This window comes from Amblyomma americanum, chromosome 3 (genome assembly GCF_052857255.1).
Source record: "Amblyomma americanum isolate KBUSLIRL-KWMA chromosome 3, ASM5285725v1, whole genome shotgun sequence".
Lineage (NCBI taxonomy): Eukaryota > Metazoa > Arthropoda > Arachnida > Ixodida > Ixodidae > Amblyomma > Amblyomma americanum.
In genome coordinates, this window is record NC_135499.1 from 122,884,333 (window position 1) to 122,956,137 (window position 71,805).

The 71,805-nt window shown below is 48.5% G+C and overlaps 2 protein-coding genes and 1 long non-coding RNA gene across 3 annotated transcripts; 1 reads left to right on the forward strand and 2 right to left on the reverse strand.

Moving 5' to 3' along the window:
* Nucleotides 1-25,125: 25,125 nt before the first annotated feature.
* Nucleotides 25,126-27,446, reverse strand: LOC144124081 (uncharacterized). Its single transcript, XM_077656747.1, has 3 exons — nt 27,167-27,446; nt 26,844-27,089; nt 25,126-26,726 (listed from the first exon to the last, which is right to left on the reverse strand). The coding sequence occupies exons 1-3, from the start codon at nt 27,396-27,398 to the stop codon at nt 25,657-25,659; spliced, it is 1,548 nt and encodes a 515-aa protein (XP_077512873.1). The 5' UTR covers nt 27,399-27,446; the 3' UTR covers nt 25,126-25,656.
* Nucleotides 27,447-31,169: 3,723 nt separating this feature from the next.
* LOC144124083 (uncharacterized) lies at nt 31,170-34,333 on the reverse strand. Its single transcript, XM_077656748.1, has 5 exons — nt 34,294-34,333; nt 33,103-33,271; nt 32,253-32,314; nt 31,682-31,899; nt 31,170-31,408 (listed from the first exon to the last, which is right to left on the reverse strand). The coding sequence occupies exons 1-5, from the start codon at nt 34,331-34,333 to the stop codon at nt 31,286-31,288; spliced, it is 612 nt and encodes a 203-aa protein (XP_077512874.1). The 3' UTR covers nt 31,170-31,285.
* A 288-nt stretch (nt 34,334-34,621) lies between these two features.
* Nucleotides 34,622-47,503, forward strand: LOC144124872 (uncharacterized). The gene is made up of 2 exons (XR_013313294.1): nt 34,622-34,846; nt 45,971-47,503. It is a non-coding gene; the product is annotated as an uncharacterized LOC144124872 (long non-coding RNA).
* Nucleotides 47,504-71,805: the final 24,302 nt, after the last annotated feature.

Genomic DNA, 71,805 nt, shown 5'->3' on the forward strand with positions numbered 1-71,805 from the left:
CATACCATCGCAAGTTGGTAATAATGTATTTACGCATTTTAAACGCACCGTCGCTGATTTTAGTCCGGGAGCTCTCTGTACTCAGGTCGTTTTTCGTCATTAATGCCACGTTGTCTTCTGTTGGGTGCTGTAGTGTGGTTGCAACGGCGAACTACGTTGTGTTCGCTTAGATCAAGTACTGGAAATTGCAGTCGCGGAGACGAGAGCAATGCCATGTAGCCTTGAGGCACTGCCAAAAGCAACTCTTTGACACCAGCAGAGAAATGATAACCTATATCATTGCAATCTTCGATCAAACGAATGACGTAACTTTCAACTTTTTGACAAGATGTCAGCTACAGTTATTCTCAGCGCCTGATACTGAAGTGCAAAATGCAATAAAAGACTGCATAGAACAAAACAACGAGGTTCATGTCCACTGTGCAATTGGCATGAATCTTGCAACTTTTTAGCGATTTTAGAATTTTATCATATTTCACTGCCGCAAAACAAATGGATATGTATAGGGTCATGCGCTACCCGGTCTGTGTAATATTATTTTTGACACCTATCGACGGTTCTAAACAAAGTCGTTTTAATAATTTTAACACTGACAATGTCCTTAAAGTGTTTCGTGATATGGATGACATTTTAATACCTCTGAACAAGCAGTGCTCCATTTCCAATGAGGTTGGACTATGAAGTGTACTGGATGATTTTCAGCATCATGGCATTGGGCTGAATTGTAGTCCGCGCTTCGGAATTCGTGTGTCCTCGAGATACAAGCAAACTTTGATCACCAATTGAGGAGATAGCTTTTAGCTGGCTTCCTTCGGTAGGTCATTGAGGGAGCGGCAGGCACGTTTGTGAAGAAAATAATCCCGGTACAAGAATGCTGAGGAAGCAGTGAAGAGTGAACAGAGCCTTGAACTGGCAGTGTACATGCATAAGCTCATGTGCAGCCTGAAATAGGTCAGTAATCGCTTCAAACTGATGTTTTGTAGCGATAGCTACATTAAGGTAGCATTTCGAGCCTTCCGCGTGGCAGAGCCGTGGAGGTGGCGGCGCCGCCACCCTCTCGCTGCGCTTCTACCCCTGTGGCCATAGGTGTGCGTCGTGTCCGTTTCGAACGGCGGTGGCGTGGCGGTCGTTTCTAGTTGGCGGCGGTGGCGTCGGCGGCGGTACGCCTTGTATTCATCGGCGGCGGGGCAAGGCCATTTTTCGACGGCGGTGGCGGCGCCAGCGGTGTGGGAAGGTAAATCACAAATTTCAAAAGCTATTTCGCTACATCTTTCTTTGTAAACTGGTTGAAATTTTAAGGCTTCTCTTACTACGGACTAATAACACAGAATACAGAGGGTTTGAAGGATGAGCGAAATGCTCTCTATTCTGTAAATCTTTTGTTTTTTAGGCGCCATATTTAAAAAATATATCACAAGCGGGTATTTTGATTGTGTTTCAATATTTCGCACTCAAGAGCATGCAGAACATTCGTTTTCTGCGTAAAAGTATCAATTGTTTTCTTTTTTTTTCTAACCTTCGGTAATACAGGTATTTTTCCAATGCGGAAAGTCGGTGAATGCGTCTAGAATTATTAAGCCGGCACCGAAGCATGTAACACTCGATATGTTAATCGTATTAGCGCTTGTTCTATCACCAACATTTGCTTTAGAAGGAAAGGCAGGGAAGTTCACCGGAAGAATAACAGGTTTGCTACGCTGCAGGGGGGAAAGGGAAGTTCTGCTTGGTTCTGCCCTTTACCTGCCAACCAATCAGAAGATGTTATAACACAAACATTTCCGTCTGGACGGTTTGTGAAATCGCTTGTTCTGAATAATAATCACCATTTGTTTAAGGTAGCTTCTTATTAGGGCTTTTCCCGGAATAAAAAGAAATAAAATGTTTTTTTTGCAGCAGGTGAACTTTTTTCTACCTGAGATATATTACGCTTCGTTGGTGCCGTTTTGGGAATAATGATAATAATTGGTTTTGGGGGGAAATGAACTAGCGAAGTATCTGTCTCATATATCGTTGGACACCTTAACCGCGCAGTAAGGGAAGGGATAAAGGAGGGAGTGAAAGTTTTGGGACATATCACTGATTCCACCTGCAGCCACAGTGCCCGTGACCCTCAAGTCGTGATTTAGACTTTCCGAAAACGTTGTTTCTTCTCAACCCGCCGCGGTGGCTCAGTGCTTAGGGCGCTCGGCTACTGATCCGGAGTTCCCGAGTTTGAACCCGACCGCCGCGGCTGCGTTTTTATGAAGACAAAATGCTTAAGCGCCCGTGTGCTTTGCGATTTCACTGCACGTTAACGATCCCCAGGTGGTCGAAATTATTTCGGAGCCATCCACTATGGAACCTCTTTCTTCCATTCTTCTTCCCCTCCTTCCTTTATCCCGTCCCTTACGACGCAGGTTCAGGTGTCCAACGATATATGAGACAGACACTGCGCCGTTTCCTTATCCCCAAACCCAATTATTATTATTATTATTATTTCTTCTAGTACCGCCATGTTGCCCTTTTCACGAAGTTTCGGAATTTCACGTTGCGGTGTATGGTGACGATACGCATGCGTAGAACGCGGAGAGCAGGGTTGCTTTTGTTTGTTTTGTGTTGATTCATTGCAACACACTTGATTTGTCGACTCTTTGACATGATTATGTGCCTCAGACTGGAAAACAAACAAGACGACACCAAATCTAAAACGCACGCAGATGTGCGGGTAAAAAAATTATTCCTATATATTTACAGAGCGCGCCATCGCGCCGAGTGAAAACGGCGGCGGCGGCGGCGCGCCGATGCCTCGGCGCGGAACATCTACTCATTTGTTCTAGAAGTCTTTGTAGTGGCAAAAGCGGCGCTCTGCCCGTGAGGCTTTAGAAACGGTTGCCGCGGCGCGGCGCTGGCGTAGGCTCCTGGAGCAGAAACAGCGCGTCGTCGGTACTACGAGGAGCCGAGAGGAGAGTCGCGCTGTTTTTTCTGCCGTTATCACATAAGTATCCCATTTTCGTAATGCATCACCGCTTGGCTGCCAATGAAGATGCAAAATACAAATGTATAATTATTTTTAGCCTTTTAAAGAGAAATTAGTGGCTGTGTTTCAGTGACTGCACCAACGGGAGGCAAAGACTGGCGGCCGCTACGTCGAACATTTGCCCGGCGCTCCTTTCTGTCACTGGAGGAATTGATTGTGTTCGCTCGCAAACACCTAAGCAGCTTAATCTTTGCGTTGCAATATGTGAAACTTATACATCGCTGTCTCAATGCCGCAATTTCTTCTTTTTATTTTGTCTTCTAGAGGAACAATGCCCAAAAACTGACTCCCCCTTCCGTAGGATATCCTTGGCAGCCCTCGGACTGGTGAACCAATAACCTACAACTTTTGGCTGCAAGTTTGTTCTATTTGAAAAAAGGCAACTGCCAATCTTCGTTTTTCCGAAGTTTTGTATCATCTATATTCAAGACATTCAGGTGGAATATCTTCCAGACGAAATATTACAGCGCTTGAACGATGAGTCCGCAAGTGCCTTTTACTCTTTCGCCCACTCGTTCAGGTTCACAACACAGGACACCGGATCTTTGATTGGTTTCCTATGCAATAATTCACCACCGTTTTGACTAGTTTTATTCGTGACAATTTTATATTGCTATTAAAATATCATGCGCTCAAGTCGCTCTTGTACAACTACTAGGAGATTTTACAGCTACCCTTCCATTGTTGGACATTTCATGGCTGATGGAACGGGCGGGTGTAGAATATGATGCTGCAAGGCAGTACGTCGCCCTCTATTTAACGAAGGCCATTTATGCAAATTTCCTTAAAGTGCGCGATTTTCTACCCTTGGTGTTGTTGCTTATTCTTTGTTCAAGTTCACATAAATAGGTTGCGCCAGAAATTATAATTGCCAACCCATACTGTTACTGGTTCTTCTAATCGCTTCTCAAAGCTTTGTTTTTCACTACAAATTAATTAATACAGACCTTATAACTGATTTCCATGGCTGTCCTGCATGACTGTTTTTGAAATTTCAGTTTAACATTAACGTAACCACAAGCAAAAGAATTGCAGTCTTATAATTTTAAAATGCTAATTTTAATGCAGTTAACAACGCAACGAACTTCCGCTTTTAATAGCGCTTTCATTTCGGGCTCTGACTTACATTCTCAGCAGGGACAAATTCACTAATAAAATAACACCTGTTATGTTCACACGATACTTATATGCAGAAAACTGCCCCGTTTCCACTTTGTACTGGTGCTCAAGCGAAGGAAAGAGTGATTCAAAGGTACCGTGGCGGACGCCTTAACGGTGTCAGTGCAGGGACTGCGGCTGCCTGCCAGTCTTTGAGAGCTGCTCATTGATCACCAATAGTGGCCGCCTTACCAAAGAAATAACAGAAACCGTTCAAATTACTTCTGCCGCATCAGCGAGCCTTCTCTTATTTCCACGGAAAGGGAAATGTCGTTTCTGCCCGCGCCGGCGGATGTAATGTCTCTAATCTGTTTGTCTCTTCGCATAGTTTTATTTATTGCCTTCTTTTTCCTGCTTAATGAGCACTTGCTCTCTTGTATGTTTTTCTCGCTTCCCTTTTCTTTCGCCGCAGTGATAATTGATCAATAGTTGTAGAGCGCGCTTGGCTGCTGGCCCGAAAGATAGGATTTGGATCCCGCCCAAAGGGGCCGCATTTAGATGAAGGCGGAGTGCTATAAAGGCACGCGTGTACTGTGCGACGTCTGCACATTAAAGAACGCACCCGAGAGGTTCGAAATTGTCCAGAGTGGATACGGCGTCCTTCGTAACCCGAGCCACTTATCAAAATAGCGATTCATGAGCTCCATAAAATCGATCCAAACGTTTCACTTTATCTACTTCAACACCTCCGTTCGTTCCTTTTACTCTTCGCCTACGCCCTTTCATTCTTGCTTTACCGTCGTTTCGTGCTATAGCCGAGTGGTTTCACCTCCCCTTCATTTAGCCCATCTTCTTTCACCTCCTCCTGGAGCTTCACTGATCATCGCTTGTACTTGTTCAACTTTGACCACGTTCGCTGGCCGCCTACTTCCTCTGCAGTGCACTATCACTGCCCCAGAAGTTTTTTGCTCTATGTGCCTTTTATCGGCAATGTTGGCGTTTTGTAGACTTTTTGCATATGTTGATGTCTCCGAGGGACGTGCTTACCCGCTTTTATTATCCCAACGAGCTTAAATCTCCACCCTTACCGAACGACAACGCTCAAACTCGCTAATGCAACAACGCAGGCACGCACACGGCCGGCATTTCTCCTACAATATTCGACGGCAGCGCCTCGCGCGGCCAACTGCTTTTTTGGTTCAGCGCCTCCCATCGAAACCCCTTTCGCTCTTCACACTACAACTCTTTCTAGAACACTGTACCTGTACCTGTGGTTGTATCGCCACGCTGTCATGTGGTTGGTCACGTGGCGCGTAGCAGCTGCCGGTTGTGGCGGTAGTGGTTTTTTTATTAAAATAATAGTAAAAAGGAAGGAAAAGATTTTTGCTAGCCCCGGCATCTGCCATCGATACTGAAGCACCTGAGCTGGGGCAGCGGAAATAAAGGATAGCAGGCAGAATGGAGAAATGAAATGAAAGAGGTGAGGGGACAGGAATAGAGGATAGGGGGAGAAGTAATATATACAAACTATTTACACAATAATTGGACCCACAATTTTGTTTTAATCCCCACTGCTTTTAGCACGGTGTTGATTTAAACATAAGCACCTGGCGCTGTGGCTCAGCGGCTTTTCAGTAACCGAGCTGAACGTCCTACATGTCATTGGTCTACTGAATCCAAGATAGCATGAGCGAATCCCGGCGGCTACAGCCGCATTGCTCTGACTACAGCCTTCCTCGTAACCAACCCGTTGCTTCTGAACATAAAACGCTTCGTTCAGGTGAACATAGCGCGCCGTCCACAAGAAGAGAATTTGTACAACCACACAAACACAGTCAGAGCGTCCCCTAAGGAGAAGATGGTTATTAGAAATGCATTTATTCGCATAAGTTTTAATCACGTCTCCGCCATCTCCCTCAAAATCCTCCGAAGCATCCACCAGACACCTGCAAGTGAGCTCGAGCTGTTATGTATTCCGGCCCACTTAAGGAACCCGGGGAACGAAGCAGTCCTCGATTACGCCCGAGGTTTCGTAGGCCGGGCAGTGGGCTCCTCTGAGCCGAGATTCTCGCAGGATGGCCTGAAGTCGTTTCACGACATAACACACCACTTTCGCCTCGAAAGACACACCTTCCATCAACCCCATAAATTGCTCACGCAAAGAACCAGGAGACCACCTAGCGTTCCTTGGAAACCCATTCGCACCCCACCACCTGGCGGTACTTTCGCTCATGTACCCCGGACAATGCTCCCCCAGTGTAACAAGTGCGGCCACAGAGCCACACTAGACCACATCCTTTGTGTAACTGTCCGGAGGATCCGCCTTCCTCCCGAACCTAATTCAGCTCCTAAATTCCAAGCAGTGGGAGGCCATGCTGCGCATCTATGACCTGGAGACACAAACTCAGGGCAATGAAGCGAGCCAACGAGGCCACCATCAGCCACGGGCTGAAGGCTGTCTAGAGCGACAAAGACCTCACCTTACCACTTTCAGCTGGCGAATGCAATGGTTACTGAATACATTGGCATTCACAAGTAGAAATGGCGCTAAGCATGTAAGGCGAGCTAATTAAAGAAGTAAGTACCATAAGCGTCTTTCAGTAACAAAAATGATTTCCTCGTCGGCGGGATAAAAGGGGATATCATACTCATTGACAGAATGAACCCAAGAGCACTTTAAGTGAGCGCTGAATAAAGCCGAGCGGCGATACTTTTCAACAGCAAGCTCTTGTATTGAGCGCATGGAGGGGCGCAGAACCAGCTGCAATTTCTAGCCCCTTTACTGATAAGTTTCCGAAGGAAGACTTCTGCACATCCACAATGATGCTGCGCTTCGGGCGCTAAACAATGCTGTTTGTCCAGATAGACAATTCTTATTACCAGAGATTTGAAAAACAATCTCCTTACCCTTAAACTTGTTCTGTTTAATGCTGTTGTGCCGATTTACCCCGAGCCATGCGCTCGCTAATTGGATTTTGGGGAAAGGAAATGGCGCAGCATCCGCCACATATCGGCGGACACCCTATCGTACCGCGCCGCAAGGGAAGGGACAAAGGAGGGACTGTAGAATGAAGGAAGAGGTGCCGCAGTGGAGGGCCCTGGAACAACCTCCACCACCTGGGGACCCTCAACGCGCGCCGACATCGCACAGCAAACCGGCGCCCCCGCGCCCCGCCCACACCGAAACACTGCCGCCGCGGCCCGGCCCGAACCCCGGAACTCCGGATCAGCAGCCGAGCACTCCAACAACCGTGCCACCGCAGCGGGATGTGCGCTCGCTACAAAATATATATCACTTTTATGAATGGCGATATATCATATATCTTTCTCTACCGCATGAAAAACGACAGTATTTTGGGGGGTTTTCGTTATCCCTGTCCAGAAACTATGTGTTCCACACTTAAAAAAACAAACAAAAATTAAGCAAATGAAAGCCACTCTAAATAATGAGAGGCTCGCTAAAGCGTTGTATGCATGATTATCAAATATTATTTGCGAAACACAAGAAATACCGGGATATGTAAGAGGGTTACTGTGCTTCGCGCGCACCCGCCGCGGTAGCTAGGTGGTTCGGCCACTGATCCGGAGCCCCCGGGTCCGAACCCGAACGCGGCGGCTGCGTTTCTAGTAAGGCAGCACGCCAAAGAGCCCGTGTGCTGTGCGATGCCAGCACATGGTAAAGATCCCCAGGTTGTCGAAACCACTCCGGAGCCCTCCACTACGGCACCTCCCTCCTCCTTTCTTCTTTCACTCCCTCCCCCATCCCCCTCCCCTCCTCGGCGCGGCTCAGGTGTCCGTCGGTATACAAGAAAGCCTCTGCGCCATTTCCTTTCCACACAAACCAATTATTATTATTATAAGAAAACTGGAGAATAAAATATGCCTGCCTATTCATTCGAAAATACTTCTAAAAAATAATGTAGATTACCTCAGCAAATCCAGGATATACAAAGCGAAATATATTGGCGTTCACTATGTTCATTGCCGTTGGCGTTGACAATGCTCTAGATGGCGATGGCTTTGAGCAAATGAAAAGGTCATAACTGGCTCTCTGGATATGTGGACGCCTCATTCGTTCTCTGATTCTTGGTGAGAGATGTGGAATGAAGGAATTAGCGCTGACAGCATTGTGGCTGACATGCGGCACTGCAGCAATACCTAGGCCGCAGCGTTCATTTGGTGATGAATCTCTCACGATCAACCATTAACTGCATGCGACCTTCTACAGTAGCAGGGATGGCGCGCTGCCTATCCAATGTGCGGAACGCAATCAAAGCGGGCTTTTGACACCAACGCCATGTACATGAAAGCAAGATTTAGGTCTCCACTGACCCATGGAGGCGGTTGTGCGCCTTTCCTTTCGTGAAAATGAACAGCCTTTGCAAAGTTGTCAACGCAAATTAATTCTAGGAAACCCGTCGGCTCCCTTGTTCTGTTTGGTTTTTGAGGAAAGAAAAAATGGCACAGTAACCGTCTCACATATCTCGGGGGACGCCCGAACCGCGCCGCAAAGAAAAGGACAAAGCAGGGAGGGAAAGAAGCAAGAGAGAACTGAAAACTGAAAGTTGCATTTTGAGGAAAGGCGCGGCGCTGCGCAGTGGCGGGACAACTGCGGCTCGGTGTGACTATAGGGAGCGAGAGTGAGAGAAAAGGCGACGGAGTCGGCGGCGGCCACCTGCGCCGTGCGTGACGTCACCCGTTCGAAGACAGGCGCCGGCTCGCGCGAAGCGCGGTGTTGACTAGCGTAGTGAAGCTTTTTGCTTCAAAAAAGTGGTACCTCTTCAGCCTAGAAAGAAAACACATGATGCCATAGAGTTTCGCATACTATTTGGCAAAATATTGGGACCAACCATTCTTAGCGCAAGCTTCATAAAATGGGGCCTAAATAATATGGAAAAAGAGAACTTATAAAAATTTTGCCCAACTAAGAAGCTAATTTCTGTGGTGCCAACGATGTTCCGGGCTGATTTTTCAAGTCTTCTTCGCCTTCTGAATTGAGGTCGTTTAATGAGGCAGCATCGTTGGTGTCACTACAACGAAGACCGCCGAAATAAAAATTGGCAGTGGCTTAGCTCCGCAATGCCAGGATATACGTAGCGGGAGGTGCGTTTTCCTGGCTGAGTTTGTTGTCGGCACTGTATGTTTAGCAATGAGAGGCATGTCTGCTTGAAATGCCCGGGTCGCAGATGCACTTTCCGAAACTCGAATCCGGTGCGGCTGCGGCGTTGTATGGATCCAGTAGCCGGCGTCGAGGCGGCGTTCGACGTGCTTGGGCTGGCGTCGCTGGCTGCGTCGTATAAGCTCCAGGTCCAAGCGCCCGTGGAGGGGATGCCAGTGTTGTTGGCGTTGGGGACACCACCCGGAAGGGTGGCAACAGCGCTGGAGACACCCCTGGCCGCAGCAGGTGATAGCGTCCTGCGTTCACTCCCCAGAACGGGCTCAGGCACGGCAGGGAGTCCATGATGCGAAGCCGTAGAACGCGAGCTCACCGGAGCAGTAGCCCGCATCGCTCTCTTTCAGCTGATGTGTCCCTGACCCGCCGGAGCCTCCGCTTCTCTGCTGTTAACCCCGTGCCTCGTTCTCCCTCGCCCTTTTATAGCCTTGGCGTCTGTCCACGTAAACCTTGTCTTCTTCTTATTCTCTTCTCCACCAATCATCTCTCCGCCTCATCGAATGCTTCTTCTTCATCTTTATTCTTCGGTAAATCCACATCGTCTTCTTCACCCTCTTTCCTTCATAATTCCAATTTGGCCCCCTTATTTATGATATGTGACATGCTGCAATCTACCTTTTCTTGTAAATTTGCCATGTGTGCAGAAGCGTGGTTTTATACTGAAGGGTATAAATGTGACCATTACTGAATTAAAAGAAGTGGATAGCCCAGGGTCGTCCTGCGTCTCCGCCCTTTGCGCTGGTTTTCTTTCTACAAGTCTGACCACACCCACTGCAGGGCAAAGGCCTCTCCCATGTCTCTGCAATTAACCCTGTCCTTTGCCAGCTGCTCCCACTCTATGCCTGCAAACGTCTTAATCTCATCCACCCACCTAACCTTCTGCCACCCCGTGCTACGCTTGCCTTCTCTTGGAATCCACTCTGTCAACCTTAAGGACCACCGGTTGTCCTGCCTTCGCATTACATGCCCTGCCCAAGCCCATTTCTTCCTCTTTATTTCGACTAGGATGTCACTGACCCGCGTTCCCTCACCCACTCTGCTCGCTTCCGGTCTATTAACCTTGAGCCTATCACTTTTCTTTCCATGGCTCGCTGCGTTGATCTTAACTTGAACTGAACCCTTTTCGTTAACCTCCGCGTTTCTGTCCCGTAGGTGAGTACCAGAAAAATACATATGTTTTACACTTTTCTCTCCAGGGATATTGGTAACCCGTCATTCGTGATCTGAGACAGCCTGCCATATGCGCTCCACCCCATTTTTATCCTTCGCTTTTTTAGCGTTCGCTTTTTTTATTCAAAATGTACATCATACATTAATGCAAAGGAAGCTGCAAAATCATTCATCATTGCCGCTAGTAAGAAAGTTTCCTGAAACTTTTTACACACTTGAGCGTACAATGTGTGTGCCCATATATTGCGCTTTACTTGTACAAGTAGATGTATTGCATTGACCGTGGCATGCCGTAATGGCCGGTAATCCAAATGCTGACAACGATAAATGATAAAGTTATACATGTCCAAGGCGCAACCGTTATTTCAAAAAGCGTTCCCTCCCCACCCTTTCCAAAAAAAATGATCCTGGCCACGTCCCTGCAAGGCCTTCTCGATTTTAATGTCAGTCACAGCAGCCTCTACGGGCAAAAAATCCCCCTCTTACCACGCTTTCTTCCTTGGGTTCGAACCTCACCGCGGCGGCTGCGTTTTTATGGAGGAAAAACGCTAAGGCGCCCGTGTGCTGTGCGGTGTCAGTGCATGTCAAAGATCACCATGTGGTCGAAATTATTCTGGAGCCCTCCACTACGGCACCTCTTTTTTCCTTTCTTCTTTCACTCCCTCCTTTATCCCGTCCCTTACGGCGCGGTTCAGGTGTCCAACGATATGAGACAGATACTGCGCCATTACCTTTCCCCCAGAAAACAAATTATTACCCGTGAGGCTTTAGAAGCAGTTGCCGCGGCGCGTCGCTGGTGTAGACTCCTGGAGCAGATACAGCGCGTCGTCGGCACGCGCGCTGCGCGGCTACTAGAGGCCGAAAGGACAGTCGCGCAGTTTCTTACGGCGTTATCACATAAGTATCCCATTTTTGCAATGCATCACCGCTTGGCTGCCAATTAAGATGCAAAAAAGAATTTAAAATTATTTTTAGCCTTCTAAAAGGATATCAGTGGCTGCATTTCAGTGGCTGTATTTCAGTGACGGCACCAACGGGAGGCAAAGACAGGCGGCCGCTACGTCGAAAATTTGCCCGGCGCTCCTTTCTGTCACTGAAGGAATTGATTGTGTTCGCTCACAAGCACCTAAGCAGGGACCCCGTAGACTATCTGTTACGGGTCCAATTGGACTTATTTTTGGAAATATGGCGAAGAGTTTGGAGGATACTTCACTCCCGCCACCGGTTAGCCCGGTATTGCACTGCCTCCGGGATCGGTCTTGTCTTTAGCGCGTCTTTACTATCCTTTCTTTCTATCCCATCTTTCAACTCTCCTACTATCTGCACGTGGTAGCGATTGTGGCTCGGCTTGAGCCAGTGAGCAGGCCTGTGCAGTTTCCTTTTCCTTCTTCCTTGCAACAACACACAGACAGACAGCACCTAAGAAGATAAATCTTTGCGTTGGATTATGTGAAACCTATATATCGCTGTCTCAATGCCGCAATTTCTTCTTTTTATTTTATCTTCTAGAGGAACAATGCCCAAATACTGACTCCCCCTTCGACGTACGCCACCCCGTAGGATATCCTGGGCAGCCCTCGCAATGGTAAACGAATAATTTACAACTTTTGGCTGCAAGTTTGCTCCATTTGAAAAAAGGCAACTGCCAATCTTCGTTTTTCCGGGGTTTTGTATCATTCATTTTCAAGACAGTCAGGTGGAATATCTTCCAGACGAAATATTACAGCGCTTGAACGATGAGCCCGCAAGTGCCTTTTACTGTTTCGCCCACTCGTTGAGGTTCACAACACAGGTAACCGGATCCTTGATTGGTTACCTATGCTATAATTCACCACCGTTCTGACTGTAGTTTTATTCGTGAAAATTTTATAATGCTATTAAAATATCATGCGCTCAAGCCCTTCTTATAAAACTACTAGGACCATTTACAGCTACCCTTCCATTGTTGGACATTTCATGGCTGATGGAACGGGCGGATGTAGCATATGATGCTGCATGGGAGTACGACACGCACTATTTAACGAAGGCCATTTATGCAAATTGCCTTAAAGTGCGCGATTTTCTACCCTTGGTGTTAGTGCTTATTCTTTGTTCAAGTTCACTTAACTAGTTTGCACCAGTAATTATAATGGCCAACCCATACTGTTACTGGTTCTTCTAGTAATTGTTTCTCAAAGCTCTGTTTTTCACTACTGATTAAATAATACAGACATTATAATTGATTTCCATGGCGGTCCTACATGACTGTTTTTCAAATTTCAGTTTAACATTAACGTAACCACAAGCGAAACAAGTGCAATTTTAGAATTATAAAATGCTAATTTTAATGCAGTTAACAAAGCAACGAACTTCCGCTTTTAATAGCGCATTCATTACGGGCTCGGACGTACATTCTCAGCAGAGAAATATTCACTAATAAATATCAGCTGTTATGTTAACACTATACATATATGCAGAAAACCGCCCCATTTCCACTTTGTACTGGTGCTCAAGCGATGTAAAGTGTGATTCAAAGGTACCGTGGCGGACGCCTTAATGGTGTCACTGCAGGGACTGCCGCTGCCTGCCGGTCTTTGAGAGCTGCTCATTGATCACGAATAGTGGCCGCCTTGCCAAAGAAATAACTGAAACCGTTCAAATTACTTCTGCCACATCAGCGAGCCTTCTCTGATTTTCACAGAAAGGAAAATGTCGTTTCTGTCCGCGTCGGCGGACGTAATAACGTATCTTATCTGTTTGTATGTTCGCATAGTTTTATTCATTGCCTTTTTTTTCCTGCTTAATGACCACTTGCTTTATTGTATTTTTTTTCGCGCTTCCCATTTCTTTCACCACCGTGATGACTGATCAATAATTGTAGTGAGCGCTCGGCTGCTGGCCGAAAGATAGGGTTTGGATCCCGCCAAAAGGGGCCGCATATAGATGGAGGCCAATTGCTATAAAGGCACGCGTGTACTGTGCGATGTCTGCACATTAAAGAACGTACCCGAGAGGTTCGAAATTGTCCAGAGTGGATCCGGCGTCCTTCGTAACACGAGTCACTTATGAAAATAGCGATTCTTGAGCTCCATAACATCGATCCAAACGTTTGACTTTGTCTTCTACAACACCTCCGATCGTTCCTTTTACTCTTCGCCCACACCCTTTCATTCTTGCTTTATCGTCGTTTCATGCTATAGCCGAGTGGTTTCACCTCCACTTCAGTTAGCCAATCTTCTTTCACCTCCTCCTCGAGCTTAACTGCTCATCGCTTGTACTTGTTCAACTATGCCCACGTTCGCTGGCCGCCTACTTCCTCTGCAGTGCACTTTCACTGCCCCAGAAGTTTTTTGCTCTATGTGCCTTTTGTTGGCAAAGTTAGCGTTTTGTAGACGTTTTGCATATGTTGATGTCCCCGAGGGACATGCTTACCCGCTTTTATGAGCCCAACGAGCTTAAATATCCACCCTTACCGAACGCCAACGCTCAAACTCACTGAATGCAACAACGCAGACACGCAGGCACGCAGACGGCCGGCAATTCCCCTACAATATTCGACGGCAGCGCCCCGCGCGGCCAACTGCTTTTTTGTTTCAGCGCCTCCCATCGAAACCCCTTTCGCTCTTCACACTACAACTCCTTCTAGAACACTCTACCTCTGCCTGTGGCTGTATCGCCAGCTGCTGGTGGGGAACGCGACAGCAGACGCAGCGATCGGACGCGTGACACATCGGCTCCGTCGATTTTCGACTAGAACCGCGGCAATCTGATGTAACACCTATCAAACCTGTGCGACTGCATCTGTGAAGTCAGCAGGATCCTGGAGACACCGATCTGACCCAGGTACGCCCAATTTTCGGCCATTTCGAGCAACCCTCCGCATCACCACGTAGCGGTCGAGCTAAGCCTAACGGCTTCGGCTCCCCCGCCGCTGGCTGCGGAGACGCCCGCCGGTCAACCGCTCAACATGGCTCTGCCTGAACAACGCGGATACGACCCCACGACTCTGTCGTGGTCGTCGGTCCCTGCAAGCCAACCAGAGGATGGCTGCCCTTTTTCAAGTCGTTGAAAGCCGGCGACGCCGCCGGCAAAACGCACGAGGAGCTGCAACGCCCAAGACTCCTCTCGACAAATCAGCAACGGGAGACGCTCGCGCTCCGTCTTCTAAATGTCCACAAAAGTCATTTTCACCAGTCTCCAAGTGGACGCCGAAGCCGACGGTCAGGATGAACCCTGACGATTACGTGATCTTGCTGCGGCCACGCAGTACGGTCGCCCTCAAGACAGCATTCCAGCAAGGTGAGCTCGGCGCTGCCATTTCGGAACTCATCGGCAGACAGCATATGAATGCGATTACAATTTCTCCCAATTGGGAGCAAAACATTATCGTCTGCGGCACGCAGAACCCCGAGGTAGCTCAAAAGCTTCTGACGGACATCCAAATTACAACCAGCAAAGGATCGCTTCCGCTTCACGGACACCTCAAGCTCACCGGTGATGTGTGTCGTGGTGTGATTTCTGTGCATAACCTTGAAACCTGCGAATCCTTGAAACATAGTGTGCAGTGGCGCGGTGGTGATTTAGTCCATGTGCGCAAGCTGGGAAAATCGAATGTAGCTGTGTTGACTTTCGAGGGACGCCGCGTTCCGCGTTACGTCCATTATAATGCAGAACTGACTCCCGCCAAGGAGTATAAAAAAACGGTGCCAGCGTGCTACCGTTGCGGCACACTGGGGCACCGGATGGACAACTGTCCCACCCCGGTCAAGGAAAGATGCGGCCTTTGTGGTCAAAATGTCGGGGTTGGTACTGAGGGGATGGCCCCCCACGTCTGCAATCCTATGTGCTTAATCTGCGGGGGCCCGCACCTCACCAGCTCCCGCGAATGCACCGCCAAATTCATCAAGCTGCCGCATCCAGGGCCCAGGACGCCATCCAAGGGAGCCAATTCCGGCGCTACACGGGGAGGGCGGCAGCAAAACAACCAGAAGACGCCACGACGTGGCGTGATGCCTCCCCCAGGCAAAACAACCAGAAGACGCCACGACGTGGCGTGATGCCTCCCCCAGGCAAGACAGCAACGGTAACACCACCACCCGGAGCAGCGGAGTTCCCAGCTCTCAGCGCTTCACCTGGCGGCGCCGCCTGCAACCAACCCAAGGTATGCAGCTGGGCGAGGGTCGCCTCCTCTTCTTCCCCTCCTCCCTCCTCCCCCACCAGCACCGCCGAGACGCAAGAACTCAAGCTCGAGCTCGCCCTCTTGCGAGCTCAAAACGAAAAACTAGCCAGCGAGCTGAACTCGCTCAAAGCCAAATTCCCTACTCCGCCCGCGTCGAGCGAAGAGGAAGAAAATATCACAGACAGGGAGATTCCTACTAATGTGGAGAGTCGCGCCGCGGCCCTGGAGAGCCGGGTGACCGCAATTGAAACACAATTGGCTGACCTCCCCCAAATTATCCACGATACCATTGCGCGTCAGGTGGAGAGTGTCATCGCACAGGTGACCCAAGCCGTAACTCACATTATCCAAAAATGGATAAAAGACAATCCGCGCGTCCTTAAACGCGTAGGGCCCATCAGGGACGATAACCGCCCTTCCAAATTCAACAGAGTTATTCCCGATGAATTTGACTTCTCGGAAGACTCCTCCACGTCTGCGCCGGGCACTAGCGGACTGGGGAGTCTTAACAACGTAACCCCATCCTCTGCCTCCGACCATGGCCCCCAACCCTAAGTCGCGAGCAAGAGCAACTCAGCCGCTTACAATAACGCAGTGGAACTGCCGAGGTCTCAAGAACCGCACGAAGCGGACTCATCTCCGCATCTATCTTGAGACCTTTGAGTTTCTCGTCGCCGTGGTTGCCCTTCAGGAACCCGGCGCCGGTGCCAAACTCACAAACTACACTACATTTCAACACAACCCGCAGACATGTATACTTGTTCACAAGCAGTATACTGCGCAGGAAGTCACGCTCCCCACAACACCGCCTTTCCCATACACGATGATGTTAGTGCTGCCCCTAAAGCGGTCTGACCCACCTGTACACATTCTAAACATTTACTGCCCACCTAAACTTAAGAACGTCACGTTCAATGAAATTTTCACCCAAGCAATGCAGGTGGCGGGAAGGGATCCCCTTCTGATCGTCGGCGACTTCAACGCCCCGAGCAGGCTATGGGGGTACCCCCGGGAGGACAGACGTGGGCGGAAGCTTGCGGAACTTCTTTCCACACTTGGACTCACTTTACACACTGATCCCGCCAACCCAACACGAGTCGGAAATTCGATTCAACGAGATACTTGCCCGGACCTCACATTTACACGCAACATACGCCATGCCGACTGGCTGAATACAGAGGACACTCTGGGTAGTGATCACTGTATAATCAACACCACCATTTACATGCGTCCCCTGAAACGCCCACTAACACAAGCTCGTGTACCGGACTGGACGACTTTCCGCACATCTCTACCTATCGTAGATCCCCTCCAGTCGGGATACGACGCATGGTCCAAATTGCTCTCGTCTACACTCACGCAACACGAGAAGCAGATACAGCTCACAGAAACAGAAACGGACGTGGACAACCACTTGCTCCACCTTTGGGAGGCCCGCCGCAGCCTCACCAAACGATGGAAGAAACAGAAACATAACAGACGCCTAAAGAAACGCATCCTCGAACTCACACAACAAGCAGCGGAATATGCTACTCAGCTAGCCGACACTAACTGGGTGGACCGGTGCAACGCGGCTGCGCGCCAGATGTCTGGCCGCAACACATGGTGCCTATTCCGCGCTCTCATCGATCCAATACAAACACCCACGGAAACCCAACGCCACTTACATAGGGCATTGCACAACTTTACAGGAACGAGAACACAGCTAGCGCACACGCTCAGGGATCGATACCTTTGCACCACTAAGAACCCCCGGCAGGCGGCGTACTCGTATGCAGGCGAAGAGAACACGGAGCTGGACAAGCCGTTCCAGCTCCACGACCTCCGGGCGGCCTTAAGCAAGATGAAGCGGGGCACTGCACCTGGGCGCGACAAGGTTACGGTCAAGCTTTTGGCCAACCTTCCCGACGCAGCCTACGCCGCGCTCCTCAAATACATCAATAGCATTTGGGACGGAGAGACTCCTCTCCCTCTCGATTGGAAATCGGCTCTCGTGACCTTCATTCCGAAGGCCGGCAAACCTATCGATGTGGAGAACCTTCGCCCCATCTCTCTGACGTCTTGTGTCGGCAAGCTGATGGAGACGATGGTGAGCGACAGACTCTCTGATTATCTCGAAACACAGCACATTTTCGCGGACACCATGTTCGGTTTTCGTCTTCACAAGTCAGCACAGGATATACTTATGCAGCTCCACCACATTTTAGATCCTGTCGAATGTCCCCACAACGACAAGGTGGTCCTGGCCTTGGATCTTAAAGGTGCATTCGACAACGTCAATCATGCAGTAATCCTGGACCACCTCAGTAACACCAACTGTGGCCACAAAACATTCCATTACATAAGTCAATTTCTTACAGACCGTCAAGCCTATATACGCATACAAGATGCGGAACACGGGCCATACACCATCGGCTCGAGGGGTACACCTCAAGGCGCGGTCCTGTCTCCCGTGCTCTTCAATTTGGCAATGCTTCGCCTTCCCTCCAAATTGTCTTCTCTGCCCGGGATACATCACGCTCTTTATGCGGATGACATTACAATCTGGGCCACGCAAGGCAACCTGGACCACATGGAGTCCTGCCAGCAAGCAGCAGCGACCCTAGTCGACGACTACGCGGCCTACTGCGGACTCCAGTGCGCCCCAGCTAAATCAGAATTTGTGCACTTACGTCCCTCCCCCCGGGACACAACTCCGCTTCGCATCAGTCTCCCCTCGGGACCGATCCGGGAGGCCAAGGAGATCCGCGTCCTTGGCCTCTTCATACACCACCAACGCAGAGTCGACACCACCATAGCCAAACTTCGCACGGTGGGAGACCAGGTGGGCCGAATGGTCCGCCGGGTCTCAAACAAGCGGGGCGGATTACGAAGCAAGGATGCACTGCGGCTTGCCCATGCTTTCGTAACGAGTAGAATACTCTACTCAACTCCCTACTTGCACCTGCGCAAACATGATGATGACCAACTGGAGGTCATCCTGCGGAAAGTCATCAAGCGGGCTCTCGATCTTCCGATCACCACGTCCAACCAGAGGCTTCTGGCCTTGGGCGTGGTGAACACATTTCGGGAGCTTCGAGAGGCCCACTTATGCAACCAATACACGCGTCTTGCACAGACCACGTCCGGTCGCCGCCTCTTGGACCAGCTACACATCAAACACGACTACCACATTGAGGAAAGGGAGAGAGTGCCAGAACCCTGGAGACGCGCCCTCCGGGTCCGACCCGTTCCCCGCAACATGTCCAGTGAAGACCATAGCGGTCGTCGCCAGGCGCGCGCGGAAGCGTTGGCGCGATACTATGGTAACCAAGAACATGTGTATTACGTAGACGTTGCCGGCCCACACCACGGGGGGTGGTAAACGGCCGCAGTCGTACACAACACAAACACAGTTAACGGGCTCACTTTCAAAGCCTACAGCGCAACACACGCGGAGGAGATTGCCATTGCTCTGGCTCTCACGAATCCCAAGTCAAAACACATCATCACCGACTCGCGAGGGGCCTGTCGGAACTACGAGTTGGGCTGGGCTCCCCCGCTTGCCTGGCGCATACCTGAATATAGCTGTCGATCTGAAGATCCAACTCCACGCAACCTGATTTGGGCCCCCGGTCACCAGGGCCTCCAGGGAAACGAACAGGCCGATCAGGCCGCCCGCGCACTCTCTCCCCGGGCTATCTCCCTGTCCTTGGAAGGGTACTCCCAATCAGACAATCTGGCCATTACATTCAAACAAATCACCGATTACTACAAGGAGGAGCACCGGCGCTACCCGGCCCCTTGTAAGGGTCTGGATCGCGCTGACGAGCGCCTCCTCATCAAAATTCTCACTAACACTGTACTGTGCCCGGCGGTGCTTAAACACTTCAATACATCCTTTGATGGCACGTGCCAGTTCTGTGGGGAGGTGTCTGACACCTTCCACATGGTTTGGGCGTGTCAATCTAACCCATCTATCCCCCCCAACCCCAACCCCACCAGAGAGGACTGGGAGGCCGCCCTGCTCGGCTATCAAGACCTGAAGAGCCAAAAGGCCTTGGTTCAACGGACGCGGGCGGCGTTGCTTGCCAATGGGGCCCCGGAATAGGGGCTCCACCTAGTACTGTGAGGGGAAAGGGCCAATAGGGTCCTACCCCAATCACCTTTCTGTAAAAATTTAATTGCTTATAAATGTTTTTCACCACCACCAGCTGCTGGTGGTGGTGGTAATGTTTTTTTTTAATTAAAATTATAGTAAAAAGGGAGGAAAAGATTTTTGCTTGCCCCGGCATCTGCCATCGATACTGAAGCACCTCATCTGGGGCAGCGGAAATAAAGGATATCAGGCAGAATGGAGAAATGAAATGAAAGAGGTGAGGGGACAGGAAGAGAGGATAGGAGGAGAAGTAATATGTACAAACTATTTACACAATAATTGGAGCCACAATTTGGTTTAAACCCCAGTGTTTTTATTTTTAGCACGGTGTTGATTTAAACATAAGCACCTGCCGCTGTGGCTCAGCGGCTCTTCACTAACCGAACTGAACGTCCTACATGTCATTTGTCTACTGAATCCAAGATCGCATGGGCGAATCCCGGCGGATACAGCCGTATTCCTCTGACTACAGCCTACCTCGTAACCAACCCGTTGCTTCTGAACATAAAACGCCTCGATCAGGTGAACTTAGCGCGCCGTCCACAAGAAGAGAATTTGTACAACCACACAAACACAGTCAGAGCGTCCCCTAAGGAGAAGTTGGTGATTAGAAAAAAATTTATTCACATACGTTTTATTCGCGTCTCCGCCATCTCCCTCCAAATCCTCCAAAGCATCCACCAGACCCCCGCAAGGGAGCTCGAGCAGTTATGGGTTCCGGACCACTTAAGGAACCCGGGGAACGAAGCAGTCCACGATTACGCCCGAGGTTTCGTAGGCCGGGCAGTGGGCTCCTCTGAGCCGAGTTTCTCGCAGGATGGCCTGAAGTCGTTTCACGACATAACACACCACTTTCGCCTCGAAAGACACACCTTCCCTCAATCCCATAAATCGGTCACGCATGGAACCAAGAGACCACCTGGCGCTCCTTGGAAACCCATTCGCACCCCACCACCCGGCGGTACTTTCGTTCATGTACCCCGGGCAATGCTCCCCCTGTGTAACAAATGCGGCCACAGAGCCAAACTAGACCACATCCTTTGTAACTCTCCGGAGGATCTGCCTTCCCCCCGAACCTAATACAGCTCCTAACTTCCAGCAGTGGGAGGCCATGCTGCGCATCTCTGACCTGGAGACAAACTCCGGGCAATGAAACGAGCCAACGAGGTCGCCATCAGCCACGGGCTGAAGGCCATCTAGTGCGACAAAGACCTCACCTTACCACTTTCAGCTGGCGAATGCGATGGTTACTGAATACATTGATATTCGCAAGTAGAAAGGGCGCTAAGCACGTAAGGCGAGCTAATGAAGTACTATAAGCATCTTTCAGTAACTAAAACGGAATAACATAATCATTGACAGAATGAACCCGAGGATCACTTGAAGATAGCGCTGAATGAAGTCGAGCGGCGATACTTTCCAACAGCAAGCTCTTGTATTCAGCGCATGGAGTTGCACAGAACCAGCTGCAATTTCTAGCCCCTTTACTGATAAGTTTCCAAAGGAAGACTACTGCACATCCACAATGACGCTGCGCTTCGGGCACTGAACAATACTGTTTGTTTAGATAGACAATTCTTATTACCAGAGATTTGAAAATCAATCTCCTTAATTTTAAACTTGTTCTGTTTAATGCTGTTGCGCCGATTCATCCCGAGCCGTGCGCTCGCTAATTGTTTTTTGGGGGAAAGGAAATGGCGCAGCATCTGCCACATATCGGCGGACACCCTGACGTACCGCGCCGCAAGGGAAGGGACAAAGGAGGGACTAAAGAAGGAAGAAAGAGGTGCCGAAGTGGAGGGCCCCGGAACAACCTCGACCACCTGGGGACCCCCAACGCGCGCCGACATCGCACAGCAAAACGGCGGCCCCGCGCCCCGCCCCTACCGAAAAACTGCCACCGCGGCCGGGCCCGAACCCCGGAACTCCGGATCAGCAGCCGAGCACTCCAACCACCGTGACACCGCGGCGGGATGTGCGCTCGCTACAAAATATAATTTCACTTTTATGGATGGCGATATATCATATTAAATCTTTCTCTACCTCATGAAAAACGATCGTATTTTGGGGACTTTTCCTTATCCCTGTCCAGAAACTATGTGGTCCACACTGAAAGAAACAAATAAAAATTAAGCAAATGAAAGGCACATTTATTAATGTGAGGCTCGCTAAAGCGTTGTATGCATGATTATCAAATATTATTTGTGAAACACAAGAAACACCGAGATATGTAAGACGGTTACTGGGCCCGGATTACGGAACTCGCTCCGACCTCTCTACAATTGAGAGCGCTCTAAAATGCCCGCTCCTATAGATGCCTTGCACGTGTCGTCACTTCCGGCCACATCAACAGCTAGCGGCCATGCTGCCGAACCATTCGCTTCGTCCGCGCGCGTGCGTCCGCTCCGTAGACCCGTGACACCGGACCGCTCCCGAGACGCTTTGAATTGTTCTTACATATTTGGACGCGATGCCTCCTCCTCAGAGGAATGAGCCGTTCAGTGCGAGTTATTTCTCTGAACTTGTTGGATCTGCGCGCGTACGCTATGAAGGAAAAGTGCAAATGTGCGACGGTAGGGACCCGTACACGCTGAGACTGGGTGTTGATACAACGATGGACGCTGATGTGTTACCTGCAGTGACTCACGGGAATATCGCGAACTATTTAGTGTACTCCTCTAGTTTTGTTACATTAGAAGAAATGAAAGCATGTAAATCATTAGAGGCGCATAACTATTTCACCAGCGGGTAGGTGAGAAGCCTATCTGCGGTGCGCCTACAAGACGAGAAGGTGCTTCTGCTCGCAGAGGTAAGCTCAAGGAACCTTTCTGGCATGTTTCACAGTGAGCATACGCAAAAAAATGACCATTGGAATTTATGCAAATGAAAAATAAACCGTGCTTCTGCCTGTGGCGGCAGCGCTTAGTGACAGGAAAATTTCAGACGTCTGCGTAGGGAAATTTGCGGAGCATGGCGATTAGTAGAAGTTTCACTGGAAAAAATGCAGTGATGAAGAAGATAAACTATGCCTCTCCGCTTACAATGCTGGAGCACTGAAAATTTGTTCTGTCCGAGACCACTTTGTCTGGTGTGCATATGCCCATTTTGTGCAAACAAAAAATGTGCACTGTTATGTACAACTTCACAACATTTTCGCAGGTCAACCATTCCCAACGGCTCAGCGACCACCCACTTAAAGCCTGGATCTTATGCAAGACAAATGGCACTGTGCTTGTTGCCCATTGCGCCTGCATGGCAGGTACAGGCGAGACATGCTCGCATGTTGGAGCTTGTCTCTTTGCTGCGGAAACTGCAGTGCGTATCAGGAACTCAGTTTCATGCACCCAGAAAGAAATCATCTGGCTGCCAGCCTATGTTGAAAAGGTGCAGTTTAAACGGCTGAGAGATATCAGCTTCACTTCGTCGAGAGGGCGTAAAGAGCAGACTGATGGCACACGTGCTGAATGTCAGCAGAAGAGGAGGAGGTTGGAAATCCCAGGACCTTCTCCAGAAGAGTTGAACGCACTTTATGATGACATCGGAACAGATGGTGCAGTGCCAGCGCTTTTTTCTGTGCTTGATGATTGATGTGATGTGTTCCAGGAACCAGTTAAAAAGCCAGCAGCACGCCTAAGAAATCTGTTCACTGATGATGCGTTAGGCGACAGCTACGACGTGCTCGTGAACAAAGCAAGAGAGCTCATGTCTTCTTTAACCATTTCAGAGGGCAATGTAAAGGAAGTAGAGTCATTAACGAAGCAGCAGAGTGACTCTCCACATTGGTTCCTTTACAGAGCGGGAAGAATAACTGCTTCTTTAATGAAGAAAGCATGCCACACTAAAGTAGCAAATCCTAGTGTGTCCCTAATCAAAGAGATTTGCTATCCAGAAGCCCAAACTATGAAAGTGCCAGCTATCATGTGGGGTAGGAATCATGAGAAGGATGCCTTAGCAGCTTATGCAAATAGTGAAGGCACAAAACATGACAATTTCAAATTGTCAAAGTCAGGCCTGCACATCAGCACTAGGTACCCTTTTGCTGGGGCTACACCAGATGCTCGGGTCTCGTGTACCTGCTGCGGAAAAGGTGTGGCAGAGTTTAAATGCCCATACGTGCTTAGGAATGCAACTGCATTCATTGATGAAAACACGTGCCTGACTGAAGTTAATGGGATCATGCAGCTTCAGAAAAGCCATGCATATTATTATAAAGTGCAGAGACAGATGGCTGTGTGCCAAGTGAAGTATTGTGACTGTAGTTTGGGCACGGAGTTTTCACATAGAACGCATCAAGTGGGATGAAGATTTCTGTGAAAACATCTTCTCAGTTTCAGAAAGGTTCTTTGTGAATGCAGTGCTCCCTGAACTGTATGCCAAGTATTTCACCAGGCAGAAGGACAGCGTTGGCACAACTGCATTGTGTAAACAGGCGTATTGTTATTGTAATGGACCAGAGACTGGCAAAATGGTTGCTTGTGACAGTGAAGCCTGCGTGTACAAATGGTTCCATTTTTCTTGCGTCAGACTGACCTGAGCACCTAAAACTAAGCAGTGGTACTGCCCACAGTGCAGAGGAGGTGAAGAGAAACAGCGTGCTTAATTTTGGTTTTATTGCATAGGGTAGTGGTGGTAGCAGATGCTTCAGTGTGCTTCAAACTGCGTCCAACTTCTATGCATCTCTACAGCGGATGTTTAGTTCTCCTTTCCTCTGTAATACATATGTGTACTGTTATCATAAAAGCTCAGTGCATTATAACCTGTGCCCAGTTGCACTTCCCATGTGTTGCTTTGTTTGGGAAATACTGTCTGTCTGGGTTTATGGAGCTGTTGATAGCAGATCAGTGCAAGCCTAACCATACCAGTACCGTACAACAGTTGCTGTCTATAAGTGTTTTGAAACTGCAGCCAAAACAAGCAAATATGTAGCTTCGTAGCCTTTCACTTCCTTGCATCAAAGAGCTACCCACTGATTCCGCAACTCCTTGTACGGTACGAAAAGGGCAGGTATGATACATTAACACATGATGTTTGCTTTGAACTTTGAGCATTGTTCTTGACAGTATAACTTGTCATATCCTAAGCATCCTTTAACATGCACCGAACAGCAAACAGGGTTTTTAGTGCATTAGCCCACTCAACATTCTTGACAGTACAACTCGTCATACCCGAGGTTTTCTTTAACGTGCACTGAACAGCACATGGGCATTTTTTGTGTGTTATTCATGCCAACCATTGGCATCCAACTGTTCAGTTGACCCAAAGTCTGCGTAATAAAAAGCTTTGAAGTCTTGCACGAGCTTGGCTACCACTCTCAGCAGAACCTATTGAACTCATTGAAGTTTTCACATATGAACTGTACACACATGACAATGTTTGACGATTGAATGGTTTATTACAAATACACAAATGCAAATACGGAAAGAAAGGAATGTTTGAGGATGAAGTAGTTTATTACAAATACAAAAATGTAAATACAGAAGGAAAGGGTACTTGTTGGTCATGGCAACTGCTAAAATTAATTCTAAACACCTGATCTGCAGCTGACAAAAATATAAGGGCAGGGAAGAACCACATATACCACCAGAAATCAGTATACACATGCATTCCTCGTACAAACTGCAAACCATACCAAACCAGAGCATTATAGTGTGCTGTACTTGCTTACGCCCATACCTCTAAAAGTAGGCACAGTGATAACAAAAGTTTGTAGGATGCCAAATTCCAGAAAAATTTAGTTTTGTGTATTGAGGCAAAAAGCATGAGGAAATATGTATGCTCCATACCATGAGAAAATATCATTTGATTGGCTAGTGAGAGAAGGCACAAATAATTTTCTGCTAATCTGCATCCCACAAACTTCTCTGTCCATGACCACATTCTTGCACTCGTGCATAAATCCCCAGTTATGGTGGGCACCCATCAACAGATTCGGGCACATTCTCTTTGCTCGGTTCCTTCAATGCTGCGACAATCGAAGGGCATAAATTGGACAGTGCGCAGCACACAGTCACAATTTTGTCGAGTGGAGTGATGCTGTCACCTTGTCGACATGTCACATAGTCAATCGGAAGGACAGACTTCAGCAGCAGAAACTTGTTCCTTATGAGTCCAATTACTCTTTCCACGTGAATACGTACATTAGCAAGCTTCCTTGTGCTTTCCACTTCTGCAGCCGACAGCTGTTTCTTGCCTTTTGTGTATGCTGGCAGATGTAGCCGGGCACGGTAGAAACCAACACTGTCTGCGACGTTAAACCCTCGATCTGCTAGAACAACATCTCCAGGAAGCAAGTTGTCTAGGAGCCCGCAGTGTTCCGCGATATGTTTGTCACTTACTCGGCCTCCCCAGCCCTCCGAGATGAACGTGACAATACCCTGTGGGGCAATCCCTATCAAGTACTTTGCAGTGTTGCTGCTCTTGTAAGTCGACCACGTTTCACTCCTCGGCAAGTATGAGGACGGTCTCTCAATCTTGATTTTAAAACAGTCTATGATGACGGCCACATCACTGCCGAATGAATCATAGAATGCTTGCGGCATGGTGCGCTGCAGCGCACTTCGTTCGGGCCACATACCTTGAGACTTCAAGCGGCAGTGAGCTACATGAAGCCATTTGTCAAAAATGCGTGAGACAGTAGATTCAGACACATTGAATCTGAAGGCCAGGTCAGCATTCTGAAGATTTAGTTTGATCCTCATCAGGAAGAACACAAATTCTTGAAACTTTGCCAGGCTGTTGTTCACACTGTGTGAAACAAATGGCTCTAGCATTTTGAAAATTGCAAGAAGCGTTGTGAAGCATGCAATCCCTGTGTAGAATACTACCTTGGGCTCTGAACTTCTCAATGATTCTTCGGTCATCTCAAGCTGCACCTTTTCGGAACGTGTAGTGTACACGCAGTCGTTGAGTCTGATGCATTCTTGTTCTAATGCCCCAATGTCGCTCATGCCCATGTCTGTCTGCACATAAACACCTGGAAGAGAACGTTCGTCGTTTAGCGGTCGTGTGAAAGAAAGAGCCAGACTGCAGAACGACCGCGTAATTATTTCTTAAGTTAAGGCTATGACTGCATGGTGCAAGGCCGACTCACCTGTTTCTTCTCCGGCGGCGTCGACCTCCTCGGCCTGATGCGGCGATGGGGGAACATCGGGCACGGGTGCGGCGACGCCGCACGGCTCTTCCGACCCGGTCATCTCGGTCTCGGCACATCGTTTTCGCTGCCGTCGTTGCTGGCTGCGATCGTGGCGATCCGAGCCGACTGGCCTAGTGCTGTAACCGAGATGCAATGACGGGGCCCAGTCTGGGTTCGTGTTGTCAAACAAATCGGCTGGCGCCCCTGCAAATCAAAATCAGGCTTCAGTCCTTGCTTCCCACGTTTTCACTAACATTTACTTCACGGCACAAGCCTCTTACCTGTGGTAAAGTGCGCTCCGCACACACGGAAGTTGGGGTTGTCCGGGTCCAAGTCGGCTCGCTTAATTCGTGACAGCGACAGTGTGCGCCGATTTGTACTAAGCGTCTTTGAACGCTCGCACTTGTCTGCTATGATCCTCGGAATTCGGTAGAAATTTGTGTTCGTCGGCTTCTTCTTTCTCCTTGAGCTGTCGCTACGGTTTGAGCAGCCAACTATAGCGCACAAAACCATACTGAAGCTGTGGAGAGACGCAGACAAAAACGACGCGAGCTGACAAATGCTTCCACACCGGCGGTAAGCCAAGCTACGAGCGGAAAGGCGGCGGTGGTTCGACAGCATGGCCGACTGGCATACGATGGACACCGGATGTGACGTCGGTGCAAGGCATCTATTGGTCGCCGGCGCCATTTTGAAAAGTTGCGTCACGGGAAGCTGCAATGGCGTCACGGACAAGAAAAAACGCATGACGTTGAACACCTAATTATGCCCGCGGTTTTAGACTGTTTTTTGCGACCGCGAAGAGTCGATCTACAGAGTTTTAGAGGGAAAATGGCGGCGGCGGCGTCTGCTGTTTATTGGTGGCGGAGGCGGCAACGTCGGCGCCAGCAACGACGAAGGACGGTGTACGAGGACGCGTATGACTTGCCGGACGAGCTGTTCCGACGGTTATTTCGACTCGATAAGGAGAAAGTGGAGTGGTTGTGCGGCGAACTTGGAGACGAACTGCGACGCGTACGGACGAGCGTTTTGTCGGTGCGGCGGCAGGTGCTGTGCGCTCTCCGTTTTTTTTTTTGCCTCCGGGGGCTTTCAAGTGTGCGTCGGCAACGAGCAGACCGTCGGCCTCGCACAACCGACGGTGAGCAAGTGCGTGCGGCGTGTGGCTGAGGCCAACTGCAAAGTCGGCGCACAGAAGGGATGGGTGCGTTTCCCGGCGCACCCCGAGGAAAAAGCGGCAGCGAAGGCGACCTTCCTTTCCCACGGCACCATCCCCGGAGTCGTCGGCTGCGTCGACGGCACGCTGATTCATAAAAGCGCCGCGGGGAGACCCAGCGAACCGGGCAGCATTCTGGAGCCGCAAAGGATACTACGCGATGAACACCATGATCGTGAGTAGACTGGCTTTCTGACCGCATGGGTTCGAAAGCCGCGACCTCGACAGTGGAAGTTCACGTCCAAGATTGTCTGCCTGTGTTTCTCGCAGATCTGCGACGCAGACATGAAGATCCTTGCGGTCGACCCTCGCTGCCCGGGGTCTTGTCACGATGCCTTTTCTTGGCGCTACTCACGGCTGCGTCGGAAGGTGGAGCATGGGCTGCTGGAGGATGGAGAGTTTCTTCTGGGTAAGCAGCACTTCGACAGCACGTATTAAGCTACAGCAGTGGCTCATACCTAAAAGAGGCGGGTTATAACATGGATGGCATGCAACAATATGATGTATCGTATTTATTTTTGTGTGTTTACTGTTACTGCTGGTGCAGAGGCACAAGAAACATTGTTATAAAGTGAATCATATTTCAAGCGTAAAACACCAAGGCAGAAGAGGTGTGCACATCGTTATTGTCGTGTAAGATATCACAGTACATCATTAACCTAGAAGGCTGTGCTTACAGAGGTACCCCTTAGTCATGAATATTCTGCATGCCTATGAATTCTGGTTCAGCATACTGGCTTTGAGCTGCTTGATATGAACCGTTTATTACATAGGCAACAACACACTTCACTGCAAATTTTGGTCGTGCAGGAGACAGTGGATATCCACTGGAGCCGTGGCTGCTCACACCAGTGTCAGGGCATCCTGGTGCAAACACTGCAGAAGGGCAGTACAACGCAGCACACGCCTCAATGCGATGTGTTGTGGAACGCTGCATTGGTGTTCTCAAAAGCCGCTTCCGGTGCCTTCAAAGGTACCGGACACTCCACTACGAGCCGGAGCGGGCGGTGGTCATCATTGCAGCGTGTGCTGCATTGCACAACATCTATCTTGAAGAAGCTCTGGCTGCAGACGAAGACGACACTACTGATGACCCTGATAACAATGGACCACCTCTGCCTGCCGGGTACTTGGCGGGGACAGGATCCCGCATGACCTACCTGCGTGGTAGAGCCATGCGAGACCGTATAATTGGCCTCTTTGGCACAACCCGTCCGCAGAGGCAAGCACACCTGCAGATGGTGAGGCGACAGCAGCAGCGGCAGCAGCAGCGGCAACAGCAGCACCACCGGCAGTAAGCCCTACACCATCTGGCAGCTGTGGCTGCAATGACTCGCCGTGCTGGCGTGGCGAGTTGTCGTAGCCACTCTTGCTACGGGCAGTGCCATTGCCCTCTGTTAGTGCGTGAGCCCCTGTGTGATATGATGCCCTTGGCCACTGGTAGCCACAGTCCAGCATTTGTAAATTACTTTTTCTTACGTGTGCTTGAAAGCCTCCAGTGTCAAGATATGAAGTGCACACACCAACTGCTGCTCCACCGGCAGTGGTCACCAGTACGCCTTTCAGTGCATCAGCAAGCTTGCCGCACAGCTACTGCACTTTCTCCTTCTCAAGTCGAAATACACGCCGAAACAGCTCGTCCAACAAGTGAAATGCATCCTTGTACACCGTCTTTCGCCGTTGCTTACGTCGACCTGCCCACTTAGGCAAACAGTTGCTTGGTGTAACTATGTGTTTGATGAATGTGCACGAGGGAAAAGTCTGGTGTGGAGACTGCTAGGAACCAGTAAAGCGTTTGTTTTTGCACCACGTTTATTCATTGGTCACAATAATTTTTTTCGCCACAGCTGTTCATACTAGTTTCCCAACTGTAACACACAGCAGGGAAACAAAAGCATGCAGCATCAACAGTGATTTGCATATGCCTTGTCGAGTGCTGCGCAGAGATTGCACAAGAACAGTTGTATCTTACACTGTGGCCAAACGGGCGAGTTGGCTGTACATTTTTAAGGCGAACAGTGCGAAAGACATAGCCGGAAAGCACAGGAAACACAGGATGAGCACTCGTCCTATGTTTTCTTTGGTTTCCGTCTAAGTCTTACACGCTGTTTGCCCCTTAAAAAAAAAAAGCTTCATCTTGACTGCCAGCTTGAATGCTAGTAATCACAGGTTTGGCATGTTGTGCAGACTTGTAGGCCCGATGTAGCCCTGGTTTGCACTTTGCTGAAACACATTACATAACTGGTGGAATGCACAGCAAGTGCTACCCAAGACATTGCTCTTCGTAGATTTTACTGGACTAAAATATCATGTTACGTGTAAACGACACACGAGTATCACAGACGATGATGCCAACATGGCTGCGTTTGAAGTTGTAAAGGGACCCACAAACGAGAGACATTAACATTGTTGCATCATACCTTTAAAGGCGGAGCTCAAGCATCCGCCAAATTTTTTTTTGCCTGCATTCAACACTAGTTCAGAAGCGACTTTGGACGAATGCTGGCAAGCCTCATTTTTCCTCGGGTCTACTGAGGATAGAACATGTTACAATGCACACAATGGACACTCTACGGAAAAGCAGGAAAAGTAATGCGAAAAAAAAAACGACTCAGAAACATGCAAACAACCTTAACAGACACAAAATCGAAGTGTTCAAAATTTATCCAGAATCCCCATATTATGATGCCCTTCATAACTACAGTCACTTCAGAACAGCTTTGCCCCACATATTGCACTTGCCCACATATTGCAATGAAAGAAAACAAGCACTAGAAATTGCACCTTGTGCACCTGCCACAGCTGCAGGTAAACATTTGAAAGGAATGGAAAATAAAAGAGTATAGGAGGCTTTCACACCTGGCAGAGCTTAAATTACATAACTGGAAGAAAATAAACAGTGTGAAGCATCCGGGCCTGCAGAGCTTACAAGAAATAAAAAAAATGATGCTATGGCACATGGCAAAGATGATCTTGAATAAATACAAAAACAGAAACCTGACAGAGAAGCAGACAATGTAAATAAACAAACACATAAAACAGAAATTTTAACAAGAAAACTAAAAATAGTTCAATGAGTCTGCACCTGGCAGAGAAGTAAATAATGTTCTTGAATAAATATAAACATATGAAGATGTTCTTTCATAAAAATAAAAACAAGCAAATAATGCACATAAATATGAACAATTCAATGTGGTGCAGGTGGCTCAAGCTGCTTTAGTAAGATTAGCGTCAGTAGGTTCACATTCTGGATGAACAGCTCTTGCTGACCATTTGACGCCTGCACAGCATCTGTCACCTCCCATATGGCCTGCATGTAAAAATACTTCCAATTACAAATTATTACTGACAACCAATTTTGAGATCTCCCTTAAGCTTTATGTAAAATTTCAGGTGCTGAGATATTTTGGACAAAGTATGGCTGTAGAAGACTCGTGTCAGTTTCATAAACTCAGCTGTCCCAACCACCTCCCACAAGAGGCGTCAAAACAGAAGTAGAGGTGCTCAAAAGAGAGCATTGATATTTATGCTTCAGGTGACGGCTTCGACTCTTCAAAGTGCAGTGTGCGCAGCGAGTACACACCTCCAGCATGCTTTGCTGAAAAGCAGCGTCCTGGCGGTTCCGGGCGTCAGTAAGGGAATCCAAACGATGCGATTCATACAGCATCTGGCGCAGCACCTTATTGGCCCCATCGTCTCGCCGTCGCTTCCCAAGAAGGCTAGGCGTGGCACGCGTTGAGGGCTGCAGTGGGGGCTCTGGTGTGTGCTGCTGTGAGGGCTGCGGCGAGGGCACCGGTGTAGCTGTCGGGAAAGAAAATGTGCTCATCACGTGGTGGAATACGCAAAACATTTGGTACAATGTGTTAGAGGACTTGACATAAATATACAGGACAGCAATCTTGGGCAGCATTGTAGTAGCATATTTCATGTGCACATTTGCTAGACTGCTAGGAGATGTCACAGCCTCACTGCAAGAGAAATAAACATTCTGCACTGCGTGGCAAAGCCAGAGAGAGATAGTTTTGTGTGTACTGTAGAATCACTGCAGTATTTTGGCTACTGCTGCAAATGCTGCCAGAGAGTATAGTGCTATTACTTTCAATCAGCTGCCAGAAAGGGTAGTATGGAGCTTGAATAATGGAAAGCCAACTCACGGTCTGTGGGGCTCCGTGTGTCTTGTCGACTACTTGCTGAGGCTCCCCGTTCATCTCCTCTGCTGTAACAGGATAAAAGGTGCGGCTGATTGGTACTGGCAAACCATGAAACTAAAAGAGCACTAGCAAAAGAGAAGCAATCAATAATGCTCAACCACTTGTCTATGCATTCCTGCACCTCCTCCGAGACTAAAATACACCACAGATGGAATAAACAGTGCTAGCAAGGCGCAAGGCACAGACATCATGTTTTTAAACGGCCGACCCCTTGTTGTTGAGAATCGACGCAAGCTGGATCCACAGCTCGCGCTTTTCAACAGCTGTGTATGAGTTTGTTAGGTCGGCAGAAGCCCGAGCCAAGAGCGGATGGCTCTCCATAGACTCTATTACGATTAGCTCTTGCTCGCTAGGCATTCTTCGTGTTGGCGCCATTTCGAGACTATAATTCCCGCTTAGAGAATTGCAGCAGCGAACACAGCGGGGAAAACAAACAGGGAATAGTTTCTGTTCCGCTTTTCGAAAGCAGGGAATAACAGGGAAGAACCTTTGCTGTGAGTTTGGGCTAATATGTTTTTACAGGAAAATATGCGTGTGCTGCGCTGCAGCAACTTATAGCACAACCAAGAACGACCGAAAACGAGCAAGGTTGTTAGCGTGCGCCCAACCGCCTTGCTTGGTTCTTGCTCCTCCCAACTGAATCATTTGTGCCAGACGTTTATGAAGCCAAAAAAGTTGATTTTATCCAACAAGCCGTGCTTCGTAGACGCCTTGTATTTGCTAAAGTGAAAGAAACAGAACCCAAATCATATGCTTGGCATGTGGCATCTTTAAACCAATAACACAGGCTTACCTCAAGTTGTCTTCGTCGATTTTCGGGCCCGACGTTTCGTGCAGGTTCCTTTCTGGAGGCCCGTGACCTTCACTGGCTTCGATAATTGTTATCCGCTCACTTTGGACAACCAAATAGAACCTTGATTTCAGACGACGCGTAAAAAAGCAGGAACTAGCCGTGGGATCAGCTGTTTTTTAGAAGGCCGCCATGTTCAGTGTTTACATCTGCCAGCGCGCCCTCATGGCAACAAAACTTACCCACGAAAGCAGTTATTTGCAAAAGTGAATGTCCTTCTTGTTTTACTTCATGGCAGTGAGAGTGAAATACACTTTTATGAAAGAATAAAACAATGTTTATTTTATTCACTGCGTATTCTTATAAAAAAGTTAGCATACGGCCCCTTGCCGTGCAAATTGGCCTCTTGTCGTGCAAATAAACTCTTCCGGGGCGGCACCCTACTAGCCATTGGTTGATTCCGCGTTCCGTCACGCGTTGACGTCTCGCCTTGTCGTCATGCTGTCGTCATTTTGACGTAACGCTCTACAACTTTAGAGAGAGTTCCGTAATTCGGGCCCTGTACATGCTGCCACTTGGAGTTTCGGACTTGCACTACATGAAATCCTGGTGATTTGTATTATGATCGAATGATGTCGGTAGGAGAGTATTGAAAAATGCCCTTTATAGCCACTTTAGGCCAACTTAATTAAGGAAGTCTAAGCACGGAGACAGCAACCACTCGTGTAGAGTACATGTAGGGCGAGGCTATACTGCATACTGCAAGAGTGCAAAAGAGTCGTGTCTAATTGCTGTGTGCTTTTCCTTGTTAGCTGGTGTTTTAAGTGCAAGAATAACGTGGAACAACCGGATACAACACGGCATACCTATAATATGGACCGGTGCACGGGCTTGCACAGGCACACGGTCCTTTCTTACGTTTGTCTATCCCTGCGTTCTTTTCTGTTGCATTTAATGTCAAGGTGTGACACCTTAACTACAGCGAACATTTGCTGCGCGGTGCTTCTATTTGTACCGTTCTGCCAATAGTGACACTTAGCAAAGCTGAGACGTACTATATCCTGCTTATATCGATTACTGAACTCCGCAGCGCACGCGTAGGAGGCATCCCGGAAACCGGTATACGACTGCGCTAGTACGTGTCTCATGTGTTAAATGTCTCTAGTGTGACGGTAAGTTGGCCTGCTTGAGTGCCTGTGCTTGTGTACTTGTTGTACGTCCTATCTTGGTTCATGTTGCCTCTATCGTTCGTTCCTATTACGCCACATAATTAACGCAATATGCACCATCTCTGCGCCTTCCCAGGCTGGTCACATTGTGTCTCGCGGCTGTTCCCTTCAGCATAATAATTAAGTTAGTACTGTTGCTGGAGGTTCTCAGAACATGTCGCACCGTGTCGAAACAAGACAGCGTCTGCGGCGGCGGCAAACGTGCGATCTTTTTGTGCGCGGGAAGAAAGAGCGATCTTCTCCAAATGCCGAAGCCCTCCGGTGTCGGGCGCTATGGAAACAATGGATAAACACATGACATTTGCCTGCGTTGAAGTTGGAGAACGATATATATGTTCACTTCTATATAAGCCGGCAGTCACCGTCTAGCTCAAACCAACTCAAGATGAGGGTGCCAGTGAAAAAAATTGTGGCTAGGAAGCGTTTCAAAGTCGCGTGCTTCGTGACACTTGTTTTGGTCTTTCTCATGGACCCTTTTCGGGGAACATGGCACATTGTTCTCTGGAAGGAGGATAGAAGTGAGTGCAATGCTTTTTTGTACTTTGTTTAAAGCAAGTGAGAGAGTTATGGTTACTGCTTAAGGAAGGAAAGCATGGTTATATATGCGGTTGTATCATGCGCTTTTGTTGTTTTTAAAGGTGCGTAAGTTTCGTGTTGGTTTTGGCATTGCTTTTTGTATAGGCCCTGGTTCATCCGATCTACCCGCTTTAATAGGAGGCGATGGCGATAGGTAAAAAAATAATTCGCAGAGAGTAGATCAGAAGTGTTTATGATCGTTATAAATGTGACTTTGATACGGAGGTGCAATGCGTTTTCCAATCTGCTTATTTCTTTCCCCCACTACGGTGCTAGTAATCGCGATAGAGTTACGGTCATTCGATCACAGCGCCAGAAAAACGGTCGTGAATTCATTGCCCGTGCTCTTAAATGGGTTGTATAGAGACGGAACTCAATACAAGCAAAAAAATTAGCTGCTAGGCATGCACTGCAAAATGCGCTCGCGTGCATCTGAAGAAATCACTCTGTTACTACGCCGTTAGCTCTTCCTGAGGCGTTATGGACGGTCTTGCGAAATACAAAATTATTGAGCGTCCTTTAGTATCTCGCCGCTGTCTACACGACGACTCGAAGTGCGTATGACTGACAACCCTCCAAGGTTTCAAGAGACAAGAGGTTCCAAGTATTGTAAGAAATAAGAATTCAATACAATCATTCCTTTTCCACAGCTCCATGAACTTCGATTTCTTTTTTGTAAGTTGGCTTTGTTTTCAAAGTTATCTCCTTCTTGTTTTTCTGCCGATTTCTAATTTGTCTTGTAAGTGTTCTTGCTTTCACAGTGTCCCAATTTACTCACATTTCAGGCAAGTACGTACTTTCTGTTACAATAGAAAAATGGCGGCGGCTGTGCCTAGCCTCGCGCGTGAAGCCTCCTCCCTCCAGAAGCACTACTCACCATCCAAATCTGCATCACCCCTCCCCCTCCTCTCCTCAGCTAGAGGCGTGGTCATCGATGAGATGTCTGACAGTCCGTAAATTTTTGTCTCTTTCTGGACTAATCTCGGATGCACTTTATTTGCATGTTTCTTCGTGATATGCAGCACTAGTTCACAGTTCTTCTTCTCAGACAAGCAGGCCAACGTTCAGAATGAAACTTTAATCTGATACGATTACACCACCCACGTCTCAGCATGTGTCCTATGCTGCCTTGATACAACTTGGCCAAATGAGACGCACACTACGCTGTCAGCCGGAAAAAAAGAGCTAGAACATGCTGAGTTTTGTAATGGTTTTCCTTTGTTGTTTTCCTAACAACGGCTGCTTTCACGAAGTTATCTAGATGATAACAGAATTGTCGTTTCTTTTGACACCCAGGCTTTCACGTACTATTTTTCAGCGTATTTAACCGATGCCATAGGTCGTGCCATCTGCACCACATCACCTTAAATCCGCCCAAAAACCCTTCTCAAGAGAGCTTCGGTATGCATTACATCTTGATGGACACTGCCTCAGGAAGCTCTCTGAACAAGAGTTTTTATAATGCATTTTGCAGAAGGGAAGGTATCGGCGATCGAAATTTGCCCTTTGCTTTTTCGCAGCATGTCTTCTTACGTGATTCCTTTGCCACACTCTGAGCTAGGCGCGTGTCCACGAACCCTACGAGCTGAAAGATCATCGTTTGCATTATCATCTCGATGTTTGTTTTTTCCCTTTCTTATTAATATCGCGAGGCTGCTGCTTCGAGTCACGGCCCACATAAGATGACGGGAACCTGCGTGGCTGCGCTTTGTCTGCTCCTTATTGTAGACATTCTACCACTGTAGTCGCTGCACGCTTTTGAGGTCATGTGTGAAGGTACGCGATGACAAATCCAGATGTACTAGCTTGTGCACAAGCGATCTTCAAAAAGAAACCCAAGAAATATTGAAAAAATACGCATTCGATCATATCGCACATGTACGCACATGCATTATGTCACTGTCATCAGGATATGGGAGTTGGAGCGAGATACATCTGGAGCACGTAAGAACCGAGTGAGTTTTGTTGAACGTGGCAGCGCGCCGAACACAGCAACAGGCACATACACTTGCATATACGTGCTTTATAATGTGCATCCACCGTACAAAGAAAGAAAAGTCGAATGCAAGCACTAATTCCGTACAGTTTTAAAGCCGGAGACGCAAATGATAAAAAGCATGTTTAGAAAATAAACAATTGTTTATTACGAATCCACCAATATAATGCAGGTGTATAAGGCAGATACACTACATGAAGAAAAGCTACACTCCTCTATATACAGCTAAGAATTTCTAACCATTCAAAATTTGCAGTTTACGTTTTGCTTTCTACATAGTGGTATTGTTGTTTATGGCCTCGAATAAATTTTCACTCACAATATGATCTTTGTTTGGTTCTTGTGAGTTGCCAGAATCACAAGCATCAAGAAATCCAAGATCACGCCGAACGGTTTAAAACAGTGTACTAGTCGCTCCTGCTTTAGAACAGGAGAAGCATTGATGCAGACTGGTCAGTCCTCATATTTTCGAGGATTATGTGTGGACTGAGTAAATGGGTTCACAAATACGGAATCATTAGTCCGAGGCGACACGCGCAGTAGTCTGAGGCGACACACTGCGCACATTTCCGCGCAGCTTCTGCCTTGTTGTCAATCGGCCCAGCGTAACACGGCCACCCGCTGGACCGCGTTAAGCCCGGGATGCATGGAGCGTTGTTTGGGCGATTTTCGCCCGACGGCGCGCATTTGACGCCCGACCTCGAAAAAAACGTCAGCCTCCGCCCATCTGGCCCCGCCAGATATTGACGCGCGGCGTCCGGCGAGACCGGAAGCGGCAGCCAAAGCAAGCCAATAGTAGCGCAGAAAGCTCGCTCTTCCGGTTTGGCTGCCGCCGCCGCCGCCGCCAACATGGCCGCCATGGCCGACCAGCACTGCAGTGATTATTGCACGGAAATGTTATTATCGTGAAAATAAACGCTTCACGAGACATGAAATGTCACTTTTTTTGGAGAACACGACCGAATCTTGGATCGAAATGCCCGCTTTTTCTCCCTGAAGGGAAGGTGCCGAAGAAAACCGCAGCCGATGGTAGCCACGGCTGAGCGGGCATCGAATGGTACGCGACCGCATGCATTCGAGCACGCAAAACCTTGTAGATATCTATGCACGCGTGCTGCAATCAGTACAGTGGTGTTTAAATGAGCAATTTCGTTATTCTGACAGAGAAGTCAGCGTCGCTGCTTTCAAAGAGCTCCTCGCTAAATGGTATTTGCCACTTTTTGATCATATTGCTTTCGCGCTGAGAGATACGCGGCGGCGGTCTGCCGCTTATTCGCTCTATGTATCTCCGGCCGGCCGTCGCGCCGCCCCGACGTTTTCTGCCGCGCGAACATCGTCGGAAAAAACGTCGCATGTATCCCGGGCTTTAACGATAAAGCACAGCGCCACCGCTGCGTCACCCGAGGAATTCGTAAACGCGGCTACAAAAACAGGCTGCCCGGCTGAGAAGAAGGGCTGTTTTCCTTCCGCTACCGAAACTAAGATTTATGTTTGATTTGGAAAGAGTCTGTGCCATGGTATTTACTGTACATAGATTTTTGGCCTGTTCGGTACCTGTTTCTGTCTGTCCGAATTGGTGACAGCTTTGACCGTTTTTTTTTTGCTCTTGTGGTTTCGATATTACCTTATGTACTATTCGTGTCTAAATATTGTTTGGTGTACAAATAAATTCTCCTTCTTAGAGTCGGTATGCTCGTCCGCTGCCGTCGCTAATAAACAGTTATGTTTTATGTTGGGATTCGTCCTTCGACAGAATAGCATCCCACATCTGGTGACCCGGAAAACGGACAATAACGCATCGCCGTCCTTCAGCATCCAATGACTTCCAACATCTGGTGACCCGTCGAGCCGCACCTTCTCCCTCGGCTGCGTTCCTGGATGGCTTACTGGCAGGACCCAGCCCACGACCCGCCGCTTCTGGCGTTCCGGCCTCAAGGTATCGGTGGGTGGTTCGCTCAGTTAGAGACTGCGATGTACCTAACCGGCATCACCATCCAGCCGTTCAAACACGATATCCTCCCGCCCGATCTGCTGCACCGAATCGCCTGCCCTGCCTTGGGCAGCCGGCCGTACGACGAGCTGCGCGCTGCCATTCTGGCGGTCTTCGGCGTCTCCTACCACCCGCTGCCGCTCTACGACGCTGCAGACCGGCTGTCGCCGCCTCCAGCAGCTGTACCGGCCTCGCTCTCGCCCGCGCACCCTTCGTCGGAACCTTGCCTACCTCGCCAACCCCTGACCGCCTCCCCGCCAATCCTGCCTAGCATCTCTGGCCCTACCGTCCCTCTCCACGACACACGAGCGGCACATTCGGCCCAGTCCCCGCCTCCTCGCCCACCGCTGCTGCTATCGGCACAGCTTCCTGACGACAAGAAACGCCCTGTAGCAACAGGTGTGTCGCGTTTTTCTGTACCTCCGTCTGGCTCGCCACAACAGGCCTCTGCAGCGCTGTCGCAGCCGCGGCCGGCTGATTCTTAAGAGCTCTCGACCAAGCCCCAGCCTGCTAGCCACAGCCCAAGCCCCTCCAACGGTCCCACACGCGCCAAACATCCCACGAAACAGGATGAGAAGGCCAAACCGGTGACGGCGGCACCAAGCATGGTGATAGTCACCCGCCATATTTTGCCTCACAACGACGCTGAACCGGTGCCTGTTCTCCCGCCGCCCCTTGGCATCTCGACGGCCCCGGCTCTCCCGGAGCCGCCAGCCCTGCCGGCGTCTCCTGCCCTCCCGGCAGCCTCGGCACACCCAGCGCCCCCAGCCATCCTCGCGGTGTCGGCTCTCCCGGTGCCCACGGCCCTCTCGGTGGCCTCGGACCTCCTGACAGCCCCGGCCCTCCAGGCTCCTCCGATTGGCGCCACCTCGCCGGCGTCCTCCTACGTGCCAGGCTCGGCGCTAGTGGCAAGGGCGCCACTCGTGCGGCCGCCCGTCACGTTCATGCGAATTGCTCCAAGGCTGGCTGTGAGCGTGTCCCAGCAGCCCCATGCCGTCCACCACAGCCAAAACCCTGCCTGGAACCTCGCTGCTCCTGTGGCACCCCCTCTGGGCACCGGGCAGCTCGGCCCGGCATCATATGCGCTAATCTCGCAACTCGCAACACTCCTAGCTCCCTCTGCTGCCCCACCCCTCAGGCGCCGGCCACCAGCTGCTGCACTTGAACCACCGACACTGGGTCCACTTCGCAGGCTGACCAATCTTCTTCACCTGCCACTCAACGTCCCTCGATGCCCCTTGAAACCTCGTCCGCAGCGCCACAGCCAGAGTCGCCCGCCTGAGCCCCGGACGGCCTGCACGACTCTTGACACATCAGATTTTTACAAGCCCTAAGGGCTCTCCAATCCGCGGGGGATGATATGGCGACACACTCTGCGCATATTTCCGCGCAGCCTGTGCCTTATCATACGGCCCAGCGTAACACGGCCACACGCTGGACCGCGTTAATGATAAAACACAGCGCCAACGCTGTGTCACCCGAGGCATGCGTCACCAACAGCGGCTACAGAAACAGACTGCCCGGCTGGGAAGAAGGGCGGTTTCCCTCCGCTACCGAGACGAGCGTATCGTGGGTATGCTCTTCCGCTGCCGTCGCTAATAAACAGTCATGTTTTATGTTGGGATTTCGACAGAATGGCATCCCACAAGTCTTTAGTCCCCGTCTTGCAGCCTGCCTTCGTTGTCTAAAGTTGTGTTCTCCAGTACAAGATTTTCTCTTCATGAAACACGCACGCACGTACACGCACACACATAGCTTCCTCAATATCGCATAGACAGAGCTTTTTTTTTCAATCAGCAGTTGTCACTGCTATACTGAATGCACAAAAAAGTTAATCGACTCTTGCGGTAGAGACAGCCGCGCAGTTAATTCCAGGTCAGGGAAGTTTCTTGTTTTCTGCAACCGCAGCTTCTCCGATTTATAGACTTGCCTGATTGAGACGTGGCCGGTATTGGGCACCAGAGAGCTAGCGGTAGCTTCCATACCTATCTTCAAGGCTGTCTGTTTGATATTTACCAAGCCTCATATATCGAAATCCCCGCTCTTCCAGTCCGTTTGCGTACATTTTAAGGTTGTGACTTTTGTAGCTAACGACCGTGTGTGTTTCTGTCGTCAGATGACCATTGTGCGTTAGGCTTGCGCGGTAATGCAACCACGCGGATATTTTTTCTTCAACTGCAGCTGCGGAGAAAACGCTGACGCCATAGGACACCGCATTTCATCACGATTGCGCTCGATCCTTTTCGATGTCTTCACATTTACTACTCGCCAGAATGTTGAATAGTGTTCATGAATTCTGCTGGTCATTTTGGAAGGCTCCCTGCGGCCCAGTTTAGTGCAGCTTTTATATGTTGACTAAAACTTCTGAGAGCTAGCTTAACATTATGACGCCCCCTAATTGATAGCTTTAGAGCTTTTAGTCACCGTGTTGGTACCTGTTTAAAAAGGTCATTCTGCTGTTTCATGTGCTATCCCATCACAACGTGCTAGTGTTCATCACGAGAGATACACAGAGTTAAAATTCCGAATATTAATGAACTGATCAGGCTTAAACCAAGTTTCAAATAATTTAATGATGCCATATGGAAAATAAAGGGCAGCTAATAAAGCTTACAGGCCATCATCACAGATGATGCGAATGATCGAGGACTTCTCAGTTTTCCCGGCGAGAATTTGGCCTTTTGAAACCCAAGAAAACTTCCGTGCCTTTTCTTATTTCGGTTGTTTTGCCAAGGAGGATTTTGACTTCAGAGGGCAAATAGTACTCGCTAGTGTAAACTGGATCATTTTCAAAGTCTAAGGCTTTTAGTACAAATTTTCTTTTTCGCCAGTTGAAGAAAGTTCCCAGGATTTGCGCAACGCAAACCGCGACACTACATTGGGCTTCTTCTTATCATTGGTTGGCACACAATGAACGACATTAATATCCGACGTCTTTAGACGCGTATTTAGATACGAGTGCTGGCACGGTGCTTTCGAGCTTTTTATTTGCCATGAGAGGAACACCTCGAATTTCAAAGTTCATTGACCTGGTGTATTGCTTCGGATGCCCTTCACTACGGCGTCCCTGGTAGCCTGAGCCGCTTTGGGATGTTATGCCCCATATAAACCATAAACCAGATCTACGATGTCTTGCTTACTAGCAGCAAGTTCCTCGTTAAGTACCCTACCTTCCCTGTTTAGGTTTGCATTTTCACCTTTCAGAAAATTGAGGTCTGCGCATGCACTCGCCAACTTCGTCTTAAAATCATGAAAAGAGTTGCCAAGTTAAGCAGTGGAGTCCTTGATGTCATCAAGGTGTTTACTTATTGTGTTAATTTTGTCGAGTTTCAGCAACATCTAAAGAAGTTTTACTACTTATTTCATTGTGGCAAGTGCCTTCTCTCTCCTCTTAGGCCGGAAGCAAGAAGCTGAAAGAAAGAACAAGAGCAGAGGCCGACTCAGGTCATGAACAGAAATTGGAGGTGGAGAGGTAGTGGAGAGCGGCTTAGCAGCGAAATTCCACGCGTGCTGTCTTCACTGAGTTGCCGCTGCCCTGTGCTGACAGCGTTCCGGGACATTTCTTTAGTTGCAGTAGTCCAGGCAGGGCGCAGGCGCAAACATTGTTTCTTGATTAGCAAGCCTATACATGGGGTCGTCGTCCTGGTAGTCTGGGCAATCACAGCACTGATCCGTAAGATAGTGGATGGCGGCTTAGCAGGAAAATTCCCCGCATGCTTCCGTCACCGAGTCGCTCACTGCTGATATTCGCGCTTTGAGCAATCTGGCGGTAGTGACAGAGAGATGTGCACTGATTGCGTTGCTGTAAACAGCTTGTGGCAGAAACACGACAATAGAGTAATACGCGTTGTCGTTGACAACGTTCCTGCAGAAGCGCGGCACTGATACATAGGCCGCCGGCGTACATATAGGCACTGATGATGAGAAAGCTGAAAAGGCGCATAACGGCCACCCTGGGTCCGTGGACACCTCAATCGTGCTTTCAGGTACGTAGCGGTGGTGTCCACCTGCAAAAAAACTGTGATCTCGCACAATATTTCGTGCTAGCAATGCTAAACTGCCAGCCATTTTTCAAGCGAAAGCTTCACTACGCTAGGTAAAGCCGACTTCGTCGTGTGCTGCCGGTTGAACTTCAAGTGAGCCAGAGGTCAAGTGGGGCCATAGGCCTTATCATATGTAGTCCACCATGGTGTCGCACGACTTGACCTTTGACCCTTGACTTTTGACCTTGCGAATCGCTGGTAGAGGGTGGTAGAATACTTATGTGACCATCGCGAGATGTCGCGAGATGTCGCGCGATGGACGGACGGACGGACGGACGGACGGACGGACGGACGGACGGACGGACGGACGGACGGACGGACGGACGGATGGATGGATGGATGGACGGATGGATGGATGGATGGCAACTTTTATTTCCACCGGAAATGGAGAGCCATTACTACTGCCCGCCACCGGCACGCAGTCCAGGAGCACGGGGGCCGGAGCCTCCCCGAATAAATGCTAGCGTGATGGAAACCGACGTTTTGACGTCAGTCTGGGGGGAATATATAGGCCACAGCGTTCTCTGGGGAACGAACCTCTCGCGAACAACCATTAATTTAACTCCCGCCTGCCAGGGTGGCCTCGCTGCCTATCCAGTGTGCGGAACGCACTCAACGTTACAGACGCTAATCCAATTCAATTCAATTCAATTCTTTTATTTTTTCAGAAATAAAGGATCCTGGAAAGGGTCAAGAGCTAAAAGCTGTCTCGACAGCTTGACTAGACTCATGACCCTTGCCCGATACACAGCAGCTATCGCTCTATAGCAGGTTCAGCAGTAGTACAACCGCAGCTAATTTTAAAGCGAAAGCTTCACTACTCTCTTTTGTAGCTTCTTCGCCGTGTGGGCGAGTTCGACATTGAACCGAGGAGAAACCACGTGACAGCTATGGCGTAACTCAGCCGCCGCCGACGAATCCGAGCGCTAGCCTGTGTTTCTATAGGCCTTCGGCATCATTGCGTTCATTGGCGTTGACATTGACATTGTTCTAGACTTCGATGATCTTTAGGAAAGGAACGGAGCATAACTAACTCCCTGGGTCAGTGGACGCCTCAATCGCGCTTTTAGTTACGTGGCGGTGGTAAGAGAGATGTGGGCTGCATGCATTATTAGCGCTGACAACGTGGTGGCAGACACGCGGAACTGCAACAATAGGCCGCAGCGTTCATTGTGGGACCAACCTGTCGCGAGCAACCATTAACTGCCACCTGCCACAGTGTGCGGAACGCATTAAACGTTACAGACCCCAAACTGCGTCTAGTTGGCCGATACGCGACAGCTTAGCAAGACCGAGCTTAGCCAAGTACAACTACGAATAACCTTCTGCCTTTGCTTTGAACACTTAGGTTTAGCAGCGTTAAACCTTTGTATAATTTTTTATTTGGCAAATACAATCAGTGGCACACCGAACCAACGAGACAAAATTTGTCTTCATGCTGCGACAAGTCTGCCGCCTATATCTAGCCATCAGGATAGCCAAAGGATAGCCATCAGCATGGAGTCTCTTTTTGTGTAAGGTGTATTCATAGCGCATTGCAGGTGCTGTATGGTTGCCTATTCATGCTTTCATTGACTTAGTTTGACTTTCTTGTTTAAGACGCGTATCGTGAGCCTTTAAATGTCGCGACTGAAAAATAATATTTCGTTTCAGCAAGCTGAGGCATGTGCTCATGCGCTCATCACTCAAAAAGTGTTTCGATGTAATTTTCTACTGTTCCGCAATATTTATTTTCTGAGACCATAATAGGTACTGCCATGACTAAATGATATTTCGATTTCAGGTTCGGCGAGGCGCACAGACGCACAGAACTAGTACAATGAAAGCTTCTTTGAAGACGAGTTGGGCCTCCGAACAACTCTCCCTTTCATGCGCGTTAAAAAAAATATTATTCCCGATACACAGTGACACTAAAGTTATCTTCATCATTCTGTTACAACTTCCTCTTCAGAGAAGTATTACAGACTGATATGTTACCCACACTTTGCGCTAATAATGAAAATGTGCCTAAAACCTTCAGGAATAGTCGATGAAACGGTAAATCACAAACTCATGCGCCGCCACGGTGGCTAAGTGATTATGGCGCTCGGCTGCTGGGCCGAAAGACGCGGGTTCGATCCCGGCCGCGGCGGTCGAATTTCGATTTAGGTTAAATTCTAAAGGCCCTTGTTCTGTGCGATGTCAGTGCACGTTAAATAAACCCAGGTAGTCGAAATTTCCGGAGCCCTTCACTACGGCGTCCCTCATAGCCTGCATGAGTCGCTTTGGGACGTTAAACCCCCATAAGCCAACTAACTCATGCGTAACGTACAGCTGGCCAAATTTTTAGCTAGCGTGCGCGACTGCCGCTTTTACTGCACTCCTGCGATTTGCAACGAAGCAACCTTGCGGAAAGCTCAATATTAAACACGGGCTTAATGAGCCTGTGCTTAGATTTGATATTTTCGAAAGTTTGTTCCGTTCTAAGCTGGAGAAGCCCAAAAAACGCGGCCTTCACGCATGCCTGCGAAAGATGTGGCCGGTTGTACATGAGTTGAGAAGCTGTGATATTTGAATTTCTATCCCGTAGAAATTAGGAAGCAGCTGCTGGGATTCTACCTGGGTCATATATATATTTCGTATACAGAAGTATCCTGCAGAAGAAAAATGTTGGACAATGCAATGTTTGTTTTCCAAAAATCTGTGAAGCTTTAACGTTCAGGCCACCACGGGTTCGACTCCCAGTCGTAGATGTTTATTTAATCTCTTTTTATTTATTACTTTCACTTGGCCCAGACACACAAACACGGCCAGCATACAAACATCCCAAGGTCTTGCTCTGGGTTGACCCATCGGAATAATGCTTTTGCACTAATACGCAAAAAAATTGCCTCCATCAACAGCTTCAGTTTGAAAACATGCGCTTTCCAGAATTTGTGTGTATCAAGGTAACACGAATCACGTAGAAACTGCTGAAAAAAGAAGCGAGCAACTACAAATCTTTCGCGTCTTCTTAACTTAAACCCGAATGACTGTTACTTGTTTTTCTTCTCCGCAGAGCTCGTGAGGGAGAGCAACGATCAAATATGGTTTCTTGAAACTTCGGGCCGACGGGATCTTACCGCTAGGGAAGCCTGCAGCATCGAGTCAGCCTCCCGGTATAATCCAGGCCACAGTGTTAATCTTCTTTCGACAGGAAGCATCACCGACGCCAACTGCTCGTACAATCGCATTCTATCGACGCTACAAAACTTTCGCTCAGCGCAACTGACGGTGATAGACGAGCTAGCAGGAACTCCCCTGGCCACCATGTACGCCAAAGGAGTCCTTGATAAAAGCCCTCACAGAGTCGAGCATCTGAGTGACTACCTCCGCTATGCTGTGCTCTGGAAGCGCGGTGGCATCTATCTGGATACAGACGTGATCGTGATGAAGCCGCTTGGAGGGATAAGAGACAGTGTGGTGTACCAGTCGGACAAGCAGCACGGCGAGATTGCCAACGGGATACTGTTCTTCAGCGCACGGCATCCCCTTCTTGCAGCGGTCATGGACGCATGCACGCGTGCCTACGATCCTTCGGAGTGGACTACGTGCGGTCCGACGCTAATGTCGCAGCTGCTTTTAGGCGCCCAGTTTTCTCAGCGCGTAAACTTCCTCGACAAGTCGGCGTTCTTCCAAGTTCCCTACTCCAAATGGCTCGACTTGTTTTCTCCCGCTGAGTCGTCTAAGGTCCTAAAAGCGATAGAGAGCAGCTACGGAGTACATTTCTGGAACAAATTTAGCCATAAACAACCGGTGATACTTGGCTCTGGCTGTGTGATGGATGCCTTGGCAAAAGTGCACTGCCCTAAAGTGTACAACATGGCTGTGACTATGCAGTATTTCTAAAGATAGTGCCCCATGGCTACATCAGAAGAATGAATCTCTTCTGAGAAAACCAATGGGGATGCTTTTGAGGAATGCAAAAAACATTAATAGAAAAAACACAAGACTGCCGATGGTTGACCTGAATATATACGTGACTGTTACAGAGAAATCTTACATTATATGAAAAAAATTGCATTGATAAAAGGTTTCTACTCAAAAATGCTTTTGTCCAGAATTGTTTATGTGTTTAACTTACTTTAGGAGCCGGATGTTTTGCGCTTCCTGCTACGTTTCCTGGATTAGTTTAAATAACCGATTAGAAAATAGTGACAGACGTGAATATATGTTCTTCAACCACCGTGTCGAAGTAGAACAGGCGTATGTAAGCCAACTAAAAAATTAATAGGCTATCTCTAAAGAAACTTTTCGGACAAAAAAAAAAGGAACATAAAGGGCATTCACAAAAACCGAGGTGACCCTTCACAATCCATCATTACACAGCGTTTTTGTTTCTTAGTGTTTAAACGAGTTTATTGTTCTCTCAGTGCTCATTGTTTTGCAATAATAATTCCCTAAATTATCCAAATGTCTGCTGAGACCCTGCCGGCTGTTTCAGTTGAGCAATCTTCTTTTTGGCCCCTCACCGTGGGCTGTCCATTTTTGGCCGGCGTCTGAGAGTCTTACTAGAACAACAAAAATAAAGGTTAGAATGTTTCCTTTCCAATGTCTTGGATATTCAAATCGCTTTATTTGTCACATCATGTGAGCATTGAAAATTATTTCTTTATTTTTAGATTTTGCACTGCCTCCTTGTTGTTTGCATTTTTACTGCCTGATTTCTTTGTCGAAACAAGAGAAGAAAAGCAAAGAAAACAAAACACGACTTTTACTTGGTTTCTTTGTCTAGTACATTTCCTGCACCTATCGAAGTTTTGCATTCCTTCCAGTACCAACAATCATGCTATCAGAAGGTTTTGGGATGCAACTGTAGATGTGGTTGATGAACCTGTACAGATTCCCATGTATACTGATGACTGTATTATTTTCAATGACATCCGGTTAGCTGACGATCAGGCAGTACTAAACACGTCCCTTAATAATATCCACGCATGGTGTAATCGATGGGGCATGAAACTTAACTTCGAAAAGACTGTCCTACTACGTGTTACAAGAAAACTTAATCCATTCATATGCTCTTTTTTTATGGGTTCCGGAGAAATTACTCAAGTAAACGAATACAAATATCTCCGTGTTATATTAACAAACAACCTAAGCTGGAACACTCATGTTTCTAACACTTGCTCGTCTGCCTTACGCAAACTTTGTTTGTTGCACCATGAACTAGAAGATACACCACTTCAGGTTAAGGGACTGACATACGAAACCTTTATAAGGACTAAATTGGAATATGCATGCATTGTTTGGGATCCGTATACTGTCACTAACATAAAAGCACTTGAGCGGATCCAAAGGAAAGCTGTGCGATTCATGTTTTCGCAATACAATCGAACTGCTTCAGTCTCTGCATTAATGCAGTCGAATTTAATACCAACCCTTAAGTCCCAGCGCAAGTCTCTTCGGTTGAAATTCTTATTTTTGTTATTTAACCATAAACTTGGAATAAATTCTTCACTGTATCTTATAGACCACCAGACGAACTCTACACTCCCACCCCCTTTCTCTGATCCCGTACTTTGCAAAGACTAACTTATCTCAGCGCTCTTTCTTTCCGCAAACCATCAGTGATTGGAACAGCTTACCAGCTTCGTGTGTATGGTCTCTTGACCTGATAAGTGAATATTGTTACTTTTTTTCTGCTTGTTATGTTAGCTTGTTTTTTGCCTTTTCATGTCATTTCCCGCTGCTCGTGTTCTGTTTGCATTTTGGTATTTTTGCTCAATTTGTGATCTTTCGGTAATTCTCTCCTGCTTGGGCCTCAGGGCCTGCAGTATGTCATTTTCCTGCCTGCAACAGCGTGGAAGGTGTCTAGCCCAACGTGAATAAGTGGCGGAGCAGTGTTTTCCGAACTTCAGGGTAATGAATCGGCCAGTTAGTCTGTAGTCTGGTATGCTAGAGTTGGGTGATGTCACTACTGCCCTAGAACAGTCTGTACTATCGTGGCCCTTTTCATGTCGCACTAGTGGTCATTTTTATTTCTTCCTGGAATCCGCCTTCGAAGGATGGTTAGTAAATAAGTTGCCGAGGAAGCAGACTGTGCCTCATGGCTGTGCGCGACATTTAGGTGAGTGATACCTTTTGTAGGTAAAGGACATTTCAAATCTTTTGTTCGGATGTCCAGGTTCAACGTCTTTTCGGCGCTTGCTCTGTTATGCACACCAAAGACCCAGGAACTGTTGTCAACTACAGCAACATGGATCGCGTTACCCTAGGACGCTCCAGCTTAGGTACGAACTGCATGGTATTCATCTGGGCAGGCCTCCTGGAGGACAATCCTACAAGCAATGCGGCTAAGCGTCAGTTATTAGTTTCGTGCCTGGGAATTAAGATGGCAAGGGTATATTACTCGTTGGCTGTGCACATGTAGCACATTTTTCACTGCCCGGGAAAAATAATGTGGTGTTCTATTAACCTATTGTGTACCCATGTAACCTATTGCAACCATTTGAACCCAGTAGCAGGGCAGCGGCCAGTGCTCAAGCAAACACATACAAGAGACATCATGCCATGAGGGGTTTGACATGAAACATCACTGTCATGCTGATAGCTACAAGTCCTCATGATGGACATAAGTTTTTAGCTAATCGGCCTTAGGTGCGGCGCTCTCTTAGAGTCGGTACAGCAGGTGCTAAAATAACCACGCCTGGTGCCACATCTTTCCTTCTCGGGGTAGCAAATTGCTATAAAGTTTCTCAACTTCTTAAAGCGTTATAGATAGTTTTGCATAATTCTCACTGGCTGAATACCACTGCAAACGTGCCAGGCCGACATGGCATATGCATGACTTTATAGGCAAAACGCTCTCTCAAGAACAATATATTTCGTCTTTCCATTTTGCTATAATTCTGCAGGAATGAAACTGTCTAAATCCTGCCAATACTCCAAACCCTACAGTTGTACAAAAATTCAAACACTGTTCATAGCATTGATTTACAGGGGCGTTAGTGAAAGCGCATATTGTTTTCCACTGTAAACACTACAGTATCCAGTGTCTTATTTTGCTGAGTTTGTTTGTTGTAGAGTACCCAATATAATTTTATCCGCAACTGAGAGTGTTCTAAAATAACTAATTAAAAACTTATGGAGGCACTAAAGCTCTGCCGCAAGGCTATGATGCAATACCACGAATGGTTATTTTCTTTTTTAATTAGTACCTATTTCTAATTACAGAGGCTATTATTATGCATCAATAGACATGTTAGGCCATGTGATACACAACAAGACCCACAGTCTTCCTTCAACACAGCCTAACGGACGTGAAAAGTGCCTCAAAGGCCTAGGTGCAGCGTGTCGGACTCGCAACCCAAGGGTCATATATTCATTTTGTAACAACTTACCACAATTTTCTTATCAGCGTAATTGATTTACTTTACATGCTTACTACGACCTCGAAGTCACAATTTAACTGGAGTTTAAATCGTTTGCAATCAATTTTTTTGTCCGAAGTCTGTCCACTGCCTACCCGGTTGTGGGCAACCTTATTTGCTTCGGTGTTCGTGACCAGACAGGGACCCGCAAGAGAGGGGTCGGAAGTACGTCCTTCAGGAGAGGAGATGGCGAACTTCAACGACATGCAATCCGAGCTCCACCAGCGTCAACGTCTTTTTTGCCCGAGCACCAACTGACATTCCTCCCTTCTTAAAAAAGAACGCGAGCACAAAAACACACATAAGCCCGCAATAAAGGTTTGAAGAAGCTGGGGGATCACCGCCCAAAATATAGCTTAATGCGTAAAACATGGACGATCTCCGGATGCTGTAGCCGACGTCTTCTCTCCTCTGGAAGTGCCGTGTCCGGAAATACCTCTTAATTAACGTCGCTGACGGCGCCGCAAGACTTTATAAGGGCCGAAACAGCGGCAAAGTAGGTTTTCGGACAAGCCTCGCCGTCGGACAACTATCCACACCCAAACCTGGTCGCCGGTATTATAGAAGAGTCTGTGCCAAAGGTTGTACCGGCGCGAGTCTTTATCTCTTTGCTGTGTGATGTAGATTTGTGTTGGCTGACGAGCCGGCTCGGCTTCTTGGCAAACTGCTCAGCGTCAGCAGAAAGGGAGCATTGCGTCGAGCATCGTCAAACCTCCCTGCCGTAGAGGAGGCGGAACGGAAACGGGTCGTCTCTTGAACTGCAGTATTATAGGCGAATGTCACGTACGGTAGGATTGTGTCCTAAGTCCTGTAAGTCCTGTGTTGGACATCGATGTACATCGCCAGCATCTCCACCACGGTCTTGTAAAACCGCTCTGTCAGGCCGTTTGCCTGCGGGTGCTAAGCAGTAGTTTTACAATAGGTCGTAGCGCTGAGTTGAAAAATTTCGACCATCATCTGGGAAGTAAAGGTGGTCCCTCTGCCGCCAATGACGTAAATTGGGGCGCCGTGCTAAAGTTCGATCTGCTTCATGAAGAAATGCGCAACCTCGGACGCTGTGCCACAAAGTAAGGCTTTGGCCTCGGCATATCGAGTGAGGTAGTCTGTGGCAATTATGATGCACCGGTGGCCACCCAAGGACACAACGACAAAGGGAAAGGGCTGAGGAGATCCATGCCGACCTGATCGAAAGGGGCACGTGGTGGTGCAATAGGTTGGAGGAGCCCCGGAGGCTTGGTGGCCGGGGCCTTACGTCGCTAGCTGACATTGCCGACTGCTCTGCACATAGGATTTAACAACAATGGCAAGTTTGCACCATTGCAACAGCTGGTGTATTCGAGAAAGCGTGCGCGAGTATCCCAAATGACCAGAGGTAGGTTGTTTCGTCGTGGAACGCAGAAAGGATTTCCTCTCGAAGAGTCGGGGGGTCGACAAGGAAGTAAGGTCGCGAACTGGAACCAGGGTTCTTATAGAGCAAGCCTCGTTTCAAGGAAAACGACGTCAGGGGTCGAGAAAACTATTTAAGGGTGGTGGTTGGTTGACCTTCTAAATAATCGATGAGGGGTCGCAATACTGGATCGGCGCGCTGCTGGGCTGACAGATAAGAATGGATAGCCCCAAGGAAACTGATGCCGTTTTCCCTGTCGGTTGTTGTGAGTTCGACAGATGCACGAGAGAGCGTGTCGGCGTCTTCATGCTTATGTCCGGACTTATAATTGACGGTGAGGTCAAACTCCTGCATGCGAAGGCTCTATTGCGTCAGGCGTCCAGATAGGTTACGCAGGTTGGCCAACCAACACGGTGTGGTAGTCAGATACCACTTTTAAAGGGCTATAATAAAGATAGGGGTGAAATTCCGCAGCAGCCCAAATAATGGCGAGGCATTCTTTTACTATAGTGGAATAGTTTACCTCTGCGCGCGACAGATTCCGGCTTGTTTAAGCGATGACTCGTTCAGCGCCATCCTGGCGTTGCACGAGAACCGTCCAGAGGCCGATGTTGCTGGCGTCGGTGTGTATTTCAGTGTCACCCGCTCATCAAAATGGGCAAGAACAGGAGGCCTTTGAAGACGCAGATGGAGCAGGGCGAAAGCCGCGTCTTGCTGATGGGTCCAAACAAAAGGTGTGGCGTCGCGGGTGAGGGGGGGTCAGTGGTTCTGCGAAGTCAGCGAAATTTTCGATGAAATGCCGATAGTAACTGCAGTGCCCGAGAAAGCGGCGAACAGCTTTCTTGTCACGTGGGGTTGGCAATTCCGCAACCGCTGCAAGCTTATCGGGGTTGGCCTTCGCGCCGGCGGTGCTAACGACATGGCCGAGAAAGTTGAGCTCTTGGTAACCGAAGTGGCATTTTTGGGGCTTCAATGTCAGATAAGCTGAACGAAGGGCTTTCGAGGACTGTCCGCAGGTGTTCAAGATGTTGTCTAAACGATTCGGCGAAAACCACCACCTCGTGGAGATAGATTAGGCAACACTGCCATTTAAGACCGCCGATGACAGTGTCGATCATTAACTGAAATGTGGCAGGCGCAGAACAAAGACCGAAAGGTAGAACGTTAAATTAATAAAGGCCGTCGGGAGTGAAAAAGGCCGTCCTATCACGGTCCCTTTCGTCGACGTCAATTTGCCAGTAGCCACTTCTTAAGTCGATGGACGAAAAATACCGAGCGCGCCGAAGGAGGCCGAGAGAGTTGTCAATACGTGGCAGTGGGTAAACATTCTTCTTGGTGACTACGTTCAGCTTCCGGTAATCGACGCAAAAACGCAGCATGCCATCTTTCTCTTTAACGAGGACGAACGGTGGGAACCATGGGCTGGTGGAAGGCTGGATAACGCCATCTTCGAGCCTCTCTTTAGCTTGTGACTTAACGACTTCGCGCTGTGTAGATGATAAGCGATAGGTGTTGACGGATTGGGTGTACGTCATCGAACGTCACGATGTGGTGCTTGTTTATGGGAGTGTGACGCACTTTCGACGAGGAGGCGAAACACTTTCTGACATCGAGCCACAGTGCACACAGCTGTTCCCGTTGGCTAGTTGACAGCGTGGAGTTGACGTCGAGGCTCTCGAGGGACATGGGACGCTTCACTGGTACTGAGGAGAAGCACTCGGAAACATCGGAAATGCGTTCGGCAAATGCTACGGAAGTGCAGCGAAAAAGATGCGGATGTTCGTGTGTAAAATTGGTAGTAGGTACCTGTGAATGGTCATTGTTAAGATGTATCAGACTGCGGACCTCGCACACGTCTTGCGTAAGCAGTAATGAAAGCTTTGTTTTGGTGATGGCGTCACCGTCCTGAAGTGATTCACACTCAACAGCAATGAAGGCGCTGTTTCGAGACGGCAGGGTGACAGTGGCCGTAGAAACACCAAGCATCTGGCTTGGTCGCGGCGCATTGCTGATGGCGACAGCATTCTTTGTAGAAAATGTGACCTCGTAGTCACGTAAGTCAATAATTGCCCCATTTTCACGCAGAAAATTGACACCTATGATAAGGTTGCGGGAACAGTTATGCAGAACAAGACAGCTGATGGCAAATGTAGACTCCTGGATTTGAACTCGGGCGGTACACATGCCGACAGGGGCAATCAGGTGACCACCCGCAGTGCGAACGTGTGAGCCAGCCCATGGCGTGAGAGCCTTTTTGAGAATGGCGGCGAGCTGGCTGCTTAGAATAGAATAATCAACACCAGTATCTAATAACGCTCGAACGTGGCGACCATCTGGGATTACAGGGCTGTACAAGGAAAGCCGCTCGCGAGTTGGAGGCTCCGGAGGTGGTGATCGGGAACAGGCGTCGTTGTCTGCAGGCCGTGCCACCGGTAATTTGTCGGCGCTGCATGTGTGATGTAATGGCGTCAGTGTGTCGGAGGGATCGGTGAGAGCGGGTCTTGTAATCGTCGATCTGTCGTCATGTGTGAGCGTCGACGTGTCGGAGCGACTGACAACTGCGGACCTCGTAACCGTCGAGGCATCGTTATGTCGGAGTGAACGGTGACCGCAGACTTCGGAACCGTCTAGGCGTCGCCATGTGTCCGCGTCGTTGGGGGTGGGGGGGGGGGGGGGGGGGTGTTTCCGCGTAGCGATGTTCAGCGAGCCCACCCAGTTAGGTTACTGGCTTCAGTTTTCCCGCCGCGGGCTGGGCGACCGGCCTTGCGCCGTCCGGGAAAAAGTCGCGGTAGATTGTGACGGACGACCCCTGGGCGCGGGGGAACGAGCCTGCGGCCGACGATATTGAAGCCAGTGTTGATCTTCAAGGAAATCCGCGACGGCCCGCGGTCGTTCGCCATAGCGGGGTCGAGGATAATCGGCGGGAAACCCTTCGAAGCTCAGACGGTGGTAGGGGCAGTGCCGATAGAGGTGACTCGCCGCAGTCAAAGCATAGTGGGAGTCGGTCGGGGGTGCGCAACACGTCGGCTTTTCGCGCGGACAGTCGGGGAGCTTCCACGTACTGCAGCACGGGTGCAGGCGGCCGCGGCATCTCGGCAGGAGCCGGAACGACGGACGATGAAGCGGGAGCGGGGCAGCGCAGGGCTTCGGCGTAGGTGAGACGACGAGACAGGAGGAGGGGATGGACGAGCCTCATCGGCAGGAAAGGACGGCCGGAGCGCTTGCTGCACCTCCTCGCGGACAGACGTCGCTATGGGGCTTTTTTGCTGTGGGAGGGGCTCCGTACAGCTGGCGGAGTTCGTCGCGCACAATCGAACGTATGAGATCGCGTAGCAGTAGGGCGTCGCTGCTGGTGTCACTGCTGGAGCTGACGTCATGTGTCGAACCTGACTACCACCAGTTAAGCTCACGGTTTGACCTCTAGCTAGAATCAAGGTCAAACTCGCGGCCCCGCTGACGGCTCGACAAGGTGGCGTAGTGAAGCTTTTCGCTACAAAAAGTGGAAATGTTTTCTTTTTGTCGAGGCCGACAAAATATTGGCGACTGATGTACCACACTCCACCCCCGGCCCAATAAAGCGTCCGTCCCCTTAGACACACTTTAACCTTGTGGGAATTATCGCCGATGCCCAGATTGACAATAGTACCTTTGGTCACGAGGAAAATGCGGTTGCCTTCGCTTACAAGAATCTACATTGCTGACGCCATAGCCACGGCAAATTTCACTTATCACGCACCCTCCTGGAATGAGCGATCACTTTGAAATGCATAAAGGTCGGCTTACAGCTGATTGTTATCTATTTTACCATTTACTTACAAAAGGTCAAAATAGGTACATAGAAAGTTGCAGTCAGTCACAGTGGTCGGCAAGGCGTAAGCACCACCTACCCCTCAGCTGTTCAAAAAGGGCGTGAATGAAGAAAGTAGTGACAAAACATTGAATCTAGCAGTGGAGGTGTGAGTTATACATCACAGAATCACAGCTGCTTGCGCAGATTCGCATGGACTGCTCAAGAAAGTACATCTCGTCGAAATCATGGGCACATGACTAAGGTTCCATAACTAGGCTCTGCGCCGACGGCCTTCTCTATGATGAAACGTAAAAGCCCAGCCTTTGAATTTATCCAGCCTTGATTGATTGATCCAGCCTTTAATTGATCCAGAATTGATTGAACGAGCATTGGAAGTGAGCTATGCCGATTTACTGTTTAGCAGAGCACATTGATGTCATGCTTATTGCGAAGACGAAGAGAACATTTTGATGTTCGTCCCCCAGATACGTGTCAAATCGCATTGATCATCGTCACAAAGTTGGCATTGAATCATGTAACACTAAAACGGCATTTCAGTCTTTCTTGCCTCGTACATCACGTGAATGGAACCACCTTCCCGCGGATATCGTCGACATAATTGATAACAAGCATTTTCGTTCTGCACTAGCTAACATTGTATAACAGGAGAATGATAATACTTGTTCTGTAATATGCATTGTATCTATTTATGTATTTTTGTTTGTAACCACTCCCCTCTTTAATGCCTTTGGCCCTGAGGGTTCAATAAATGAAAATGAAATGAAAAGTTTGGGCCTATTTGTGCAGGAACATTAAATGCGCCCTCATTGAAGACAGCGGAGAGAAAAAATTCTTCTGCTGTATCGTACGCTTGATCAGTGACGACAACAGTTCTCGGTCGCAAAAAATGCAGCACACTTCAGACTTGGGGAGTTTTCGACTAGGCATATCAAAGAGCATTTTATCTTGTCGAATCCCCAGCCATAGCGATGCCTTGCGCATCTTTAAATGATCAAAAGCGCGACTTAAAAACGCACATGTTCGTAGACAAGAAAGGGAGAATTAGGGGGTCTTTATGAAATACGTATGACAAAAGCCAAGAATCTCCAGAAAGTTTTGGCGCTCAGCAACGGAAAATAATAGTGTACTTACTCTTCTACTTTCTAATCAATCACTTTTTAATAGTGGACTTATTCTTCAACTTTCTAATAAAAATCTTTCAGGGATAACATAATTACACTATTATTTCCAACTGATAAATACTAAGGAAACGAGAAAAAATAGAAACACGTTCATTACTACTCAGTGTACGTGAATTCTGGCGTTCATCATATCTGTTCATAGGAAAACTTTTAAAACAAATTTTATATACACGCGATCGGACTCCCTACATGTTGTCCAAATGCAACATTAAGCTATTGCAATGTGGTATTTATATCTGGAGTTATGCTAAGATTCCTGCAGTAAGAACTTGGGGCAAAGGATCAGCCATAATCGTTTGAGGTTTGCTAAAGCCATACAGTAGCGAAACACAAAGGCATAAAGAACTTAAGTTTTGTCTCGCTGTTGAGAAACCGCAGTCTGGACTGTCGTCTGGGAGTCCTGACTGGGTTTAACTTCGTGCCCGGACGGATTTCCCAGTGGGAGATAACATCGTTATGAAAGTTAATGTCCTACTAAGCAGCCCACAAACAAGGAAGCGAGCAAAAGTCAAAATAAAAAGCGACGTATTTTGTCTGAAGTTCAACGAATTATGTCGGTTTCGGTCGATGCTCATCGGTGGCAAGTACTTGGCCAGCCATTAAAACATATTTTTTTTTATTTTTCAGCCTGGCGTTATGTAGCAGGAGGACCGAGGGGAAGACCAGTCCGCGAAGGTCTGGCAGGAGTTCCGAGCCTCTCTGCCGTTGCTTCTGACATGGCTTCAGGACGCATTCACAGGGCTGGGTAGAGAAGATCTAGGTATAAGAATTTTTGCCGAACGAATTGGCAACCGTACATTTAGAGAGAACACTGCCATGCCAGGCAATTAATTCAATAAATTTTAGTTCAGACATGAAAACCTTATTGGGACGCTAGCGCAGGCCAAGAATAATGCTACCGAGGACTGTGCACCCCACACAATGTCTGAACTTTATATCGGGGATTCCCACTTGTCGATTTGGAGCGAGGGGGTGAAGCCGCGTCTGAACAGCCAAACCTGTCACAGGGCGACCATATCCTGATTGACCACAGAAACACGAACGTGCTCTGGCAAGGAGTCCGACGGAAACTTTCCTGCGGAACCGGTATTCGAAAATTGTACTTGCATTCTCTCGCACACATTCGCTTGAAAATGACCTGTGTAACGACACAGTTCAGTAAAATAATCCACTAAGCTTTTCAGGTGTGCCGCATTTTGCCATTCCGAGGGGTAAACGGAAATCAGAGATAAACATCGGGGAAAAGAGCATGCCCAGCATAAGTGAGCATTGCGCGCGGATGAATAGTTCAGCGCTGCGGCGTCTGTGTAGCGTGTGATTTTCGACTCCTTGAGAAATGAATCAAGAAAGCGGACAAGTGGATTCAATAGTGGGAACGTTCATTTTTCAGGGAAGTGTTTCACTAAAACCACCAACTTTCTAGCGAAGGCTTGAGTATCAGAACAGCTGATGCAGGACGGCAGCGAATGGTAGTAAAGGTGATGCCGTTCTGTGTGGTGCTGGGCTAAGTGGGTGGCAGTTGTCTTCGTGCCTTTCCAAGGCTGATGCGATGGTCTTCGTCAGATTACCATGGAGGAGTGTCCGCCCCGAGGGGATTAGTATTACCACCACGGCAGTGGACAACCGAGACTGGGCGAGGGAAGCGGATGCTGCCTCTGTGCTATGCTGGTCAGAGCGTTTTGCTTAAGCAATATGAACTGCAACCTGGCAGCCGATAGATGATTACGGAATATTTCGATGAGTCTTCACAGCAAGATCATATCTTATAGATAGATGCAAATCCACTGTGCTGCGTTCTGGCACATAATGGCGTGTGGCAAATTCGCTGGACCATTGATGCGCTATTTTATTCTTTATAGTGTAGATTGCGCGATCAAATTAATTCGAGCAATCTGTTTTACCAATGCCACTAAAAGCTCACGTAATTGCTGACAAGGGAAAGAAAACGGGGCTGAGAAATGATTTTGGCAGTGCATTTAGTGATATTCAAAAAACGCAAACTTCGGCCACTGTCTCTGTCTGGAAATGAACCGCACGCACTACGCTCAAGACATTGTTACCCCCTCATGTGTCCCATTGCAGGGAACATTGCATGTGTCCCATTGTAGCTCTCGGCTATTGCTACGCCATAACGATAGTATTGCATGCGAATGGTAACGATTAGGCTTCACCTTTCTTGTCTTATGAATGCCAATCCTTAGTGGTGAGTTCTTATTTCACAGTACGAGGCGAACGCTAGAAACTGAGTCTTGCACGAAGAGAGGAAACGCAGGCAGGACAGGACGCAGTGTAACGACGATGGGTCGACGCAGTAGCCGCAGTGCTGATGCTTAGCGCGCGCGCTGCTTGCTGGCTTTGAACGACCGCCGACGGGCAGACAAACTCTGTCCAGTGTCTGGTGCTTTTAAGGCTAATAAACCCCTTTGTAAATAGTCCAAGTTTCATTTTATTTCATTTATTTTACCCCCAAAGCCCGAGGGCATTGAAGAGGGGAGTGGTTGTATACAGTGGTTGAGTAAAGGGTGTTTCAGTTCTAATTACACAATTATAGCTAAGGCGGAACAAAAACGCTGATGATCGATCATGGAGGCTGTACTTCCGGAAAGGTAGTTCCAGTCCTTTGCGGTTCGTGGAAGAAAAGACTCTGTTGCGCATTTTTTTTAAAAGAAAGGAATGCCGATTTTATGCGCATGATCAACTCGTGATGAAAAATATGACGGAGGATGTATAAGATCGCTGCGCAGTCTGCGGTTATGATACATTATTTTATGAATTAAACAAAGGCGAGCGTGCTTTCGACGGCTGGTAAGAGATTCTAACTGTAATGTATTCTTCATAGAGGTTGCGGTAGTGGTGGGGTTATAATTCTGTAGGATGAAACGTGCCGAGTTATTCTGAATTAGTTCGAGGGAACTGAGTAGATTTTTTTTTGAAGGGATCCCAAATGGATGCAGCATATTGCAACTTACTGCGAATGAGAGATTTATAGAGAAGTTTCAGTGAGGTGGGGGCAGAGAAGAAGTTACGACGAAGGTAGCCGAGGGCACGGTTTGCGTTGTTATTGAATTGATGTGAAAAAACCAAGTTAGATCACTTGTTATGTGAACGCCTTAATAGTGGTATGAAGACACTTGTTCTAGTTCGATGTTATCAAGATGATAAGAAGTGGGGTGGATAGAAATGCGCGACACACTTAGTACTTTACATTTGATTCTGTTTAGTTCTATTGACCACGTGGTACACCACTCACAAATTCCATCAATGTCTTTTTGCAGAAGAAGAATGTCGTTAGAGTCGTTAATTTCAAGAAACATTAAGCAGTCATCCGCAAATAAATGAATGTTAGAGGTAACGGAAAGAGGGATGTCGTTAATATATACCAGGAACAAAAGGGGCCCAAGGACGAACCCCTGTGGAACCCCAGAATGCACAGAAGCCGATGGAGAACAAATGTTATTAGCTATGACAAACTGTGTTCGATTGCGAAGGGAATATTCTAACCATGTTAAGACATTGGGAGAAAATTTAGCTTGCTAAGTTTAAAAAGAAGTAGTTTGTGACTAACCTTCTCGAAAGCCTTGGAAAGTCTAGAAAGATACATTCCGCACATGAACGACGTTCCAGAACAGCGTGAAGTTTGAGCGTGAAGGTAAGTAACTGCGTCTCGCACGAGAAAGATTTGCAAAAGCCGTGTTGAGCGTCATTGTAGAAGCAGTTAGATTCAAGAAAGGTTGCATCTGATGCCGTCCTGGAGCTGCGCGTAGCGGCATTTTAACATCCGAACTGCCGAATGATGCTCCTCTGGCTCCTTATCCGCGTTCTGCGCCGGTTGTCTGGACCGGCACGCGTCGACAACGGGACCCTGCCCTCTCCAGTGGGATCAGCGACTCTGACGTCGAGGACTGCCTGGCTTACTACGAGCGGGTCAGCCCGCACAACCGCTGGGACGACACCATGAAGCTAAACGTCGTCATCTTTTACATCACTGATGGCGCGGATATCGCCACGTGGCACAATTTCAAGACAAGCTTCACCGAGGTATTTGGCCATCGTTAGGTACGCAAGCTACGCGCCGAACAGCGCTTGCGAGAGAGACCAGCAGTCAGGCATGACATACACGAGCTACATTCACGACGTGGTGGATCTCTCAAGCGCGAAAACGCTCGGATCCCAGAGGCCGATAAGATGAAGAATATCATGAGGATGACTTCCAAATGGTTCTGGCTAAGCAGCCGGACACCGTCGCCTCCCTCATCAGCTTGTGTCAGAGCTATAATGAGCTCCGAAGGCAACGCATCGTCAGATGGCGCATCGTACGCTGGCCGAGGTCCTGTCTGCTGATGCCGTGGTCGCAGGAGGGCCTCAGCTCATGAAAGATATTAAGCAATTCATACGAGAAGCGGTCGCACTACCACCACCGCTCACTCCCACCCTTCAGCAGACGAGCCAAGCCCAGGTCACGGAGGCCCTGCTGCCCCTGCCTCCGCAAGCTGTGGCTGCCGCTCTTACATACGGCGCCGTTCTGGCCAGACCACGGTTCCAAGCCTTGGGCTCTTTGCATGACTCCACTCAAGCTCTGTCGCCTTCGGCGCCACGGCCTGTTTTCTCGTACCGGTATCCCTTACCACAACCATGGCCTCACTTCGCGCTGGCGGAGCCTCACTGCGGTCGTCCGTTGCGCACTCACGACAACAGGCCTATGGCATCACCGCTAATGGCATATGCGGTCCAGTGGTGCCATGGGCATCACTGATGAGCGCAGTTCCCGGGGCAAGAGCTGCGCCCTCCACGAAATCTACAAGGCCTGCGATATCGCCCACAAACGTCATCGATGTTTTTGTAGAAGGTGTTGCGACATGCGCGCCCATGGACACCGGGGCTGCCGTGTAAATTACGGACACAAAATTCTGCCAACGACTCAAGCAAGTTATGACACCATTTTCAGGAGTTTCCCTACGCACTGCTAACCCCCAACCAGTCGAGCCGCTGGAAGCGTACAGCGCGCACAGCACGCGTTGTTTTACAATACGTCTTTTACACAATTCATTTCCTGCTCATACCCTCTTGTTCACATGACATCATGCTCGGATGGGAATTTGTCTGGGCACACCAGCGTCATCGATTGGGCTCTAGCCGAAGATGCCTTCTCTGCCCTGCCAAACTCCTCATCGGCCGAACCTTCTGCTGACAAAGTACCTCTTTCTCCCGATGTCGAACTCCCTGCAAACTGCTCTTGTGCGCCTCACCACGCCATCAACCCGCCACACCCTACTGTTTACTCTCTCGAATTTATTCCTTGTTGCAAGAACCTGCCGCTTCCCTTCGCTGTCCTCACGGCGACCTCCAGAACGACAGCAATGCTCGTCAGCGACCCCCTACCATCGCCTATGACCCTGATTCATGGCGGATGCCTTCGGTGCATCAAACCGGCTTAACTCCTGAAAGTCGTCGACGAACGAGAAACTGTTCATCCTCCATTATGTATCACCAACTCGCCCGCTTATCTATCCTGTTGCATTATCCATCGCTCGACTCTCTTACTGCTATACTCCTGTCACCCAGTGACCAGCTGTTCGACCTTTTGCACCAATTTGTTTTTCGTTTGACGCGTGCAAATCTCCCCTCTGCGGTTCTTCAGATGTTAACCGTACCATCGATACACTCTCCTAGCCACCCGTGCGACAGCCTCCCATATTCGTACTTTTCAGTGCCTATATGTGGCACGACGGCATCGCCGTGATAGAGAACGGAGCGGTTATGGAGGGGCCACGGAAGCACGCGCCTATAGAGGATCATGCAGTTGCCATCCCTGTTGTGTCTGTCGAAGCGATTCTGACCCTAGTCTAAGAAACTCAGAGGTTTGTTCCAGGGGACGAGACACCTTTTAGTGCTAGCCATGTGATCCACAACCAGCTTGAAACTATAAAACAGAAAGGAAAAGGCGAAGTAAAGAATTCCATGCGCCTCTTTTCGGTCCTCTCTGGCATTATTTGCGCTACACGTTTTTAACGTGTATAACTAAGTTATTGGCTTCCATGTATCATAGTTTCCGGTGTACAGTCCGCGGGCTGCACATATGTAAAAGCTGAAATTTTGCGCTTTTCGCACTATTTATAGATGCAGACCGTACAGCATATTTAAATATCGCCGAATATGGCACTAAATGCCCTACGCTTATTATACTACAATATTCATACTTCTGCTGTTCGTGCACATACACTTTCTTGCGCTGGTCGTACACACTGCTCCTGTGGGCTATGTGTATCGGCCGTGGACAATATAGTGAACAACATTCTCAGAAACAATTCACTCCTGCCGACCATACGTCGGGTGCGGAGTGTGTATGTAAAATTACAGTAATTAGCCTCGTCCGGCCCTAATGTACTGTTTTAACCACGCCCTAGCAACAAAACTTGTGAACACGATAACAAGCGTAAACATACAGAACGTCTCACAAAACATTACTGTGCACGGGTGTCAGTTACATTTATATGTTTCATGAGCACCCCAGTCGATACACCTTGAACTCTTCACGTTCAGACCACCCTTTTTAACCACATCTTTGTAACTTTTCTAGTCAGCTTGTGATTTTTTTTATTCTTGACGGCAGGTCAAGTGCACGGAAATCTTTGCCGACGGCACGGTGCCGGCCGCAGCCGTGGTCGCACGGAATTCAGATCCTTATTTGTACGAATACTAAATCCTGTCACAAAACTCCGGACGAGAAACGCCGTAACCAGTCACGCTATAGCGAATAATTCACTGAGATAACGCCAGAGTAAATCTTCTAGAAGAGAAGGATGAACAATTTTATTTTAAGAAAACAACAATAGATCCTCAAGGGTGGGCTCCTACTTGTCCAAGAGTCCACAGGTCTAGACGTGCCCACTGTATGCGACCAATGCACACGAATCAGTCACTTTATTCTCGATCCACAGCTCCAAACCCCAAAGTCCTTTCAGTTTTTTGTACTTAGGGGAACTGTGCAGGTTCATTTCACCTCGCACAGCACGATTTGTGTGCTGGGAGACACTGTACATACGACTGCTTTTAGCGTCGGTACATCCATTGCGCGAAGGTTTGCTGCTTGCTCCGCGAACGCTGATCACCGGTCGGCCGCTTTGAAAAAAAAAAAAAAAACGTGTCGGGGCGCCAGCGCTGCTGAAAAGTGCGAATCGGTACGCTTGTCAGCAACAGGGCGTCGCTTCGTCACCGAACAAGTGGACGGCTTTTTAAAGCGCAGGATTATAGCGCCATCGAACATCCCTTGGTCATCCTCGGTCGTGCTGGTTTTAAAGAAAGATGGCTACATCAGATTCTGCGTGGATTATCGCCGCCTGAACAACATAACCCGGAAAGATGTCTATCCTTTGCCACGCACATGTGACGGTCTCGATTGCCCACAAGATGCATAATTCTTTTCGCCAGTCAGTCTGCGCTCTGGATATTGGGAAATCTTCATGGCCGAAAGTGACCGTGAGTCAAACACTTTCGTCGCTCCTTAAGGTTAAAAAAAGTCGCGCTAGTTGGAGCTTTTGATTAACTGGCTGAAACATGGTAACTAGCTCTCGTCGGTATCTTTTCAAAGTCCTTTGGGTTTTTTTAGGGCTAGTTACTATGTTTCAGTCTGGCATATTAAACAAATTGGACAGCATGCCGTTTAGACTTCGGAATTTCCCCTCAACGTTCCAACGCATGGTGGATAACGTCTTGCGCTGCCGCGCTGGAACACATGTCCTTGCTAACTCGACGACTCTGTCGCGTTTTCGGCCGAGTTCTTCGCACATCTGAGTCGCCCGCGCCAATTGTGGGCCTGCCACACCATTAAATTTCAAGAATGGCCACTTTGGACCTCACCAACTAACCATACTCTGTCACATCTTATCCAAAGCCGGCATCCTTCCGTATCCGGCAAAACTCCGAGCTGTCGCCGACTTTCCGAGCCGTCCACGTTCAAAGCATTGCGGAGTTTTATTGGCCGAGGTTCCTATTTCAGGCGCTTCATACAAAATTTTGCTACGATCACGTCACCGTTAATGCGGCTACAAGCCCAGAACTCTTTGTCGTCATGGTCCTGTCAATGCGTTGACGCTTACGTTACTCTTTAGCAAAGTGGAGTTTTGGCCCAGTTGGTGATTCATGATTTGCAGGTTCACTTAGCGCGAGACAAACGAGAACAAGAGAGGGACACAGAACGAGCGCTATTTTGATGAAGCTGGAACATTGCACACACTGTTCCTCGAGGGGAAGAGTACAAAGAAAAGAGAACATTGTCGAAGAAATGAGTTTTAGCAAAGTGGAGTTCTGGACCAGTTGGTGACTCATGATTTGCAGGTTGGCTTAGCGCGAGAAAAACGAGGACAAGAGAGGGACACAGAACGAGCGCTATTTTGATGAAGTGGAACATTGCACACACTGTTCCTCGAGGGGAAGAGTACAAAGAAAAGAGACCATTGTCGAAGAAATTAGGTTTAGCAAAGGGGAGTTCTTGACCAGTTGGTGATTCATGATTTGCAGGTTCACTTAGCGCGAGACAAACGAGAACAAGAGAGGGACACAGAACGAGCGCTATTTTGATGAAGTGGAACATTGCACAGACTGTTGCTCGAGGGGAAGAGTACAAAGAAAAGAGAACATTGTCGAAGAAATTAGCTTTAGCAAAGTGGAGTTCTTGACCAGTTGGTGATTCATGATTTGCAGGTTCACTTAGCGCGAGACAAACGAGAACAAGAGAGGGACACAGAACGAGCGCTATTTTGATGAAGTGGAACATTGCACACACTGTTGCTCGAGGGGAAGAGTACAAAGAAAAGAGACCATTGTCGAAGAAATTAGCTTTAGCAAAGTGGAGTTCTTGACCAGTTGGTGATTCATAGTTTGCAGGTTCACTTAGCGCGAGACAAACGAGAACAAGAGAGGGACACAGAACGAGCGCTATTTTGATGAAGCTGGAACATTGCACACACTGTTCCTCGAGGGGAAGAGTACAAAGAAAAGAGACCATTGTCGAAGAAATGAGTTTTAGCAAAGTGGAGTTCTGGACCAGTTGGTGATTCATGATTTGCAGGTTGGCTTAGCGCGAGACAAACGAGGACAAGAGAGGGACACAGAACGAGCGCTATTTTGATGAAGTGGAACATTGCACACACTGTTCCTCGAGAGGAAGAGTACAAAGAAAAGAGACCATTGTCGAAGAAATGAGCGTTAGCAAAGTGGAGTTCTGGACCAGTTGGTGATTCATGATTTGCAGGTTGGCTTAGCGCGAGACAAACGAGGACAAGAGAGGGACACAGAACGAGCGCTATTTTGATGAAGTGGAACATTGCACACACTGTTCCTCGAGGGGAAGAGTACAAAGAAAAGAGACCATTGTCGAATAAATGAGCTTTAGCAAAGTGGAGTTCTGGACCAGTTGGTGATTCATGATTCGCAGGTTGGCTTAGCGCGAGACAAACGAGAAGAGAGGGACACAGAACGAGCGCTATTTTGATGAAGTGGAACATTGCACACACTGTTCCTCGAGGGGAAGAGTACAAAGAAAAGAGACCATTGTCGAAGAAATGAGCGTTAGCAAAGTGGAGTTCTGTACCAGTTGGTGATTCATGATTTGCAGGTTGGCTTAGCGCGAGACAAACGAGGAGAAGAGAGGGACACAGAACGAGCGCTATTTTGATGAAGTTGAACATTACGCACACTGTTCCTCGAGGGGAAGAGTACAAAGAAAAGAGACCATTGTCGAAGAATTGAGCTTTAGCAAAGTGGAGTTCTGGACCAGTTGGTGATTCATGATTTGCAGGTTGCTTTAGCACGAGACAAGCGAGGACAAGAGAGGGACACAGAACGAGCGCTATTTTGATGAAGCTGGAACATTGCACACACTGTTCCTCGAGGGGAAGAGCAGAAAGAAAAGAGCCCAATGTAGAAGAAATGAGCTTTAGCAAAGTGGACGTTTGGGCCAGTTGGTGATGCATGATTTGCAGGTTGGCTTAGCGCGAGACAAACGAGGACAAGAGAGGGACACAGAATGAGCGCTACATTGGCTCGTTACTTCACCCCTCACCCTCCGCTGTTACGACCCTAACGCCCGAGAGAGATACACACGGATGCTATTGGAGTAGTAATTGGTGCTGTGCTTGCTCCTCGAAAACATGGATTCCTTGAATACATTTGTCGCCTATGTAAGCTGCGTGCTGTCTGAGTCCGAGATCAATTACTCTGCCATAGAAAAAGAAGTTTGGCAATTTGTGGGCAATAACAAAATTTCGATAAAACCTCTGTCGTCACTGATTCGATGTAGATCGTCACACCGTATGCGGGCTGTTGTCCTTGGACCCATCGGGTCGCCTTGGCCGTTGGGCCTTGCGCCTTAAGGAGTACGACATTCAAGTCGTCTACCGCTCCGGACGCAAACACTCTGGTGCAGACGCACTCTCCCGGTTTCCGCTGCCTTGCGACGCTGTGGCCATCTACAGCAATGACCCCGTGCTGTCCTCGTTGAGCGTGCAAAACATGATTGTGGAATAGATTAGGAATGCATGGATTTCTTCTCTCATACGCATCTGTCCAGCCGCCCGACCGTAGCAGCCTCTCTATCGCTTGTGAGTGAAACCGGCGTCTCCACTCTGCACAACGGTCTCCCATATCTTCGTAATTAAATGCCCGACGGTCGAAAAAATGGCTCCTCGTCGTTCCTCGCTACCTAAGAGCTCAACTTCACGGGTGGCGAACGTGTAGGTGGGGAAGGAAACCTACACTAGATCGTGTTGTGTCTCAAGCTTCGCAGGTGAACTATCTCGTCGAACCATTGACACCCTCCTGTGATCTCCACCGTCGTGGCCGTGAAATGGTTCATGTTAGTCGTCTAAAGCCTTATCAGGGCCCCGTGATGTGCACTACGCCTTGAGTCGCCAGGATTCCTTTCTTCCCCGGGGGAAATTGCAACGACGAATATGTGTCGACGTGGCAGCGGCAGTGCTATCGCAGAGGGCACACTGCTTGCTGGCTGTGGAACGACCACCCACGGGCAGACAAACGCCGTACAGTGCCTAGTGCTTTGAAGGCTAATAAACATCTTTGTAGGAGAACTAAAGATACCCAGTGAAGTGTGTCTGTGCTGCTGACTAAAACATTTACAGACTCTTTTGTGTTATTGCTCTTAGACAGTCCATGGCGTAAGCAGCTGCCTTCTGACGTGATATTAAGTCCAATAATTCGCATACATTACCTCACTGTCTTACCCAAAAGTGGCGCGTGGCCGCGTATGCAACTGGCATTGACCCTGTGAGGCTCATAGGCTGAGCTTTCTGGTAGCAATAGCACACAATTCTCCTTCCTCAATAGAATACACATATTGCATTAAAGGAAGAATTGCCTGATTGTTCATGAGAAGTAAAGTCTCTGAAAGGACAGAGGAGGAGCTTTTCTTCAGGCCAAAGTTTTCGCCCGGACAACATTCCAGTGTGTAACTGAAGAAATAAATTAAAATTAAATTGAACTGACGTTCGTCTGTATCAATAGATGATCACCTTAGTGTGATAATAAAGCGGCTGTTTTCACGCAGAAAGCTTACAAGTATTAAAATTGGTTTAACTTTTAATGAAGGTATCGCCAGCATCGGCTGTTTTTGCAAGCAAACCACGGTGGCGTTGAAACTGCTTATTCGCAGGTCCATCGGGCCAGAATACGTTGCCACTTACTTAAAGCAGTGGTCAAAGAGTGCTTTTTGTCTTGAAATCAGGAATTAGAATCAGAAGGCAGGAAAGGAGTGGTCCATTTACAAAACCAGTTTTCAGCAATAATTGTGTCCTTGGCTGCCGAACAAGCATTAACATGTATACGGAAAGAGACATGAAATTGGGACTTCAACTTAACTGAACTTTTCGAAGTACAGTGTTCCTCAGAAACCAGAGCGCCACAGTTTTCGGCATCACAGCTGCCATGTACTCCACGTGTCGTCATGAAGGAGGGGTTAAAAATAAAGGTTGTGACAGATGTATATCCAGCGACCAGAAGCAACATAAGGAAGCCACGACTTGCATATTGTGTGAACACAGTTTCTAGGCCAGAAACGCATTAAGTTAGTGAGAGAACTAGAGCAGTACTCAAATTTGTTCCGTACAGTACATGAGAGCATTATTAAGGCGGACCACCAGGATGACTGATTTTTACTTTCAACAATATGAAGGTAGCAGTTAGAAATTAGTGAAATTTCCACTTGATTTAACTACAACAAACACCCGAACTTTACTGAGGATTGTATTTATTTTATATTTCTGGTGGCGTAATGTGGCTCTGTGTTAATAAATGTATTTGGAAAAACTCCACACTCAGTTCTCTATCTTTCGTATATAAATTGAAAATGGCTTTAATGAGTTCTACAATCTTTATTACATAGTTTTGGCTGGCGCATGATAGAATGGGATCATATCAATAAAGTTTTTAAATAGAGCGAAGGCCTTTTTTATAGGATAAATCTTTCCTAGCTTTGCTCTAGAAATAGCCCCTCATATCAACAAACAGTACTGAACTCATGCCTGGGCACTCGTAAATAATGATCGCTTTTCAGGCGCTTTAACTGGCATGGGCAAAATTTATTTAGAATATTATTGTAGCTGTCAGTTTCCTTCGTTATGAACTCTGCACGGTATCAACAAAGAAGAAATTCGTGAAATAAAACGCCTCAATATGGATTCAGTGAAACACGCTTCATTGAACATTGAAAAGCAGTTTTTCCTTGTTTACTGGTTTATCAGCTGCTGCATATAATAGATACCTAGTTTTATTAACACTGACCTTGCAGCAGGTTGACACAACGCCCTGTTGAAAGATTTTTTTGCCATTCGTTTGTTACTAACCCTAAAAATTGAAGTAATGTGAGTTATTCTATATTACAAGAAAAAAAAATCGTACGCATTTGTCCTAAGCGCCTTTTTATGAGACCATGAGAGGTCAGCCTTGCAATCCGCCACAATTGTATCAATTTAAGAAGTGTATCTTATAGACAAGAATTGAATGTTAATTCTGTGGGGAAAGAGGGGTACAGCATGAAGGAAAATGCGATGAGTAAGGTCTGGTTGATTGGCGGTAATGGAAAATAACAGCCTGAAACAAGAGCCTCGACATATTGCTACGAGGCTATATGCAGCAGAGGTAATCTGCGAAGCAGAGGATCGGCGGCCAGGGAGCGCCGAACAGAGCGCAAGCGCGCACCACAGCGCCGTCGTCGTCCCAGCGTCGGTAGCACTGAACCCCGGGAAAAAGCGCAGTCTCGGTGCACACTACACAGGAAAGATAAAAGTGCGAGTATTAAGGCTTGAGACTTGACACATGTACATTGCAGTTGCGTGGTGTAGCGGCCGGGGTCTGAGGATACAGTGGGGTCATCTCGTACGTCACCGCGGTCACGGGCCGTAGAACACGGTAAGGGCCTATATAGCGCTGCAGATGTTTTTCACAGAGGCCCTCACAGCGGGACGGGTCCCAGAGCAACGCAAGGGAGTCAGGAGAGCAGGTGACGTCGTGCTGGCGAGATTCATGACGGTGTTTATGAGAGAATTGGGACGCGGACAACCTCTGGCGACCTACACGATGGGCGGCGTCGGCGCGGGCGTGACGCGACGGCAAGCCGACGAAGACGCAACATGAAGGATGGTGACGGCAGAAAGTTGTGCTAGTTGGTTGATATACACACTGAAGAAGTTTGCGCGGAGAAACGAGGACAAGCGAGACAAAGCGCACGTCTTTGATTGTCTCGCTTGTCCTCGTTTATCCGCGCAGAATTATTTCAGGATGGTGATGGGATCATTTTAATGGCCCTGACGGCTTGGCCCGAGCGCTCGCGCCCACGCCACTGCGCAGTTCGTCGTCTTCTGGTCCTCCACACGACCCGGGGCCACCGAGCGATCGTCCCGATCGCGAACTAGAAGAATGACACAGACGATCAAACACAGTACATGGCGATGGGTGCAATAGAAGGGATGAAGAGAGAACGGAAGATGAAGGGCCCGCGTCGCGATGAAACAGATGAGCAGATAAGCGGGTGAAGCCAGGTCCAAGAAGAGTGAAGAGCCGCCGATTACCGGAAGCCAACGCCGAGGGCCGCGGACACGCTACACAGCAGGGCTGGGTTCCTGTGTTCTCATGTGTGGGTGGGTGATCAGTGGGGTCTCAGGTCAGTGGCTGCGGTCTGGGATCAGTGGCGTTATAGGTCGTCGATTCTTCTGGGTTCTCAAGTGTGGGCGATCAGTGGGGTATCACACCAGTGGCGGCGGTCGTGGATCAGTGTGGTCGTCGTCGTGCCGTGTTTTATTGCGAGGCATAGGAGAGCGGCAGCGTCGGGTACGGCTGGCAGGCTGGGGCTATGTCGGGAGGTGCTAAACCACGGGCACTCTACAAAAGACATCAGCGGAGAGCATGGCTCTGAAGCTCTGGGACCGGCATGCTGAAGGCACCGAGCACCTCCACCAAATGTTTCGTGATGGCAAGCCGATGAGGAAGAAAACATGAAGGATGGCGATGGTATGATTTTAATGGCGCTGACGGCCTGGCGCGAGCGCTCTCGCCTGCGCCAGTGCACAGTTCGTCTTCTAGTCCGCCACAATATCTCGTATGAATTTGTAAGATGAAGTGATTATACGGAAACAATGTCAGTCGCGTAAAAGCGGCGAAATGCCTTTCACATGACGACAGCGTATTCCTGGGATACATGCAGCGACTGTAATTGAGTTTTTGTGAAGTTCGATGCATCGTTTGTTTTTTTCTTTATGTGTCATATTGTTTATTGAGGGAATGTCCGCGAGTTAGAAACTCAGACCTTATTGTTCGCTCTACGGCAATGTACAGCGTTTCTTATAGCACGTCTACAGTGAGCGGAACGGGAATCATAGGAACTGAAAGACCGCATGGGCCGTTGGGCGCCGCAGAGGCGTCAGATGCTCTTGTGTTGGGGGCTGGCATCCGGTCTGTTTGGAATCTCGAAGGGACATGTTCACCCCGTCGGTCTTTGTGGACGGCTGCTCTTTCTATACGAGGCGTTACGCAATCCGCGCGCAACTGTGCGAATGAGTGAGCAACCCTGGCATCAGTTTCGATGAATCGGAAAGC

Bases quoted from the DNA above. Each gene is read 5' to 3' on its own strand.
- LOC144124081 (XM_077656747.1), bottom strand. From the start codon at position 27,398: ATGGTTTTGTGCGCTATAGTTGGCTGCTCAAACCGTAGCGACAGCTCA. The intron at 27,090-27,166 runs GTAAGAGGCTTG...TTTGATTTGCAG, and splicing joins CGGAGCGCACTTTACCACAG to GGGCGCCAGCCGATTTGTTT. The intron at 26,727-26,843 runs GTGAGTCGGCCT...GTTCTCTTCCAG, and splicing joins CGCCGCCGGAGAAGAAACAG to GTGTTTATGTGCAGACAGAC.
- LOC144124083 (XM_077656748.1), bottom strand. From the start codon at position 34,333: ATGAACCAAGATAGGACGTACAACAAGTACACAAGCACAG. The intron at 33,272-34,293 runs GCACTCAAGCAG...TCTAAAAAACAG, and splicing joins CAACAAGTACACAAGCACAG to CTGATCCCACGGCTAGTTCC. The intron at 32,315-33,102 runs GTAAGCCTGTGT...ATCCTGTTACAG, and splicing joins ATCGACGAAGACAACTTGAG to CAGAGGAGATGAACGGGGAG.